This window comes from Pelmatolapia mariae, linkage group LG3_W (assembly GCF_036321145.2).
Source record: "Pelmatolapia mariae isolate MD_Pm_ZW linkage group LG3_W, Pm_UMD_F_2, whole genome shotgun sequence".
Lineage (NCBI taxonomy): Eukaryota > Metazoa > Chordata > Actinopteri > Cichliformes > Cichlidae > Pelmatolapia > Pelmatolapia mariae.
Window position 1 is genome coordinate 79,219,705 of NC_086229.1, and position 52,593 is coordinate 79,272,297.

The window sequence follows — 52,593 nt, forward strand, 5'->3', positions numbered from 1 at the left end:
GAAGCAACAGGTGATTGGGAGTGAGTACTTCCAGATCATTTGGATCGCTGGACGCTTTGGTTATTGGCCGACTATTAATAATGGCCTCTGCCTCACACAGAAGTGTATGCAGGCTCTCTTCATCCAGTGTCTGCAGCCTCAAGGTAACGTTTAGGATTTTCTTCACTGACTTGATTAATCTCTCCCAGACCCCTCCATGATGGGGTCCTGAGGGAGGGTTGAATGTCCACTGAATGCCTTGTTGTTTCAGGTGGTCTTCAATTTTGGACACATTCCATTCAGCAATGGCTCTTTTAAGTTCACGCTCTGCACCAATGAAGTTAGTTCCATTGTCAGAACGAAGGATCTTTATCTGGCCTCGTCTGGCTATGAAGCGACGGAGAGCATGGATGAAGGAATCTGTGTCCAGTGAGGCTGCCATCTCTAAGTGTATCGCACGAGTAGTTAGGCAGGTGAAAATGACTCCATACCGCTTCACCGTACTTCGACCACGTTTGATCTCGTACGGACCAAAGTAGTCCACTCCACAGTTAGTAAATGGAGGGTCATCAGGCAGAACTCTGTCTCGGGGCAGGTCGGCCATTTGCTGCTGTCCTGCAACTCCATGCTCACGCCGGCAGGCAATACACCTAGCAAGTATTTTTCTTACTGCAGAGTTGGCACCGGGTACCCAAAATTTCGTTCTCAACTTGGAGATAACATGATTGCGACCACAATGAGCCAAGTTCTCATGTATTTCTCTGAGGATAAGCTTCGTGACGTAGAGATCCTTGTTCAGGATTGCTGGCCGCTTAGACTCCTCGGGTAGAGCCGCTCTGCTGAGTCGCCCTCCGACCCTGAGGATGCCTTGTTCCAGTACCGGACTCAGTTTGAAAAGACTACTAGTCCTCTTTACCCCTTGACCTTTAGAAAGCGCGGTGATCTCTTTGGGAAATGTCTTCCTTTGACAGTAGCGAATGATTGCTTCTTCAGCCTTGGCAAGGTTCTCTAAGGTTAGCTTGTTGGTGTCCCCTTGAAACAGGCTGTCCTTGAAACCTTTCATATCCCTCTCGACTACAGGTTGAGCTTTAACAGCACTCAACTCCTTCCTTTTGCGACACAGTTGCAGCAGAATGCTCTTGACTTTAAGCATCCATGCCACCGCCCTTTTGAGTCTAAACCAGGATGAGAAGTACTGCAAGAACTCCAGCACTACATCTTCACATTCCTTGATTGTACTAGCACACACCAGGTTACCCTTTACCTCTGGGTCATCTGTAGTCAGGCCTTCAACTGGATGCACCTCTTTTGGCCACTCTTCCATGGGTTTGGTGAGAAAGTCCGGCCCCTGTAACCATGTGTGGGCCTGCATGAAGCTCTCTGCTTGGAGCCCCCTTGATGCAAAGTCGGCAGGATTCAGTGAGGTGTTGATGTACCTCCATTGCTCTGGACTGGAGCATTTCAAGATTGCATCCACACGGTTAGCAACAAAGGTACGGAATCTACTTGTTTGATTGCTGATATACTTGAGTACCGTGGTACTATCTGACCAAAATACAGATGGTTGGAGTGGAAGCTGCAATTCAGATGTCAGAACCTTGTCCATGCGTGCTGCCATTGTTGCTGCGGTAAGTTCCATGCGGGGAACTGTAATGGGCTTCAGTGGGGCCACTCTTGCCTTTCCCAACATGAATGCGCAGTAGACTTCGTTACGGCTGTTCCTCTGTAGCAAGTAGCTTACTGTACCATAGCCCTCTTCACTGGCATCAGCAAAATGTTGCAGCTGATTGTATACTGACTCTCCAAAGCCCACAGGTTTAAAACATCTTGGAACGCTTATGTTCTCTAGCTGGTGGAGCTGGGTCTTCCACTTGAGCCACCTGTGAGCTAGATCTGCAGGTATGATGGCATCCCAGCCAACCTTTCTCCTGCAAAGCTCTTGCAGAATCTTCTTCGCTTGAAGCGTGACTGGTGACAAGATACCCAGTGGGTCGTAGACAGAACTCACAATGGACAAGAGGTTCCTCCGAGTGGGTGCCCTGTCCGGCATTACAATCTTGAACCTGAAGCTGTCAGATTGAATACACCACTGGACTCCCAGCGCTCTCTCAATGGGAAGTGTGTCCTGATCCAGATCGAGATCTTTAACCTCTGATGCCCTTTCTTCTTCTGGAATAGCAGACAGAACTGCTCTGCTATTGCTTATCCATTTTGTGAGCCTGAATCCACCCCTCCGACATACAGCTCTAAGAGTGTGGTACAACTGTATGGCTTCCTCTTCTGAGCTCACAGCCTTCAAACAGTCGTCCACATAGAAGTTGTGCAGCACTGTGTCAACCGCTTGGCTGTTGGCTGGATCTTGGTTGTCTTCAGCACATTTGCGCAGAGCAAAGCTGGCGCAGCTTGGTGACGAAGTTGCACCGAAAATGTGAACCACCATCTTGTACTCCACCATTTCCTGAGTAATGTCACCAGATGTCCACCACAGGAACCGAAGAAGGTCAGAATCTTCATCAGGCACCTTTACTTGGTGGAACATTGCTTCCACATCTGCCATGATGGCCACTTCTTCTTGTCTGAAGCGGATAATTACCCCAAGAAGGGTACTGGTCAGATTTGGTCCTTGTAACAGTTGATCATTTAAGGTGGTGCCTTTGTACGATGCTCCACAGTCAAAGACCACTCGAAGCTTGTGTTTCTTGAGATGGTAAACTCCGTGGTGCGGTAGGTACCAAACCTTTCCATCATCCCGACCAAGGTCCTTTTCTGGCACTTTCACTGCGTAACCTTTGGTTATGACGTCACTCATGAAAGCCGAGTATTCTGCGTGGAATGAAGTATTCCTCTCCAACTTCCGCTTTAGGTGTAAGGCACGTTGCTCAGCCACTTTGCGGTTGTTGGGCATCTTAAGGTGCTTGTTCCGCAATGGCAGAGCGATGCTGTAATGTCTGTCCACAATAGTAGCTGACTCTGTCGCTATCTCCAGAAACTGCAAATCCTCCCTTGACATTTCTTGCTTCTCGTTTCTTTCACATTCAGGGAAGTCACTTTTAAACTGCTGGTCCCAGAGTTCATCCAATTTGCTAACTGATATGCGGTTTGCTGCAACCTGAATCAGTCCGCATGCTGCCCTTTGTGACCTGCTTCCTTGGAGGGGTTCGCTGATGGTCCAACCAAGCCTTGTCTTCACAGCATATGGACCGCCATTCTCGCTGGCTATAACTTGCCACGGTTCAACAGCTTTAGGTGCATTAGCCCCGATTAGCAGTCCGATCTTTGCTTTAATCCTAGGTATAGACACCTGCTGAAGGTAGGTCCACCTGTTCACGTAGTCTTGAGAAGGAGCGTTGTCAGCAGAAGCAGGAATGTCACTGTGACTGTACATTTCTGGCAACTCAAAGAAGTCGTCACTGTCCAAGCTGCTTATTTCCAACCCAGACACAATGTGGCTACTGACGACCTTTTCTTCTCCCATTGTTTTCAGCAAAATGTTTGTCTTCCTGCCAGACAAGTTAAGCTCATGCATTAACTCTTCAGTACAAAAGCAGGCAGTACTGCCAGGGTCCAGGAAAGCATAAGTGTGTGTCACCTTTTGTCCTCTTTTAGGTTTCACTTGGACTGGAACTATTGCCAAGATGTGCTCTGTTTTCTCTGCAGCGTGAGCAGGTGCTTCCATTTCAATAAATCCATTCACGATTGACTCTGTTTGGTTTTCTCTTTCTGATGATTCCGCTTCAGGAGCTGCCCTTTTGCTTGTAGCACTGGGCTTAGTCTTCATGTGTAACACTGTGGGGTGCAGTTGTGCACAAACCTGACAACTTGCCTTTTCTTTGCACGAACTACTCATGTGTCCCTGCTTAAGACAGCTGAAGCATAGTCCTTTAGTTCGCATGAAATCAATCTTTTCCTTATGAAGTGACTTCCTCATCCTCTTGCACTGTTCCATGGTGTGCTCTTCACCACGACAGAAGAGACAGGGTTTGGAAAATGCACACACCTGAGTTTCGCTGACCTTGTTCCTTTCTTTAGCGGGTACGTCCTGTGTAGTGGTGATAGTTGCAGCTGTGGTGAGTCCCTTTCTGATTCCACTTTTCCTTTGTAACCTCTCATCCACTTGCCCTCTAACCTGGACCTTTAAGGTGCTGTCCTTTATATCACCGAACAATGGATGCAAAACTTCTTTGGCCTGCTTATTGACAAACTCTGCCAGATCTGCAAACTTGACTCTGCGTTTTTCCTTGTCTAGGACCCCACAAGCAAATGTTCTCCATCTTTCTCTCAACTTGTACGGAAGCTTGGAAACGATAGCACGCATGTTGGCCGTGTTATCCAACTCCTCCATGTACTCCACATCCATCATTGCGTTATGACATCCAGTAAGATAGAGGCCGAAAGCGTGAAGAGCCTCTCCATCGTCTGACTTGATGGTTGGCCAGTTCAGAGCCTTGTTAATGTATGCCACTGATATCTTGTAGGCATTTCCAAAGTGCTCTTCCAACAGTCTCTTAGCCGTTTGATATCCATGTGTAGGTTCCATATGAAGACAACTCCGTATCAATTCTCGTGGTTGCCCACTTGTGTACTGTTCCATGTAGTACAATCGATCCTTGTCGCTCTCTGTTCTATCCTCCACACCATGTTCAAATGCTCGCATGAACAGCCGATACTCCAATGGGTCCCCTTTAAACACAGAAATGTTCTGCGGGGGCAACGTAGCTAACTTCTGCTGCTTAGTTAGCACTTCGACCACATCCTGTAGTGCACTTGGTGTCTGTGATGGCTGGGAGGTAACAGTGTGTGTTTGCTGTGCATATTGGAGAATGTTCTTCTTCTCTGGTTGTCTTTCTCGTGTGGGGGAAGGACTGTTGGACCGCTGTGAAGTAACTAAATCTCCAACTCTATGCGATGCCACGTAGGAGTTCATTCCATCCCGAGTGGACACACGACTGGATGCCTTGGACGCACGACTTTCATATTCCGATAAGATCTTGATCTTTGCCGCATTTGCTGCAAGAGCTGTTTGTATTTCTAACTCCTCCTTTTCAGCTTGGAGCTTAGCCTCCCTTTCCTCCAACAAGCGTTTCTGCCTTAAAGATGACGCCTTAATCATTAAGGTAGCTCGCTCCACCTCTGCCTTCATGCGTGTGGACGACACCGATGACGAAGCGCAGGAGCCACGTTCTGAAAATGCCTTATCACTACGTTTTGAGACAGATGCATTAGATATGCTGTCAGATGGATTCACATCTTCATTGCATTTTTCAGCCTCCACAGCGCGCATGGCCATCTTGTCCATCCAAGCCGAAGCTGTCTCAGCAAAAGCCTTAAAGGAATCAGCCTTAGGTTCGAACCATTTTTCCTGGTCTTTAGTTAAATCCCCCTCTGGCATTTGTTGGAGCACCTCTTTAACATTTGTGTTCAAACCACAAAACTCTCCAAAACGCTCATTAAAATCCTTCATTAACTGTGTTGCTTCTGCTAGGCTTGCATCACATTCACTTTCCATCAGCTGGCGCACTTTTTTCACTGTGCCTGTTAATTTGGCTAGCTTGGCCTTCCGTAAGTTAACAACACGTTGCAGCCTTTCCTCCATGGCTTTAGGTGTGATTTTCACCGCTCTAGCTTCCATTTCTGCTACTGTGCCTTCTTCCTCTTCGTTCATGCTATTAATTTCCCGAATAGCAACAAAAAAATGCCTTATTTTATCATCCAAAAATCATGCAGGTTGGCTACCACACAGCTCAGCATCCACAATGACTCAGCACTTTTTCCTCGTGAATTAGCTCCACTTACTCACGTTTGTTGTTGCTGCAGCAGCTTGGGTTTTTTCCTTCTTAGTTGCTTGAATTAATCCACAACGAGCGGGTTTTCCTACAAAATGTACAAGCCGTGAGACCAGTTTTCCCGCGCTTCACTCGCGTAGGTCAGTTTGAAGAGGAAAAAGAACTCCACAGGACTCCGATGTAAAAACTTGTAACAAAAATTTATTCCACAGTTTGCGTCTTACAGGAGTGGTCAGGTTTAACTTCAAACTTCCTCAACAAAATAACCTACTACGGTAGGAAAACCGTGTGGCTCTGTTCTACCGTGCTGCCGCGTATAGCTTATACCGTATTAACTCCTTTTTCTCTCTCCCCCCTCCCGCACCGCATGCGCTAATTTGCATACAGCCGTGAAGCCCGGATTTTACTATAAACACGAGTCCTTAAGGCACATGTATTCATGGTACTACGTAACCAAACCAACACAGCAATAAAATAATTTTAGTTCCACCATAAACATGCATTTACTTCCTAAATTATTAATTACACAAGCAAGCTTAACAACAGCGAAATATAACTACTAAAACATATGAACTATCTTAACTTGGCTCCCACACCGTATGTGGAACATCGCATGAGCTTTATGTCTGGAGTTCCCAGCGGTGTCAGATTTTTCACAGAGTACATAAATCCTTTAAAGTGCTCGAGAAAAATGCTACGGTGAGCTTCCACATAGTGATGTGATCGACACCACAGAGGGAAAAAAAGGCTACTTAATGGTGCAATTTCTGAGAGCAAGAGTCTATTTTGAACCTCAATATGCACTATATTGCCATAAGTATTCACTGCTAGTGGTATTATTACAAAGCGGGAGTGATTGGGAACCACAGCAACTTAGCCATGAAGTGGTACGTCACGTAAAATCAAGTGTGCACAGCTTCATGGAATGGGTTTCCATGGCCGAGCAGGTGCATCCAAGCATTACATCACCAAGTGCAACGCAAAGTGTCGGATGCAGTGGTGTAAAGTACGCCACCACTGGACTCTACAGCAGTGGAGATGTGTTGTTTACAGTGACGAATCACGCTTCTCCATTTGGTAATCCAGCAGATTGGGGATGGACTCTTCTTGTTCCAAAATGGATGCACACCAGTGCACCAAAGAAAGGACCATAATGACATGGACAAGCAAGTTTGGTGTGGAAGACATTGACTGGCCTGCACAGAGTCCTGACCTCATCCTGACAGAACACCTTTGGGTTGAATTAGAGCAGAGACTGTTAGCCAGGCCTTCTCATCCAACATCAGTATCTGACCTCACAAATGCGCTTCCGGGAGAACGATCAAAAATTTCCATAAACATTCCTCCAGGCCAACATAATATTAAACCCTATGGACTAAGAACAGGAAGTCACTCGAGTTCATATGAAGAGCGTGAAGGAGTGAGGGACAAGCAAATACTTTTGGCAATATAGTGTATGCTCAGTTTTATTGAAGCTAGGATTTGGAAACTTCAGTTTGTTGCAGGTTAACAATTCCTTCAGTTTAAGTCCTCAAAAATGATGTAACTGCACATTAATGATCCCATGCACTAAGCATGCAAGCAAAGAGTGCTTGCATGATGTACTAGACTACAGTCTGTTTCTGTAAAATCAAGGCTGTTGTAGTTAGTGTTATAATGAATCAAGGAATGGTATGAAATCTGATGTTCAATATATGAAAGAATGCTAAAAGCTCCATCGAGTGTGTAAATGCGAAAATGATTTCCTAAAATAGCTTGATTTCCAGTCTGCTTTAGAGCATCAACACATCTGCTGAGCGCAGTAAAAACAGGTCTTAAAGCTGTGGAAAGAAAACAGACGCATAAATCTCCCGTCAGATGTACGTCTTGGGCCCTTTGATGAGGCTAAGCGATCTATTTTTATAGGTTTACATCACTAGTCCCTGGCCTTGCACATCATGTACACTTTGTACCGCTTGATGCTGGCAACAATACAGGAAGTCTTCCGGTCTTTATGACTTCCTCCATGGTGCGGGCCACAGGAAGCTCGATGAATGTAGGACATGGATGAAGCTTTTGTTCCCGAAGCACATGTGGGAATGGTGATGTGGGCACTACTCCATGCTTCAAGAGTGCTTCCTCAACGTTATTCAAACTTATTCTATTGCAGTACTGTGCAAAAGTCTTGAGCCACCCCTCGTTTCTTTGTATTCTGCTTCCAAGGAGGCAGATTTTCATGTGGTTTTTTAAAGTGCTCTCAAGCAAAACATCTGAAGGCTTTCTGAAATTCTTTCCAAAGTTGTTTTTCTTTGGACATTGGCTACTTTTTCACTCATTTTCCATCCAATTTGCTCCAATTTCTTTTACTGAATCTGTCCAAACGTATCAGAAATAGGAAAGAGGGGGAAAAAAGCGCTTCCTTAAGAAATAGGAAAAAAGCATGACCTGACACGGGACCTGAGATATTCGTCCTCTGTTGATCTGTTCAGACTCTCATTCTTGTGGAAGGGAAACAGAGAAAAGGTGAAGGTATTCCAGATTACACAGGAACTGGACTGACAATAAGTGGCAACAGGAAGTGATGAGTCCAAGTTTGAAATTTTGGGTTCAGCCTAATTTTTCAGCACAACAGTGATCCCAAAATATCCCAGTGTACACGATGCCAATACCTGGAGAGCAAAAACACACAGTGGAAAACTATCAGTCATGGATTGGCCTGGACCTCAACATTATTGAAGCAGTGTGGGATCAGCACGATAGCGAACAGAACAAAAGGCAGAAACATCCAAAGAAGAGCCTTGAATGTCCTTCCAAAAGCCTTTCGAACTATTCCTGAACACTACTTAAGGATATGTCAAGAAAGCTTGACTAAGAAAGCACTGTTCATGAGAGGTTAGAAACAGCTGTGCTCTTTTTTCCTTATTCCCCCCTTATAGTTAGCCACATTAAACCATAAATAAGCCAATAAAACCTTTGACTACAGCCAGAAACTACTGCAAGATGCTTCTCTTAATCCTACAACTTTCCTTTATTTTTCTCCATGTATTTATGAACCTTAGGGCAAAGTTAATCACTGCAGACTCAGTAAAGTAAGTTTACACACAGTCATGGTATCCATGTGTGTGGGTCCATCCACTACATGACATCTGAAGCCATCTGAGCCACAAACACCACAGCCGACGCAACCATTTTCTAATGTATTTCCAGTTCCTTTTCCTCACCGCCCCCTCTTTCACATAGTGTACATAGCCAAACAAAAAGCCTTTCTCTGTCTTTCCCTCCCTCCCCTTCCTACTCCCAACACCACCCAGCTCTCACTCTCCCTCTCAGCCGACTCGTGAGAGACTGTTTGCTGTGATTATGGATTTGTCTGGGTTATAGGATGCGTATGAAATTAGCTCTGTCACTCAGGAGCTGGCTGGCTGGACTAAAAATGGGGAGGTGGAAACTGTAAAAAACAATAAGTGCCACATGGAGGGAGTGAGTGAGGGGAAACGAGGGGAAGAAGAAGAAAGGAGGAGGGAAGTAAGGAGGGGCTGCGAGGCCTCAGTGCTTTATTTTCTTTGAAAGCTCCCTGAAAACCACAGACACATGGTACAGAATTCCCCTCACAGTAGAAGTGGGAGGGAGGGCCAGCCTTTGCAAGAAAACACCACACACACACACACACACACACACACTGATAGAGAATATTTTAGGCGAGCATAGAAACTTGGAATTGTGTGAACTCGACACACAACACTCAGCTAACACAAAAGGCAGCACAGAAAGAGGGTGACTTTGAAGGAGCCGGCAGGCCCACGCCTTTACATGCCAGCACATGGAAACCTCATAACATCAAACATCATATCACCTTAATACCTCTCAGCTCTATGGGAAAGTGGACAGTCCCACTTTCCACGGGTATTGGTAGAGAGGTGGAGGGGGGTGTTAATCCAATATACAATGTGTTTAACTTTGACTGGCAGGTCCCCTCCAAAAAAAATCCCCTCCCACTTTCTCGTGGCTTTGGGGCCTCTTCCAGGGTGTAGATGGAGGACAAGTGTAGAACTGGAATTTAAGTGGAGTACTGAGAGAAGGTGAAGGGTCAGGTGGTGTGAATGGACTTGTGAGGAGCCGTGATCTGGGTTTAGTGTGGGCACAGCGTCCCTGAAAACTGAACACTTGATTGTCTGATCGATAAAGGAAAGGAATGGATTTAAAATGATTACTATCTGTGGCAATGATGATAGAAAATTGATCTTTGTGAATTAATTTTACTTAAAAGTCATGTAGTGGGCCAACAGCAGACCCCCAGGATGAGAAGTGCAAAGCCTCTTGACTTTATCACATTAGATAATACAGTGGATGAGCCACGCCATCTAGTGGAACATCTGTGCTCTTGCTGCAAAACCAGATCAGGTCACTCAGTGTGTGCTATCCGTAAATTCAGCTAAAACTGACAAGACACAGAAGAGTAGCAACAGAGTGATGACTACATCCTTGTGATTGAAACTAACACATGTATACTACATCTGCATTTCCTTTACGGTTTAATTCGAGACAAATAGGGTAAATAATGGAGTGTTTTAATGAATTACTCTGTGTACACTTATGAGATGGGTTGATGGAGTTCAAAGAAGCCCTACTTGTGCAAAGGAGGATCAAGTTTTTCCATCTCAGAGACCGGCATGCTGAAAGCGTGAATGTAAGCTCAAAAACAGGAGATGGAAAATCTGTGTCAGCACGCTGAACAGCCACTGCCTGCATGGAAATGAGGACACAAGGAATACAATCCATTTATAAAAAGCCTCAACAATGACCTTGCTCTGTTTTCCCTCTTTCTATTTGACATTATAGAATGCAAATCATTTGCCAAACGACTCAAAACCAACGCTCAAAAAGCCACATTTCATGTCTTCTCGGTCAGAGCTAGAGTAATTCAGTGAAAAGGCTCCGTTATCATACATTCCCAGCACGCTGAGTTTTCCAGATCATCCAGAATTCCAGTAAAGCACTCTGCTAGTCATCGCAAATTACTGGTTTAAACAATACTGAAACAAAGAACAGAAACGCAGGAGAACTGATGCAGCATTAGGAAAATATGTTAAAGCCATTCAGTTCATTTAAATATCTAGACAGGAAATTATACATCAGTAATACCAGGAACAGACTACAGAGCTTTTCTGAACAGACTATTTTTTTCCGTTATTATTTAAACTAGAGCAGCATGCTTTTGGCATCATTCATAATGTGGATAATAAATATTGCAACATCAGCATACTGCAATCCAGTGTGACCTGGGTGAGTGCAAAACTATCAGTTTAACTGTAGGCACAAAGATGGCTTTATTAGCTTTAGTAACCAGGCAGAAATGTAATGGCTCACATGCCGTCACAATTCACAGGTTATTGGTAATGTGTGAAGTGCACAAAGAAAGTGATAAGTTTTCTTGTCTTTTCTTGGCTGACTGTATTGGACAAGCTAGTGAAAATTACAATCCACTGAGAAGTCAGGGAAGCTCACGAACATTCATATTCAGGACAAATGAATCTCATTCAACTCTAAATGAATGTGTTTGAGTTCAGGAGGATTATGAGTCCATGGTCAGTGGTAAACATGGCCATAAAAAGCATGAAAATATGTAATTTCACTGATCATATTACTGATGTTAGCATAATAGTAATAGGAAGACACAAACCACAGCTTCCTGATGTGGGGGTCAACCAACAGGATCACTCCATCTATGATCATGAACATCTAACAGGGGTGGGCAATAGGTTTTCCCAAAGAGCCAAGATTAGGGGCTGATTGTAGCAATTACTATTATCTGTAACTGTTTATAATACAGTAATTACATTTGTATTGAGCAGAAATTTAGCTTATTGGTTGGGTCATCCACAACAGTCCATGTGGCCCCTTGGGAAAATTGTGCCCACCACTGCAGGATCCAAGTGGTATGCAACGTGTATAGCAATGCAATATTTCAAACTACCCCATCATTTGGTATTTCTTCATCATTTTGTGTAAAATGTATCATCATGAAGAGTCTTTTGTTAGACTTTGCTGAATGGTTTAACTGAATATGTTTTTCAGTACATCAGGAGCAAGAACTATGGTGAAGTTGTAAGTAGTGTGCATGAAGGTTATGCAGTGGAAAAAAAGTTCTTGTAAAAGACAAATGTGAGCTTGATCCAGTAGATGATCATTATTTGCAGCAGCGATTCTTGGGGCTATGGGATGAGCTCATCCATCCTTTGCTGGAGGAGCTAAAATACTATTTAGAACATTTTAAGCCAAAAAGTATTTCTAGCTTTATACTTAAGCCTGCTTTGTTAGCATTAAGTATCAAAGCTAACTGGTTTTAGATTAAAGACTAATTGGTCAAATTGAGCTTTTGTTAGCTAAACCTGACCCATTAGCTTTTGTTCTTTGGCTAAGCGGTTCTTGTTCCTAAAGCTAACAAAGTGGGTGTGAATGGGAAAATCTTACACATTAGTCTGTGAGCCTACAAGTCAGGTTTAGCCACAAAACCTACTTTGTTAGCTGGCACTGGGCTTACTTAGCCTAGGAAGAAAAGCTAATTGGTTATATTTAGAAACAAAGAATATTTTGTTAGCTTCAACTATGAAGGCTACTTAATCTTTCACGTTTCCTAGGCCTTGTGCTTTTTGCAACTTTAGTAAAGTCCCAGGCTATTAAAGTATTGGACATGCTAGCCTAATTATAATTACCAGGATGCTCAATACCACCACCCCACTACATGAAAAGGTGAGGACAGATGTTTGAAATAGTCTCATGCGATCTCATAATTTTACCAAACTACGGAGACCTTTTATGTAATTAGACACTGGGGTGTTTTCAGAGGGAAGACAGTTTCTGGTTGCAATAACGGTGCATATTTCACATTTTTGAAGCTAAATTAAGGGTATTTTCTGTTATCGTCCTAATATTGCATCTACCATTACAGTTACATTACTATTAAGGGTCTTTATAGTGTTTATCCTTAAAACTCTGCAGATCACTGTCCAGTTAGTCATCTTTGTTGCTGGGCACTTATAACATAAAACAAATTCAAATATAACAAAACAAACAACAAAAGTAAATTATGAGCCTTTTAATTCGTATAGTAATTTTTTTAATACATCTACAACTGCCCATCTACTTATTTCAAGATACAGAGTTACGAACAATTTCCTGAAAATTCTAATGGTAAGAAAGTCCTCCTTCATGAATGTTCTAAGGACTATGAGCAGAGATGGAATGGTGCAGCACATACAGAGGAGCATCACAGCAGATATACAGACAAGAAACAGAACTGCTCATCTCAACGGTGCTCTTTCTGCCAGCAGACATAAAGATTTGCACAGCTGCTCTTCACAAATCTAGCATTTAAACATCTGGACATTTTAGTCAATTGGCTCTTTTTGCGCCATTTCCAAGGTGAGAAGACAGATCAGCCCGTTGCACGCATAGATCCAGTTTAAATCTTCAGCAGGCGCGAAGAATGTAAACAAAAGGAAACAGACTGTCACTGTTTAAAGCCGGTATCAGGAGCTATAAACTTCACTAACAAAAGTACCCTTGAATGTAAACACGGTTTAATCAGCCATTTATAGCTCAGCCCTTGTAATAGTATATCCATCAGCTCAGTTGTGTTGTTTAGAAATGTTTGTTGGCACAAAAACACAGTCATGTGTACTTTTCCAGCTTTTATTGGAACTGTTCCAGCATTTTTATTGTTTTGTTATTTGGGTGAGGCAGGTTCACTGACTTAAAGGAAACATTTTCAGTAGAAATTCGTAGGTACTCCATCTCTAGCAAATCTTTTGTAAATGCCTGACTTCCTACTACACTTGATAAAACTTCAGAGCCACCGCTTCCGCTTTCCTCATTATCTGGAAAGAAATCTGGTTTTTTCCATTCATAATCGGCTTTTTCGCTTTTATCCCCCTTGTTTTTCTCTGCGCTGCTGAAATCCCCTATCTCATCTTCAGTACTTTCCTCAGAGCTCTTGGTCATGTTTTTTCCACTGTACTCATCATTATCAGAGTCTAAATTCGAACGGTTCATCACTTTCTGTTGCTCGGTCGTAGCTGTCACATTTGGAAAATGATCCATATCAGTTGGCATGTCAGGTGCTTCTGTTGTTTCCATGACACCACTGAACGAAGCACTTCCAAGAACATCGGTGTAAGTGACAGCTTTAACTTCGGTGGGGCGCTTGGGCAGCCTGACTATGGCCACAGTGTGATTGGTGAATGTAGAATCGCCGAGCTTTTTGCTGTTTCTGTGTCTTGCCTTCGCGTGTTTGGCTCTCACGGAGCGGCTGGTGGAGGTGTGGAGCAGGGTTGCCTTCATCTCAGCAGGTTTGCTTTGGTTGGGTGTCCTTAGCTCTGATTTTTGCTTTGATGCAAATGTTAGGCGCCCCACTGACCTCAAATAAGCTGAGGAGACTATGTAAGATGCTGATGCTGGATCTCGCATCGGGTATTGCCACCATATTTTGTTGTGAGCCTGTGCCGTCGTGTTTTTTAAGGACTTGAATCTCCGGAAAGTGTAGGGTCTGCTGCTGTTTTTACCAGGTAAGACTAATACAGAATCCTCTGCTGTCTTTAAATGTGGTTTAAGGTCAACACTGCTCAACTCCTTTGGAGTCTGTATTGATGTATTGCTGCTGTCTGGCTCGGTTTGATTGGAAATTCTGAAGCTTCTCGGTTCTGAGGTCTGTCGACTTCCGACTTTAATACCATCAAGATCCTGCTGGAGTCTGGCAGATTTGTCCAGTGTTTGAACTGAAGGTTTGGCTCCCTCGAGTGGTTGAGAGTTGGACCTTTTTGGAGCTTTTGTTATTTTGTAGGTTCTGAATAGTCTGTAGTTGAGGTTTCTGTCCACACCAGGGTCACTTTTAGGCGTCAGTACTTGCATAAACCCTGATACAGACAGCGTGGGTGTTGTGACTGGGATTAAGGTGCTGGGTGACGGTGAAGAGTAAACTACAGGGTTTTTCTCCAACTTTACCGGTGGTGTTGTAGTCGTAACAGATCCTCCTCTTTGGCCAAAACTGTACCTTGGGAGCAGAGCAGGGTAAAAATTTGACATTTTAAACTTATAATGCTTTGTGTTATCAAAGCTGTACTGTTTGGAGTTTGGCTGTTCTTTAAAGGTGAGAGTGGCTGGCTTCTTTACAGCTTGCCACACAGGATTTTTAAACTCTTTGAAGCCAAAGATACTTTGTGTGTCTCCTCCTGGTTTTGGGATTGGCACCAAATCTCTTGTAGTTGCATTGACTTTGCTGACTGAAAGAGGTTCTTCACTTCTGGTGGCATACCCATGTGTGGAATAAATGTGAGGTGAAGGGGAAAAACTTGCCATATTCTTCGTTTTTACTGGAGCAAGATGGAGATCAGAAGGTTGTTCTGTGATGTGAGGAGGAAGAACTAAGCTGGAGATGGGTCTTTTTAAATCTTTGTGCATCTGTTCATCATTCTGAGCTGCACTAGGGTGATGATATGGCAGATTGGAATTAATTTGCTTGGTTGTATCTTTTGTGTTATAATACCTGGATCCAAATCTGCTGGCACCTGGTACATCAGAGGGCCTTTGATTATCTGACGTAATGACAGCATTGCTTAGTCCACTTAAAGCCTCTCGTCCATCTCCCACAACTCTATTAACTGAGGTCTCAGGGCCCTTGAAAAGATACGCTTGCATCTTTTTGTGTCTTTGTGTCTGACCGTTGCTCATTGAGTCTCGCCCATGGGGGGAATCTGTGATGGATGATATCAGTTTTTCTGCGCTTGGGTTTGTGTTAATATCGGGGGTGTTTGAGCCATTGCTGATTGATGTTGCGTGAGGAGCCAGATGACTTGTAGAGCTGAGAAAATTGCTTGATTGACTCCCACTCCATGTACTCTGTGCCCCAACTGCTGGAGATTCATTTGTCTCTTTATAGTCACTGTAACGCCCCCTTCGAGTTTCCCAGTAACCACTCGTCTGGGATGAAGAAAGAGAAGAATAAAATGGGTTTCCAGGAGATTTATCTTCATCCATCCTCGAAGAATCAGTCTTTGCAACTTGTCCTCTGCTGTAAGGTTTTGGAATATATTTCTGGTCCCAAATTTTTGAAAAACTCAAGCTTTGGTGACTGCCAGCTTTTTCTGGAGGTGGTTTTCTAATGATCATTGAGTGGGAATCATGAAAATTTCCAATTGGGGCTTCTTTCTGAGCGAGCGTGGGGTCATTCTCTTTGGACCTCCATCTCTCTGCGCTTTGCCCTCCATGCTGGGGAGAGGATCTGCTAGTTAAAAAGCTGCTTGCTGGCCTCGCTCCATCTGTTCTTTGGCCTCTCTGCACTTTTATTATTCTCACTCGAGACTGCCTGCTTTCTGGGCTGTTTTGACCGTCACTGTAAATACCTTGTGTAACCTGTAAAGGTTTTGATTGCAGATCAATGATTGACGGAGTCCCTCTATAATTTCCACTCGTCTCAGTTTCGTCATCAGTTCCAGTGTGAAGTCCAGTTTCTGTTGACAGCAGACCAGTTGAGGCAGGACGATGTTGGCCATACGGAGTATAAAGTTGTCTCCAGGCATTGTACGTCGCTCCATTGTGCTTCTGAGTTGCTGTGTAACTGGCTGAAAATGAAAACAGATAGCAAATTATAAACTAAAATATTTTACATATCATATAGCCTGGCAATTGGACGACTGATAATTCTAGTAGGTTTAGAGTCCGTGTTATCTCTTTTTGAAAGAGGTCCGATGACCTATATGATTGCCAAAGTTTCACATAATGAGGACATTGTATCTACAAGTAATCCCTTTGGAAGCTCTGGTTTCAGGCTGCTGTGGATTCTCAGTTTCAGCCCCCCCACCCCCTCATTACACTGTTAAAATTTTGATAAGTAGACTTCAATTTTCTTAAAAAGTTAAACAATAAAATATTGGGTGGTGTTGTTTCAATGGACTCTGAAAATAGACCACTGTCTTTTCTTTTGCTCTTGCTATAGAACTCTTAGCATTGGCAATCAGGCAAACACCCAGATATTCAAGGAATTACAACTGGTACGAAACAACATAAAGTTTTATTGTATGCTAATGATATCCTACCCTCTCTTTTAATGCTAGCAAGGAAAGTCATGGTGAAGTGGATTGGCAAGGATCCTCACTACATTTCTATGTGGAAATCTCAGAGGTTGTGAATCTGGAAAAGCAGCATCTCATCTCTTTGACATAGTTTTTTGGGTTTTTTTTTTTTGCTTTTGTTTGTTTACTTACATTTAAAAATGTAATAAAAAGAAAGCTATGCAAACTTTTCACCCCATGTACCAAAAATGAGAGCTTCACAGGATATTAGACTGAATACATTTTATATAACCTTAGTTTTATATAGAACCAATTTGATTTAACTGACATCTTAACTATGACACTTACAGCAAGTTATTATTTTCTAGAGCAGTCTAAGTCACGGTGACCTGTTAAAATCTTTGCTCTGGAAACCAAGTCAAACATCCACAAGAAGAACAATCTAAACACAACATAACTGAAACACTAAACACAACACTGCAGAATTAAAGATGGGAAGCTAAGCAAACTCGTTGCTGCAAATGTTTTTTCATAATTATTAAATGAATCATTTTTTGCGCCACTATATTTAATAAATAAACATTAGCTAAATCCACCGATTCAAATTAAATAAGGACATTGTTTGGCGTTTATAGAGTTTGTGTCAGTGAGCTCATCTGCTGCTATGCTTTCATCTGCTATTCAAACCTTCTGTTTGCAAGAGGACTCAAATCAGAAGAAAGTTAGCCTTTAGAGGGCGCTCAAACAGTTTCAGAAAGTGGATGAGCTCGGCAGTCTGCACCATGGTCCTGTGACTTGTGAGTCATGCAAAATTCTCTGGCATCTTAGATTAAAAACAGATTCCTGACTGTAACATTGTTATTTCATCATCTTTCCTTACATGATGCAAGATTACTGTTGCTGAAGATGAAATGTTTCTTTTCTTCCCTCAGGCCAGATGGCTGCAGTGAGGGAAGAAAAGTCCTTGATTGTTGGGGTTTTCTCTCTATTATTGCAGGATTTTTACCTTTACAATTTAAAGTGACTTGAGGGGACAGTTGTTGTGATTTGATACTTTATAAATAAAAAAAATGGAATGAAATTGAACTTATTAAAATAAGATCCTTATCTAAATGACCTGGAAACTGTTTGTGACATCCCTGACATGCCTGATAAAAGTGAGTTCTGCCATCATTAACACCATCAGCTTTGATGAAATAAATACTATGACTCTCCAGCTAACACGTGCACAGCAACACCTCACAACAGCCATTAGGATGAGCATGCTTGGGCTCACCTCTCGCAGAATCCGGGCACACAATAAACAGCACAATGGCTGCACAGATCGGCACAAACACAAGGAGTCTGGAGAGATAAAAAATACACCCAAATGCGCAGTTTCAATAGAACTGAACTGTCATCACAAATAATTGCTAGTGCTTTTCAGATGTTTTATCTGCATGTGCAAAAACCCCCAACAAAATACTGTGTGCCATTTACCTCAGGTGAGGAGCAAAGTTGCCGAACATGATCAGCAACTTTTTTCCAGGTTTATACGACTAGTAAAAGCTGCAGCAGCGCCGTTAGTCGGTATCTTTTACTTGAACCATGTAGGGGACCTTGCAGCTCTGCTGGTGCTTGTCAGTCTGATTGGAGGCAATACAGTTCACCTGGCCACAGGTGACCAACTTCCTGGAGCTATGAGCAAAGGGCTATTTGTTTTTTTCTCACTTCAGTGAATTTTATGTAAAACATTAACTTTCCTTTTTTGTCTACACTCCTTTTTCCTTTGAAAGGCCGTACATTTCACCTTCAATTTACTTATCAGCTTTTAATTATGACAATAATAAATTCAAACTTTGTTTGTTTAGTTTTTTATCAAAAGGCAAATCAATAAAAATCCACAGAACGCTTCAAACTGTGTTTTTAAAAAATGTGTTTATTTTTTAAATATTAAATACTTTCATAAAAAAACCCAATAAATATCAAAACAGTTGCATCTGTACATAAGTGTTGCTGAAAAGGCTGCTTTGGCATCAGTTTTTTACATTTTCTCTCTTATTTGAGGGCAAAAGCTACACGGCGGCCAAACAAGGAATCAAAACATTCACAGTGTCCACATGGCTTTATCATCATCTCCATCGCCATCAAGTCCATTTTAAGATGATTCGTCACTCGTACTGCATTACTCTGGGGCCATAAGGGGCTGCTCAAAACATGTGGCAGGACATCATGGCGAGGGCCCTCAGGTCTTCACTGGTCATACAGTCTTCTGAAAGAAAGAGAGAGCACATTAGAAAACAATGAACAACTTAATTCAGTGTGATGTGCTGGGAACTACAGGAGCTAATAAGATGATGTAACTGTTGCACTGAGGTTTAGATCATCTTTTTTAAGGAAACCTCCCTAAAGTTAAAGGATTTTGTTACTGAATAGATACACCTGCCAGTTCTTACATAAGGTACCGAAGAAAGTGTGATCAAACCAAACTATAATGTGACTAAGTTTGCATCTCTTTACAGCACTAATCATTTACTTCAAATAAAAAGTTAGCTATTATTTTCCTTTTAGTTCCTATAGCAGTTGGATTATTCGTGTGAAGTTTTTTCCTTAAGATTTCAGAATAAAATCACTAAATGGATACAAACTAAAGATTTTTAGATGATATTTTGATAGTCTTGCAGCCTGAACCCTCCCTGGTTTCGCTGATACTTAATCAAGGACAAATCTACCAGTGAAAGTATCATAAACCACAATCAGGGTCTCTCTTACCTTCTCTTCTCTGCTGGCCCTTGCCGCTTATCGCCTGCCAAACTTTCTTCAAAGACCGCCGGAGTCTCCCGCCTCCTGTGCCCGCGGAAGACTCGCTCTCCTCGGCTGGAGTCTCGGGAGCTGTCGCTTCCTCCTCGTCGCCTTGAACCTGATCGTCCACCTCGGGCTCGTTGAGGAGTCCCGCAGCCGTCAGCCGCTCCAGTGCGCTCTCGTTCACCCTCAGCTCGGCTCGGATCTTCCCATGATCGGAGATGGATGTGATGTGTCTGCACAGCGGGCATACGATCAACCTGCCAGCCTCCAGATGCGCCTCTCCGGGTCCCAGGGGACGGGACAGGGCCAAGAGGCAGCTCTCGCAGAAGCTGTGCTTGCACTGGAGCTCCCGGGGACACCGCCGACCCGCGTTGTAGGTCTGGTAACAAACCCCGCACTCGAGTTCCTCTGCGCACATGTCGTTTTCTGATGCTGGCGTTTTGTCCTTAAAGTTTGAATGAGTCAGAAAGCGAGTCGCTCTCAGCTTTATTCAAACTGCACCGAGAGAGGCGGGGCTTGGACATCCTGTCGGAAACCTAACCTTTCAGATCCAACTAAACACGGCCGATGAGTCACAAGCTCCACGTGATGTAACGATACTGCTGACAATGACGCCCTGAGAAGTGGTTCCAAAACACACAGACACGCACACCCAGCTACAGTAACACAGTAACAAGTGTGTATCTACACAGTATATCCACATTACACATACAGAGTTTGTTTTCATTCCTGAATCTCTCCTTATCTCTCACACACTCCTCTATTACTGTGCAGTACATGACAGGCAGGAGGGCAAGATACAACGCGTCAAGCTCTGTGTAGACATTTCTAATAGCCCCAGGAAGTTATCTTCAGAGATCAGAGAAATGTCTTTCACATATCAGACTAGGCTTTTCCTTCTTATCTGCCTCTACACACTACATTAACCAAACACACTTCACTTTCACAAACACTGAGGTTGTGTATGTGTGTATACGCGTGGGTGACGTCAGCTCTTCCCTCTCCACAGTAATCCCCCAAATAAAACTCCTCCTATCAGATAATCCAGCCCTAACTCCTAACTCCTTTCATGGTGATTTCCGCTGTGCCACAGTCTCGGCCAAAAATCACAAACCCAGAACCTCTCCTGTTCTCTCCGTTTGTGTGTTTCCTTGTGTGAGTTGTAGAGTCTTTTGTTCTCTCTGTTTTTTTTACGCCTTCCCACTTTTTCCCCCTGCATTGATCTTACTGTACAGGGTATAATTATGTAAAGCACTAGGTCTCTTTAATCTTAATACTCAAAGGAAAATGGGGTCATATCCTGTGACGTATTTAGTTTTTGTTTGGGTTTTATGTCATGTGTATGTACGTGAACCACTTTTCACCTGTTTAACTACAGTCATTAGAAGAGACACACAGAACTCATACTGAAATGTTACGACTAATGTTTCAAGTCAACAAACCTAACCAGGAATGATGCTCACTGATGCAAATATCCAATTAGCCGGTCACATCGCAGCAACTCGATATATTTAGGCATACACCTGCCATGTAAACTGGAGCTGCCAGGGATCGAACCACCAACCTTCTGAATGGTAGGCCTGGTCTACCTCCTGATCTACAACCAGACGCACATAATGGATGTGCAGCTGACCAATCTGCAGCATCTGTGTGATGCTGTCATGTGAATATGAAGCAAAATCTCTGAGGCATATTTCCAGCAACTTGTTGAATCTGTGACGTGAAGAATTAAGGCAAATATAAAGGCAAAATGGGCTCTAACCGGTTTGCTCATGTCTATTTGAGAAGTAGGGTGTGTGTCAATAATTTTAAGGGCTTTCTGAATCTTGCATAACCAACCTTTAAACACAGCATGTGTGGTACAAACAAACTATGCCAACGTCAAAGAACACACGGGACAGACCTCAGGTGGGTTACATGTCTGTTTCACTTGCTGTTTACGCTTCAGTACAAGTTTACAGTTTTATTTGTCATATACAGGAAACAGCAGCACACACTTTATTCCCGGTAAGCAAAGCTAAGTGAACAGGTACCTTCAAAGTAATATAACAATAAACTAAATAGTAGGTCAGATCACTTAGATCAACATGGGTGTGTAAAATAATGAGTGAAAAAACACTTTAGAATAGAATAGAATAATCCTTTAATTGTCCCACAAGGGGAAATTTGGTAAAAACAAGCACTCTGGTAGAATTCCCAACACTTGAAGCTGTTCTGGTGGCCCAGAACCTTTCTGAAGCACACTATGTTGATTTTTTCTTTAATCTGTCACCTGCCTATGGTAAATGGTAAATGGCCTGTATTTGTATAGCGCTTTACTTAGTCCCCAAGGACTCCAAAGCGCTTTACACTACATTCAGTCATCCACCCATTCACACACAGGTGATGGCAAGCTACATTGTAGCAACAGCTGCCCTGCGGCGCACTGACAGAGGCGAATGAAACAGTTTCTGGTTACTCCTGTCACGGGTAATAAAACACCCCTCCAAAATCCATACTATAAGCCATATAAAAAAAAAAAAAGCAGCACAAGTGGGGGATGAGCAGTCCTGCAACTGACCCAACTTCTGATCACCTGTTAATAATTGACCTGTTTCAGAGATCATCTGTCCTGTTCTGAGCACAGATTAACTCTGCAGCTCGTGCACTTTTATTATTCAGGTTACCTATATAACCCTGAACACACACACACACACACACACACACACACACATATATGTATATATATATATATATATATATATATATATATATGTATATATATGTATATATATATATATATGAACTGCAAGGATCTTTATGAACTGCAAGGAAGTTTAATAATTACAACCTAAGCCATACTTTCTATTTTAAAACCCCAACATGCTGACTGTGTGGAAGCATAATAACATGATACACAAGCGGAGTAGTGCAAGTCATGATCGAGAGACACCAATCTGTCATTTTCTGCCTTTTGTGTCCTGGTTACCTTTACATCACTGAGGGTTTAATTACTGCTCAGCAAGCCACACAGGTGCCTCACTGGGGACCAGACGGGTAAAATCAGGTGAGACTGAGCGAAAACAAAAGGTTGCCAGTCAGCTGAGCTCAGACATTATAAACTCGCCTGGTTAATGTGCACCGTAATGAGAACAGATCTGTACCAACATGAGAGAAACTGTGTATGCCTGTGAAGAAGAAGGCGCCGGTGTTGTCGGTGGGAAACAAAGGTTCCTTGGATGAGACGGAAGCGGAGCGCAGTGGGTAAGTGACTCTTTGATCTCTTTTACGTTTGTGATGATGGAGCGCTGCGAGTTACTCTGTGTACAGTCCCAGCAGGCCCGCTGGTCTAGAAAAGAGTTCACTTAAGTATGCATAGCTGTCTTCCACAGGTCGCTTTCATTCACTAAAATGCTTAGTTTGGCTCTAAAAGTCGACTTTCTGTTCTCATTGCATGAATGTGCTGATGACTTATTGAAGAAAGGCTTTCAGGTTGCCATGGACCGATACAAAGGGGACCCTGTGTGCTAAGCAACAGGCACCCACTGAGTGTGTGTGGCTTGCCTCGTCATTGTCCCGTGTTAGACACAAATATAGAAAAGCAAAGTGTCAGTAAAGCTACACAATTCTACTGATTCCTTTCATAAATCACAGATCAAATGACATCAACAAATGTTACAGACTGTAAGTGTGTCTGACCAAAAGGTCTTACTCCTTAAAGTAAAGTATTGTGTATTTCCTTGTATCGTTTTTATGGTATATACAGTGATGTGGGAAAGTCTTGACTGTTCCATGATTGCTTTACATTTTGATTCCAAGGAGCCAGAGTTCTTGTAATTTTTAAAGTTGACTTGAGCAGTAGTTCTCCACAATTTCCAAAGGTCATGTTCAGTCCAGTCCTTATACCTGACCATTTCCAGAGGAGTGGTTTTGTATTAACCACTTAACACTCACCTGTGAACCACTCAAGCCTAAAACGTACCCTAAAATGGGCTGAACGATTTTTGTGTCTACACATAACAGAAAACTTAGGAAAAAAAACTTTATTAATACAACCTGTCACATACATTTATTTAGTTAAATCTATGAGAATGCCAAAGATAGTTTGACAGACATAAAATGGTGTGTTTTTACCAACAAAGTGAGTCTCAAAGACCAATCAGCCCAAAGCTTTGCATATTTCAGCATGGTGTGCAATGTGTCCTCAAGAAATCTGAGGAAACTGGGCAAAAGAAGAAGCAGCAGGTCTAAAAAAAACAAAAAAAACTATCTACAGCAGATGAACAATTTTTGAAGGTGATACCCTTTAGAAATAGGAAAAAGTTCCGCAAAGACGTGACACAGGACCTGAGAGATGTATGTGACCCTTCATCTTATCCATCTACTGTTCACTGAAGCCTCATCAGAAATGGTCTCAGTGGAAGGCTGACTGTCAAGAAGCCATTAGGGAAAGGAAAAGGAAAGGCTGAGGTATGCCAAATTAGAAAATGTACATTTAAATTGTATTTACTGGTACATCAGCAACTTTCTACATCCGCCTGTGTAGCACGGCTCCTTAAAGAAATGACCGGTGTTTGCCTTGTATTCTTTATTCTTATGTATTCTACTCTTGGCTCCGTATGATGTCAAAGACAGGGGTTATCTTTATATCTGAAGCCACACTCACCTGCTGTTCAAACCTTCTGTTTATTACAAACAACCAACTAGAAGAAAGTTGCCTTAAAGAGAGAGGCACTAAAAATGGGTTGTTTTAGTCACAGGAAGAACAGTGGGGCTACACTTAAGTATAAGAAAAAAAGCACTATTTAAAATATAAAATGTGCAAAGCTACTGTAGTAGAATCCAAGAATCAGAAACTGTGGAAATGAGCATAACAGTTTCCCTGAATTTGACTTCTGGCAGCAGCTTCTCATTGCAGACAACCGTATCAATCTTCACATCTAAGTAATGACAGGAAAGCAAAGCAGGGCATTTCCCAAAAAGTCTTCTTCCCATAAACATTTTTTTTGACTCTAACACAGCCACGGTGTTAAAATGCTGGGCTGCTGTGTCAATTCAACACACCTTTTGAAAAGAGTCTTTGTGTTAGAGATCCACTTAGTTGACTTAAAATTACACTTCCCTAAAGTAGAAGAAAGCCGGTAAAAGCCAGCCCAACAAAAACGCTGGGTCTTACATCACCCTGAGTTAATCCTAGCTCAGTATGACATCACTCAGTAAATAAATAATGACTTCTGGCACAGTACACGCAATCTGTTTGCAACACAAACCGCTTCCCCTAAGAGCCTCCAAATACAGTAATTCTGACACCAACATTTCTTTTGTTTTCTTAATTTTTTAAAAAAAAATCAGCTGCTTTGAATGACCGAAGTGGAACAAGCCTGAGCTGGGAAAAGACGACGTGCTCTAACAAACACACACACACCCACACACTAAAAATGGAGAAGTCTTAGAGTGACTGATTACTTCCTTTCCTGACTATTTTGTATATTTTTCTCAGACTGTGTGTGTGTCTGTGCTATCTAGCACGCACTCAAGGGCAAAGGTGATTGTGAGTAAGTGAGGGGGCTGGTGGATGGTGGATGTGTGAGCGGTTAAATGGATGAATGCTATGACTCATGGGCCGTGGAATCTGTTCATGAAAGTTAAAGAAGCAAAGCATGTTTGGGAGAGCAGATCCTGATGTTTCTATCTCACGGAAAGTCGACATGAAGTTTATGTTGATCCTGTTTTCTCTCTACAGAGTTTAACATCTTTAGCTAAAAGCTCATCCCCGACTTGCCTCTCGCCATTTCTTCTACATCCACCCACTCCCACACCATGTCAGGGCATGTTGCCCCAGTGCCCCAGCAGGGGAATCCCGCTGCTGCTTCCGTGCCCAGCCGTGGCTCCGGTCCAGGGGAACCCATGGATGTGGAATGCCCCATCTGCTACCAGGAGTACAACTGCTACAACAAATGCCCCCGGATGTTGGAGTGTCTCCACGTTTTTTGCACTGAGTGCCTCCAGAGGATCCAGCTCTGCCCCCCCGACGCCCACAGCCCACAAGCCGTTCCTTGCCCTCTCTGCCGCCATCTGACCCCACTGGAAACCGGGGATGCCCTCACTTTACCCTGCAACTCCCGCATCCTGTCCAGGCTGCCCCCCGGGGCCTTCCACCTGCCCATGACTGTGACCTCGCGGATGGCTACAGTCACCCAGAGAGTGGTGCTCTCCATGGAGGCCAACAGCAACAGGGACACCCGCTTCATCATCTTACCCACCGTCAGCCTGCGGGTGCAGCAGATGCACCCCGACACCCCTTATGGCACAGCGCCTGGCCTGGTGGGCGAAGAGGAGATCATACAGCAGAGCAAGAAGACACTGTTTTGTGTACAGATCCTGGCTGTCATCTTCTGGGTGCTGTTTGTGATCACCTGTGTGTTCGGGGTGGTGTTTGGGCCACATTTCCTGAACAGGAAATTTTAGAGTGTAATATTTAAAGAAATTAGTTTACTGCTGAACTGTATACAACCATCATCCTTAACATTACATTAATTATCATTTCATCAAAGTGTTTATTGAAGCTGCTGGCATTATGTTATAAGTTATATTATAGGGGTTATCATAATCAAATATTAACATGTTTATTACAGGTGCAGTTATAACTACTTTAAAATGATTGAGTTAATATATATATATCATAACTCAGAGCCTGAGTATAGGGTTATAGTAAAATAGTAGCTGAGCAAAGGCCTGAATGTAATCAGCTTCTTGTGGTATTTGAGTTTGCTTAGTTACAGGTGACACAAGGAGGACAAGTCCATGGGGACCTCAAAGGCCTGAGATCTTCACCATATTTGGATGGATGGGGAACTTCTGTGTCTGCAGTTATCTCTTAAAATACATGGATGTTTTGTACATGCAAATTATGTGCTTGTAAACGCAAGAAGGGGCGTTACAATACCCTGATATTATAAAAGCAATCTAGAGTGTATTTTGGGTAGAGATGTACAACTGATGTTTTGCAGTTTGCACCTCTCCACGCTGCGTGCATTCATTAAAATCAATTGTTTGACCGACCTCTTCTGGACCATCATTGTTTTACTCTCGTCCTCAATTTCGAACCCGTAACAAGAGTTACAGAAATTGTTTGCCAGTCTTTTTCTATTAACGTGGGTTTTTTTTTAAGTGTACTTAGCATTCACCCTGTAATCAAATTAGGTTTTTTACTTATTAGAGCTGCTCCTTTATTCACAAGGGGTTGCTCCAGAAGACAGCTCTGCATATGGGATTTGGTAGAATTTTTTTGTGTTACAGTGGATACCCTTCCTGACACAACTCCAAAGAACAGTGGGGGTTTGTGTCGCCTCCTGATCTCGAACTGGTGATCTTTCACATGCAAACTATTACACTAGAGTCCAATCCTCAAATGTGTCCTTACTGAATGCCTTAAGTACAGATTTTTAATCAGCGATAGCTTGATAAACCGTGCCCCCTAGTGGTTAATATGGAAACAAACAAACCCTGAGGTTTCTTTAATCGTTCTCATCGTGCTTATTATGTTTGATAATATCATTTTGCAGCGGCTGACTCTGCTGCCAAAGAATAAATTAATTACTGATGTCCTTACATCAGTCATTTACTTTGTGCAGGGTGTTTACATGTTTGGAAATCAGTGAAAGAGGCCTAACTTTAATAATCTACTTGAGAACGCACATGTATTTATTTCATCAGTGTGCACTCAGTTCTCTCACCTGTGATGTAAACCACAGCAAACGTAATTGAGCATACAAAAGTTTGAACTGTACCTGACACAGAAACTTCAGTACACAGTTATAGCTGTTTTTCTTAGAACAATTTTCATGGTAAGTGATATGATTTCTCTGTGCTTAATATGTTGGTATTATGTTTTGTGAAGTTGTAAATATTACATTTGTAATAGCCAGATTAAATGTTTCATTAGCTATAATAATGATATTTAACAATGCTAAGTACGTTTTTGTATTCCTGTTGGATTCCTCTGTGGTGTGTTTGTGTGTGTGTGTTCAACTTTTTTTTTCCTGGACTGTGTGTGAACCTTGTGTCTTGCCATTTTGTAGTTAATGCTTCTCACATTAAATCTGACTTTGAATTGCTGTGTGAAGACAAAGGGGTGGGGGTGGTGGGTGGTAGGAGGTTAGAAGGAAAGGAGTGTTGAGGTGATAGTAAGAAATATTAAATATAGGGACTATGACTGGTAACAAAATCAGAGAAGCAAGACTGAGATGGTTTGGACATGTGCTCAGAGGACAAAGCAGGATGGAGCTGGAGCTGCCAGGCTGGAGGAGAAGAGGAAGAGAGGAAAATGATGTATTGAAGGAGGGCATGTAGAGGGTTGGTGGGACAGAGGAGGAGATAGTCGAAAGAAGATGATTAGCAATAAATAAAAACATGAGTACACATGAGTTTCTTTTTAACCTGTGGCTAGGCAAACATTGTGCTGATATTAATTATTAATTTCTTGTTTTAGGTGATTTGAAACATGAAATATGCTCTGTGTTAATAAAAAGCTCACCCTAAGCACTGTATTCTTCTGTTTGACATTGACACCCTATTAAACATGCAGTTTGTCCCATTAGTGCCCTTTGTCACCCAATGTACAGGTTTCGGTTCATTTCAAGGGTACCTGTGGCTCAGGTGTGGGTCAGCAACGAATCAGAGGGTCAAAAAACAGAGCAATTACCAATAAGTGATTTTAGGTATTTTCCAAAAAGTTATTGCGGGAATTTTAAACTATTATAAATGACTTGTTGGCCTACAATTTGCCCCCCCCCCCCCCCCCCCCCCCAAAAAAAAAAAAATATGTCAAAGATGTCTCTCGTGAATGATGTCATGACATTTTGAGTCAGAAAGAACATTCCTATCACTAAAAGGCTAAAATAAGCTGCAGTCAGCTTTTGGCAGAGTTACTGTTACATAGCTTTTATTTATCCGGATGCAAAGTCTCATTGACACTAAAAATGTCGTTTTCAAGATCACAATTCTATAAAGATACTTCTTGTGGCCAAAAGGGTCGGGATTCTTTGTAATGTAGACACAATAACGCAGATTCATAAAGACACTTGCAAAATAGGTAATTTCTTTATTTTATATATAACCCTTTCATAAACCCAGTTCACTATAGTCTATTTACCAACTTAAATAACGATTTTAGACACAAAAACACACAGAAACATGGGAAATCACTTTCTGGCACAAAACCACCACTTTAAGTGTCAAGGTACTGAAACCTTCGTTACCCTTTTGCATCCGTCGGAGTGGTGTTAGTGTTAGAGGAAAATGGTGCTTATGGACATATAAAAGCACTTTATGAATGTGTGTGACTGGGTGAATGAAGGCTCGCAGTAAGAAAGCCTTTTGAGTGTTTAAACTGAGTAGATAGGTGCTATTTAAGCACCAGTCCAGTTACCATTTACAGTCTTGAAGTTTAATGCTCAATACTATTTAACCTACTGATGGAAATAAAAGCTCACTATTTAAAATGTTAGACTAAAAAAATATTAAAAGAAATATTCAGAAAAATATATGAACGTGAACAGGCTGTGAATATATAGTTTAAAATACCATAAGAGACGCTTTATTTATATATGTAAGAATACAAATACTACAGGGTCGGGGGGGTCTGGTTCGGAAGGGTACGTAAAAAAAAAGAAGGGGGTACGTCTTTACGTCACACGCCGCGTTGGCTCGCAACAAGTGGTGAAAAGTTTTCAGACCCCCCCTCCCCTGTATGTTTTTGTTGGGGGAAAAGTTGTTGGGAGTTAGGTCGTGTGAATGTAGCTTTCCCGTATTTTTTTTCCTCGCCTCTCGGTAACAGTGGGAATGCGAGTTTTTACTCTAGGGAAGTCGAGCTTCGAGCAGGGTTTTTCCTCCCTACGTCCTCCGGCTCGGACCGAAAATCTCGGTGGCCCTCATCGTTTCACCTCTGCCGTCTCGTTAGCCACCTAAGCTAGCTCCGCCGCCAGCTAACTGCCCCACAAAGTTATCGCTACCTCGCCTCACGCTGTGTGTGTGTATTTCTTTTGGAAACTTCCAAGTCGGCAGGAAAAGAAGAAGAAGAAAAAAGAAACCGCAAACGTAGAGATGGCGGAAACCAAAATAATTTATCATATTGACGAGGAGGAGACGCCGTATTTGGTGAAGATTCCCATCGCTGCCGAAAATATCACTTTGCTGGATTTTAAACAGGTCCTGAACAAGCCAAACTACAAGTTCTTCTTCAAGTCTATGGACCAAGACTTCGGGTGAGCTGCAGTGATTTCTTTCCTTCCCCTCTCTCTGTCTCTAGTAGAAGGAGAGCTGTGAGCTTTGCATGCAAAATAAGGAGATCCATCACGCAAACGTGAATGTAGGTACAGAAATTTTGGAAAGCAGCCCCCCTTTTGTTGTGCTTGGACTTCCCAGAGCTAACGTGCGTACATAGTTTTGGGAGAAAATGCTGTTTGTATCTCTAAAACCACTCTATCCCATCTTGTGAGCAGTTATGGTATATTTGTCGCTGGGGGTAACTTGTGGTTCGAGGGAGGGTGAACATGCATGAAGCCAGCCTGTCTGGCCCCCAGTCACCCAAGCCCGGCCTTAATCAGAAAGTTATAATGAGTGGTGATGAATATTCAAATACCAGAGGTAGCTGTGTCGGCTGGGACATTTCTCAGAAAACATCATCATTACAATGGGAGGCATTCCCTGCCCCTGCTGCTTTTCTTTGCCCTAATCCTCATGCCTCCCTCCCTCCTTCAGTCCATCATCTGCTGAAATCCTCGCCTTTTCTTTCTTTCGGGTTTTGTCTCCCCTCTTTAACACTATGGCCTCCCAGCCATCCGTTCATTCCCCCAATTCCTCACACACACAGACACACACAAAACCTAAACTTCCTTAGAAAGAGCCGTCTCCTCGCCTCTATCAATTCAATCTTGCTGTGTGTTTTCGAGCAGAGGAATGCATGTTTGTGGTTTATTCACACAGCGAGAGACCCTTAGGGTTTCTGTTAAATACATTGTAGTCTTGGATGAAGATTTGGTCTGGGCTATTTGCCTCTTTTACTCCGTTTGGATGGCACCAGGGGAGCCTGTGCCAAGCCAGCCCTAATATCAACCCGGAGATGAGGTGAATTTTTTGGCTTTTCACCGGGCTTTGACAAAGCTGGTGGGCTACTATTAGCTGTCAACAGAAGCAACATCAACACCAGATCTGTTTAAAATACTGTACATCTGGTCTAACCAGTGCCTGTAACACCCCCCCCCCCCCCCCCCCCAAAATAAATAAATAAAAAAATAAATAAAATGGAAGTTGCAGTTTACCTAATGTAGTCGAGCTGTTTACATCATAGCATTAAGCCTAGACAGTATATAAAAGATGGATAGTTTTTGGATGGATGGGCATGATTTTCAATTCTGAAAAGTGAAGCTAATGTGGAAGTACCTTGTAATAAACAGAAGGGGGCGACTCTTCTGGTTGTGAAAAGAAGTCTGCTTGCATAGAAGTGAACAAAGTGATGTCACTCCAGAATTAGAGTGTTTAGTGGGAACGCTGTAAAAGTGAGGAAAAACAGGATTTGTTTTGCTTTAGGGTTTAAGGTAGAGCCAGTGGTGTAGCACTAGTAATGCAGTATAGTGTTTGTTTTTCTGCACTTAAAAACAACGCTGCAGCACATTCATGGATGGAGCCTGGCCTGTGCTCTGCGTATGGCTCACTCAGTGAGTCACAAATGCACAGAAGTTGTAGTTTTTATACTCTTTACCATCACCAGTACCATTTTGGATAGTTAACTCAGGGTTTATGGGACTGCTTTGTTTTTCTAAGTAGGAAATTCAAGTTGAGGGCTACGTTCCAGTTAAACATTCCAGCTGAGAACTTGGAAATCTGGACTTTCATACAAATCTCTAACGCAGCATTATGGTGGGGCTTTCTTGTGTTTGACAACCTGCTGTTGTATGAGTGAGCACTGTTCCTCATATTTAAAAGTCTGAATTCTGCTTCTGCAGCAAATCTAGTAATGTAGAGCCCAAGCAAGTGCCAAACACTGTTGTCTGCATTTATACCCGTAGGAGCTGCACAGACGACGATGTGTACTTACATTTCTAGGGAGATGTGTGGCAGGTTATGGCACAGGTTTTTAGACAAGTTGTCTGTCACTAGTACGTACACAATGATGGCCATGTTTGGCCTACGTATTTGAAACCCATATTTAGGATTTGGGATCCATCACCTAAGCATACCATACTATAGCATCTTTTTTTATAAAGCAGTTTAAAAGAACCACAACTAACACAAAGTGGTGTACATTGGAACTAAATAATAAAAATACACAAGATTGAAATAAAAATCAATTAAACAGGTCAAATAACTACAAGAAAAAGAGACTTCACCATTAAGTTGACACTTTCAAATATCTTCCATATATATATATATATATATATATATATATATATAGAATCACTTACTGTTTATTACATGTAACATGAAGAAAACATGTTATGTGGAAAAAGGGAATGACTTGATACTCTCCTCACTGACTGTTTATTTTCTATTGAATTTCCTTTCAAAAGCACCACAAACTGACACTACCAAAATGAAGTTTGAAACTTTAACAAAAAGTGAACATTATAAACTTTCCATACTTTTTGGAGGTCTGTTGTATTAGTTTTAGTCTAATGTCCCAAAGAGTGCGTGTGTGTGTGTGTGCAGCTGTCATGTGCACAGTAAGATAATTAGAGAGCTTTTCAATTAGCGTGTCGGTTTATTATTTTACCTTTACTAGACTTTGTAAGTTAACTGTCAGATTAAGAGCTTGTCCCTGTGTAACTGGGTAACACATGATTATGTTTAGACCCCGTGTGCTTGTGTGTGAGTACTAAATGTTAAACGTCTCAAACAAGCCACCCTCTGGAAACTCTCAAAGACTGTATGGCCTGTCTTTAAGTTAAATTGCACTGTCTGGCATCACGCTCTCTCATTTGAATATCTCCAACTGAGTTCAGATGAAAAATTTCAAACATAGCTCTGAGTCAGCTGTCCAATCAAAGCAGGGACTTTTTCTCCCCCTCTCTTCCCCCCTGCTCTCTCCTAACCAGGAGAGGAGTGTGTAATAGTGTGTGTTTTCATTTGTCCTGGGTCGAGGCCAGCTGTCGAGGAGATCTGTGTGTGTGGCAGAGGGGGAGCTCCGTGGAGCAGAGCAGGCCAGGGCTGGTGCTAGGAACCTGGACCTGGACAGGGGCCATTTGCTGGGTGTCTGGGGTGTCTATGGGGAGAAGAAAGGGAGAGAAAGAACAGGGTGGTGTTCACTTAGAGTCACTGGATATTCTGCTGTATACATGTGCGCTGAGAAGGGATCAGGGAGCTGTTTGAGTAAGATTAATTGTTAGAACAGCAATGCCGTGTTGAGAGTGAGGAATTTAAGGGTAGCAAGGGACTTGAAGAATGGTAGTCGGCAGGGAAAAGCTTAAGTTAATCCAACAGGACTTTGCATATTTCAGAGTTGTTTATGCATTGTATTCGAGGCATTTCAGTATGTGTGTGAAATGACTTTCGACTGTGGTCTCTTGTTTGTTTGGGGGACAGAAGAATGACAACAATCTTATTCTCTGCAGACACTTTGTGCATCTGTCCATCTGCCGTCTAGGCGCAGATTTATAGTGCTGAAAAAGCGTAATGGATAGGAAAAAAAAAGATTGTTTGCTACGTCAGTAGCCACATAGACAGGGCTCTCAAAACCTGCAGCAGATCCTCAATAGTGCCCACTACAATCTGGCCGTATGCTAGCATGCACCCACAAACCAGCTCTCAACAGCTGCTTACAAAAGCCCAGTGGAGCCTGACCAAGTCTCACACACTTAAGAGGAGGTACGTTGGCATGTGAAGCTGGAAAAAGGAGACTTTTGGAGGCGCTTGAACAGCCAAGTGTCCTCTATGTAGCACTTACGCCCAGCTCAGTCTCTTGGAACTACTGTAGCTGAAGCCAAGTGTTTGCCTCTCTGTAAACATGGAAGTCTTAGATGGAGGAGGGGAAAACTGCCAGACGGATGTGTTGTCTTTAAAGAATTTAGACCATGTTGGCTATTAATGTTAAGTAGCTGCTGTTATCTGTAATGGCTTTGCATGCAGATTTAGTTGACCGGGTTGTGTAATTCACAAGTAGGCTCAATGTGTTTTAGCTTATTGTGGTAAAAGAAGAAATTCCTCAGTGTCTGTGAAGCAGTTTTGTGATGTTTGTTGTTAGTGTGCTGATTCATGGCTCCATGACTTGGGTGGTATTTTGGAAATAAGATTAGAAGCAGGATCCCAGTGATAAGCTTGTACTTATATTGGTGTGGAGTTTACTTTTAATGGGGGCTAACTGAAGCTAAATTAGTTAATTGTTGCTTTAATATTCATTTAAACCACTTAAAATAGTGCAAAATTACATTTAGATCAACTTGATATACATTCAAGGAATCTGAGGTCAGGAAGGAGACTGACTGTTTTGGCTCTCCTTTGTGTACAACTAGGATATTTGCAAAATGACTGCACAATCAACACCTCGTCAAGACTGTGCAAGTCGCATTCACACTTTAAGAATAAGTGCAATTTTGTTAATACAATAGTCTGAAAGAACAAGAAAAGTGATGGATTTGTGCCAGAGGAAGTAACAGAGGCTCATCAGCTTTACTGTAAAGATCATCCTCCCCTAATAGCCTATTCAGTAAGGAGCCAGTATAATTCAGTTCAGGTTTAGTTATATAGTCCCAGTTCACAACAGCAGTCGCTCAAAGATACTTGCAGGGTTATTGCAGGATTAAGATGGTACATTGTTACAGAGAGAACCCCAACAATTAGATAAGCCGTGGTGTGTGACTACAAATGCTAAAAAAGCCAGTCCTAGCAAGGTTTCCTCTACCTCTGCTGACTGAATCCAAAACATTTTTAATACAATTTCTGTGCCCTTGTTTCATTTCATTTCAGAGATATTTTTGAGACTCTCGACTGGGTCACACTAGCTTCTTTCTTCTGCTGTCGTCACACTTCAGGGGTATTTGTTGCCAGCCCCTAGTTTGGTAGTGTTGGTGAGATACTTGAATGTGTTACAGAATCAATTCCCTATTATAATGAAAAACAGGCAAATTATTTTATCCTTAAACCAAGTTTTTCTTGTATAAAGGAATTTTTGTACCTCCCAGAGAGGTTCTATTCAACCATGAAGGAACCCCTTCTTATCTCTATTGCCTTTGCTCTTCATAGCGATTAATCTGACTGGCCTATGTAGCCACTCACCAAAAACACAAAACAAAAGCCTTTAAACTCGTTATCTTTTTTTTTTTCTTTAGAAAATGTTCCTCAGGTTCGGCCGAATGCGATCCTCCTCCCAGCCATCCTTTTAATGTTGATTTGCAGTTTTTCAGTGAAATCAGTTTTAATATGAGTGTGATCTACTGCAGCTGCATTGATGTGGCTGTAAGCTGATGATTTACCCAGATGGGTTTTGAATTAACCCTGGCACTTTGATTTGGTGCAGCTGTGTTGTTGTCACGGGCTCATATATTTCATGTAATGTGTCGGTAATGTAAACTGTTTAATTCCCCTCCGCACTTTCACTTTTTCCATTTATGACTTAATGTCGTTTTCAGCCCTCTTTTCTCCACTGCAGTGTACCATACAGATCACACTTATCATGATGTCAGAAAACCAGAACAGTTCAAACCTACTGAAACCTCCCTGTGTGTCTTTGTTCTTCAGGGTGGTGAAGGAAGAGATTTCAGACGACAGTGCCAAGTTGCCATGTTTCAACGGCAGAGTGGTGTCATGGGTAAGAGATGATAAACTTGCTGTTTATTTTCTTTTTAAAGCAGGAGTGGAAGCTATACAGATTTCCCCGCTAACCTTTCTTTTTCCATCATTTCCTCTTGAGGCTTGTCTGAAAATGTCAAGACTTAACTTTAATCTCAAGAATCAGCCTACATCATGTTTAGCCAGAGGGTGTTTGCAAAAACCACCTCTTCTTTTTCCTGTCTCTTCCTTCAGACCTCCCTCAGACCAACAGTCTTGTCTAACCAGCAGCAGTAAAATGAAGTAATTAGATTTCAGATTTTTAGCCATTAACTTTGCACAATTATATGTCATCAGAGAGTTTGCACATCTGGTCCTGGCTTGCTCTTTGGTGAAACGTTTGGAAACTTGGAACAGGAAAAAAACTAAACCAGAGTAACTGTCCACCCAGGTAAAACAGGAGGGAGCAGACTCAGCAGATGTATGGGAAAAATGTTCTTGGAGCTTTATCAACAGCCTGAGTCACTGGTAGTTTTGCTAGACTGTTACTCTCAGACTTCAATAAATCTTTTGTCACTGGAGAATTTTCTTACACTGAGCGCCTTGAACCGACCTTTTCTTTGCATGACATTTTGTTTCCCTTTTAAACATTTTAAAGAGATTTGTCAAATGAAAGCATGCACATTTTAACCTGGAGACAGACATGATGTCCATGTTTGCAGTAAGGCTGATGCACTTTTTCCATTTTTCTGAGAGAGGGTCCCTACAAATATTTTCCATATCATAGTTATGCTTCCATGCAGCTTGAGAGGTGTCCTTTTTGTACCATTTTTTTTTACCCTGTTATGTGTTTTAACACTGAGGGCAGTAGAGATAATGCTCTTATCTCCTTTATATTCATATGTGTTTTTGTGTTGTTTCCTCTGCTATTTGTGTAAATTGAAAGTTTACAAAATTTCCATCCATCCATCCATCCATCCATCTTCTGCCTCTTATCTGGGTCCAGGTTGTGGGACAGTAGTCTAAGCTGAAATGTCTAGACTTCCCCATCTCCCTGACCGTTTCCTCTAGCTCTTTCAAGGGGGACAACCCAGGCAGTTTCAGGCCTGGGTCTAATCCGGGGCCTGCTCCCACTAACACATGCCCAAAACACTTCACCAAGAAGCATCCAGGAGGCATCCTAGTCAGATTCCCGAACAATCTCAACTGGGTCCTTTTCGTGTGGAGCATTAGCAGCTGTAGTTTGAGTGCCTCCTTAACAACCAACTCCTCACTCTATCTTTAAGGCTAGGCCAAGCCAGCCTTTGGAGGAAGCTCACTTCCTTCTCCTCGTATCTGCCATCTCGTAGTTTCAGTGTATACCCATAGCTCAGGGCCATAGGTCAGAGTAGGAACGTAGATCGACTGGTAGAGGAGCAGCTTTGCTTTCAAGCTCAGCTCTTACTTCACCACAACAGACTGATATAGCGTCACTGCTGACACCACACCAGTATGCCAGTCACAGCTCACACCTCAGTGAACAAGACCCTTTAAATTACCCCACTTGGGGCATTCCACCCCTTTCCAGCTGAGAACCGTGACCTCAGACTTGGAGGTTCTTATTGTCAAAGCACAAACTAAATGCCTATTATTAAATTTACGCATTTACATCAATGTCAGCAAAAACTCAATACTATAAACAAGATGCTATATTAAACTGGATATGCTCTCACTAAAAAGATAGTTCATTGTTTTCTTTGCCAGAGTAATTGTCAAATCTGGACGGGGTGGCTGCAAGTCCTTATAAAGCTTTTATCTTAAATACGTATTTGCTAATAAACAGCCTTAAAAGATTTAAATGGTCTTAAATTCATTTTAAATGTGCCTTAAATATTTTTAGTCAACTCACAGCTAAAATGTTGACCAGCAACATTAAAATTTTAACTCTGCCTACACATTGATATCCTACAATGTGACTGCATTGTTAAGCTGAACTATTTTGGAACAACTGGACCCCCGATTTAGAAGGCTATATTAGCAGGAATGCATGCATCACAGTTGTTTACATGCAGCAATGCATGACTTGGCCATGTGCAAACAAATGGAACAGTATTAGGCGAGAAAGTTAAAATTCTGTAGCCGCACGGAATTTAACATATGCAAACATTTAAATGAGCATGTCGAGATAGAAAAGGCATTTTTAAGTTTGCCAAACAAATGCACGAAGGAAGCAAATGTTTCTCTGATTGTGTTAACTGATACTCGAGCCGAGCTGCACGCAGCGTGGCTTGTTAGCAGTTATAGCACAGCGAGTTGCCAGGTACAGCTTTCATACTTTCCATTTCTCTTGTAGAAGACCCAGTTGTTGTACTCCACCCTGCGGGTTGCATTTAAAAGGAGACAAAACACTGAGACTTGGCCCAGATAAGAAGGACAGGGGCTGGAGCATCTGTTAAGTGCATAAGAACTCAAAGAGAGGGAGAACAAAGCTCAGACACCAGAGGGACTGATATGCGATCTGCACAGAGAGATGGATGAAGGGATCCCAGAAGATGAGTGTTTCACAGTTACGTAGCCATTAATGGCGAGCAAAAAGCAGGGAGTGACTGGATAAAGTGGGCGAACGTCTCTGTGCACATGCTTGTGGAGATTTGGTTGAGTTATTTTGACAGGAAATACAAAGCGTGTTTATATGAAGTCACTGAATGCACCAAACTTCTCAAACTCTGGAGCTCATATGAAGTTTATAATAAGAAACGTTATGTGTGGGCTCTGCAGTGATGTAAGAAGGCCTGGACTCCGCTCTCTGTGTTTCTATGGTCCATGTAATTGGAAGCTATATGCCATTCATCCTAATTGTTGATGTGTGATACCTCTCTCTCCCCTTGTATGTGTGTGTGTGGACACTTTTGTTGTATAATGAAGAGAGACAGGTTAAGTGTAGGATAGCGTTTCAGTTTGCCCTCGAGACTTTCATCTGAAAAGAGTACAGTGTTTGTGTGTGAAAGTAATTGACATAGTACCCGTTTTTCCTCCCTCTGCCCTCCACCTCCTTCCTTCTCCTCCTTTCATTCCTTTTCCTTTTTTTTCACCCTCTCGTCTCTGCCCTCTCTTACTTTGTGCCAGTTTCTCACCACTCCACATACTTGCCTACTTTTTTCCTAATACTTTCCATCCTGCTTTCCTCGACCTTTACCTCAGATTCTTTCCTCTCTTTTTTTTTTGTGTTGTCTCTAAATCTCTTTTATTTTTCTTCCTTTTATATATCAGTTGGTATCTTCAGACACTCCAGCAGCAGAGCCTCCAGTGGCAGTGGTCCCCCCTGTGGAAACAACTACCCAGCCTTTGCCCCCTCCGCCACCCCTTCCACCCCCACCTGCAGAGAGGACCGGGGGCATCGGGGACTCCAGACCACCATCTTTCCAGTAAGCAAAGCGCGTGCGCACACGCACACACACACACACACACACACACACACACACACACACACACACACACACACACACACACACGTGAATCATTTACTGTGTATTTAAAGTGAGGGAAATGATTATTTGATCCCCTGCTGAAGTTTGTAGGCTTGCTCACTTATCAGGAAATAGAGATTGAAAATGTGACGTCATTCAGGGGTAAAACCGCAAAGGATTCTGGGAAGTAGTGGCAAGAGGTACTAGCGGGCACAGGCTTTCAATTGAAATCAGTTACACAGCGATAAAAAGAAACAAATAATGTCAAGAAGCTGTTGTATTATTAACTGCACAAGCCGGGCGAACGACAGCCGCGTGAAGTCGACGGGAAATGCGATTGGTTTTTATCGGATTCCAGCGTGGAAGAGAAATTGTCCAAGCCATGTCTCTGAAGTCACGAACAGGCGACGGATGGCCTGGATTGCCGCTATCAGAAGACCTAATATAACGTTCGAAAACACTCCACCTCACATGTTAGTCTGCTCCAAGCATTTCCACAAAGGTAAGTGTTTTGTGGTAGTTAATACGTCTTAATTGGCGCTGAACAGAAATCATCGCGCTATGCTCCTTTGTTTATTGTGGCTGTGTGTAATGTTTGCTGTCTTTTGTAGGCAAACCAGCCTACGAAATGCTGGAATGCGATCCAGACTGGGCATATAATATATTATATATAATAATTGCCATGTACGATTACAGCATACAATATTATTGTCACTGCTACATTTCTGTAATGCGTACCAGAAATTATTTCCACTACTAATTAATTACCGTTGAGCTCAAAGGTCCTATTAATAAACGGTTAACGAATGTGTATTTATGAAGACGATTTGTGAGACTGGTAAACTTACCTTTGTTTGTACATGGTCTTTCGTTCTACACGGTGCATTTCAGAGTCCTGTACCCATCCGTCGGTAAACTGTACCTGGGCTTGTTGCAGTGACCTGAAGTTACTAAAAACTTCATGAGTGTATGCACTCACTCCAAGAACCGTATAATTATAAATCTGAGCGTGGTGAAAGTTAGGCAGCACGCTGACGTCTTTTGTCCACTCTGTGTGCTCGTAAGGGTCTGACCCTTTCACTCCTTTGATTTTTTCCTCGTACCTTTTCTTTGCCTTTTCGTGGAGTCTGTCTTTGTACGGTCCGGCATTGTTCTCCTTCGTTTTGTACATTCCTTTTTTGGTGAGGAAAGAAAAAGCAAGACGGTATTGGAACCGGAGAATAAACGTTTTGCGGTGCTGCAAATGCTTGCATTTAATGCGGTACTTTGAATGTTTTGCCACTACCTCCCGGCATGCAATGCGCGAAAGTCACGTGGTCTGTCAATCTCTATGAACAGTTTCAAATCTTAAGGTAGTTTTAGTTTAATGGAGTGAGACAGAACATCAACGAAAAATCATGAAAAAAACACTTTACATAAAAGTTTTTAAATGATTTGCATGTCACTGTCATGAAATTAGTATTTGATCAACAAGTAAAACACAACTTGGTACTTGGTGGAGAAACACTTGTTGGCAAGCACAGCTGTAAGATGTTTCTTGTAGTTTGTCACCAGGTTTGCACACATCTTTAAATCCTTTCTTAGCTGCCCCATGGCAGCTCAAAACTTCAGCTCCCTCCACAGAGTTTGTATAAGTCTGAGGTTTGAAGACTGGCTAGGCCAATTCATGATTTCCTGCTTCATCTTTAGCTGCGCCTTTGTTGCCTTGGTGGTATTTTGGTCATGCTAGAACACCCATCCATGACCGGTTTTTGGCGTTCTGGCTGAGAGAAGGAGGTTCTCGTCCGTGATTGTATATTACATGTCTTGTTCATTGACCCCTCGATGCAGTGAAGTCATCCTGTCCCCTTAGCAGAAAAACAGCCCCAATAATGGTTCCAACTTCTGAACTGCAGGGATGTGCTTTTTGGGTCATACTCAGCATTTTGCTCCTTTCAGACACAGTTGGTTGAGATGATGTCAAAGAGATTTGAATTTTACAGTGTTTATTTATCGGATAAAATAAGTTAAATGTCACCGTTATTATTGTCCGGCCGGAAACAGTGGAGGTGTCCAAATTCAGAGGCTTGGTCCACCTGAGGACCCGGCCTTTGTGGTCTAAGTGGGCCGGGTAGACCGGAAATGAGCGACTGTGAAATTGGACGGTCTAGCCTTCAGAATTACATCACGAGCTCTCTTGGTGGAGTGAAACTCTGTCGTCTGCTCCTTGCTATCTAAAATATAACCGGATGCTGGCGTACATTTTCAATCATCTCACACTTCTGTTTAATCAGTTTTCTGTTTGACGTTTATTCAGCGGTGTGAAAACCGCCGCACGAACCCTCCCGGGGGATTAATAAAGTTTTATTTAATCTAATCTAATAACTTTAATCTCAGCCAAACCGATTTACTCACGAACAAATAAAACACTGAAAAAGGCCAAACAATAACATGTTTAAGTTATTTAAGTGACTTACATATCATGTTTATCCTGAGTAGCAAAAGACCGCGGCGGTTTGAAAACGATGTGCCGGGAGTTTGCTGTTCTCGTCGGCTCAGATATTTGAAGTTTACACAGCTACATTCTCGCCTGAAAATATGTTAAAAGTTTATTTTGTGACCCAGAAAGAGTAATAAGAGTAATATTAACACTAAGTAGCTGCAGTAGTAGTAGCCATTGTTGGAAACTGGAATTGCCTGGGCCAATCTGGGATATGGTTTTTCAATTTTGTTGTCCGGGTGGAAAATCGGGAGATTTTCGGGAGGGGCACTGAAATTCGGGATTCTTACGGAAAAATCAGGAGGGTTGGCATGTATGGATCTTGTGTGCACTGCAGGATTTCATTTCATTGTGCTCTAGTGTGTTACCAGTGTTGTTCTTAGCGACTGTGATCCCAACTGTCTTCAGGTCATTAACAAGCTGATCTCATGTAGTTTTGGGATGATCCACCACTTTTCACCCATTGTACTTGAAGATTTGCAACACACACCTGTGCTCCTCCTATAGTTTTAATTAGAAACTGTATATTTACCTGAATATCTCACACTCTCAGAGTATCAGGTTTACGCACGAATATGTGAGCTCATTTGAAACTGATCTTAGCTGGGACCGCCCTTGTTATTGACACAAGGAAAAGCTTTCAATCCCCGAGTAGACAGATCTGATTGAAGTGTTCCCTCACACAGTTTGAGTATGTTTTTGCCATATTCAAGAACTTCCATTCCAGTGTGCTTTGAAATGTTATGAAATGTGGGCTAGTTGGTTTGGATAGTTGGGGTTTCTGCAGAAAACTGTAACATCACATTAAGTTAATATGACAAATGTGTCAACAAACAGTTTCCCAGTGATTATTCTTGTTTAACACTGTTTTGGAAATATCTGCTAATAGCAGTGAACCAACTGGTTTCTCACTTTGTTTGCTGTCAGTTCCTGGGCAGGTATTCAACGCTGGGTTTACCAGAACCTGCATTGAGACCAAGGCTACCAAAAACATTAGTTTTGAGCTGAAAAAGCAAAACGAAGAAGTGAATGAAGCTTAAAAACTGTCAAGCTAATACAAGTCTTTAGAGCAAGAATGACATCTCATCTTACATGTAGTCATTTCATTTTTAAAACAAACAAACAAACAAAAACATGCATGCACGCACACAGACGTGTGTGATTAGGACAGCTTTTTAAAAAGCAAAAATCCAGTATGAATTTTAAAATGACTATTTATTTGTATTATATTATGTTATATTGTACAGCTTTTCTTTTGTTTTTGAATACTCCTTGTACATACACGTACAAAGAAGGTTAAAGTGGGACTTCACAGGTGGGCAAGCTGTAAGATCAGGTGTAGCAAAAGTGTGTATCAGTGTGGGCCAAAAAATCAGAAGTGGTTGCACACTTTTTTGTATTGGGATATCCAGTAGATTTTCGCTATATTGTACATAAATCACAGGTCAGCTGTGATGAATTGCTACTCTGATATTCACTGCTCATAGTGGATCGAGCTAATTGAACTCAACAGGATATAAACAGATGATTCAAGAGCTGTAGGGAGGATTTCTAACACCTGGGCAGTATAAAGCTAATCAAAAAGGTAGAAGTCAGTGAGTGAATCTAATCAGCGTCACCAGCTTAGATATACATCGATGTTTGCTGCCTTTCATGTAATCTAATATTGATATTGATATGACCAATCCAACATTACTGAAAACTATAGTTATAACCATAGTCCATCCTTTATCTTTATAAAAAAACCAAGTATATCTGCACACTGCTTTTTCATGAGTCATTAGTAAGGAAGTAAAGAAGAAAAACTAAATTAGTTATTTGTTTCCATAATATGTTTGAGCTAGACCGACACCTTACTGCTCATATGTGATAATCTTCAAATGAAATGAAAATGCATAACATAAAAAACGTATGTAGTTAGAAATGCCTTTTATGTTGTAAACACTGATTACTGCAAATCCAGTGTTGAAATCCAGTCGCGCTCTAATTCCATCTGTAATTGTGCTTTTTTTTACAGTCCCAATGCAACAGGCAGCGTGGAGACTTTGGACGACCAGACTGAAACGGAGTCTGTAGTTTCTTTCAGGAGAGAGAGGCCTCGGCACAGAGAGAGCATGGAACAACACGGTGAGACACTCGTGCACACGAAAACAATCCTTTTAATACTCCCTCCTTTCAAGATTTGGCACGTCTGTATCTCCCAGACACTCAATACAAGTTGATATAATCAGAGAGTTGCTGAGGAGTGAGGAATGTTTGGGATCTATAGGGAAACCCTGACTTGCACAAACATGAAAATTCATGTTGATTATTTTCCCTGTTGTCTTTGGGGACTCTCGTGCGGCATCTCAGGCCCTCGTATGAACGGCCAGAGTCGTCTGGAGCGCCACCTGGCAGGATACGAGAGCTCTAGCACGGTGATGAGCAGCGAGTTAGAAACGACCAGCTTCTGCGACTCCGAGGACGATGACACGATGAGCAGGTGAGAAAGAGATAAGCATTATGAGGGGGAAAAAAATTCTGTCTACTAAGGAACTCAGTCTGATAAATGTCGTATGTATCCAATAGGTGATGAAACAGGCTAATGCGAGAGAAGCTGTCCCTTACAATTGTGTTGACCTCCTTAAGAGCAAAGCCTGTTAAAGGTTTATGAGATATTTCTCTCTCTTGACCTTTCACCTTTTGTTGAACAGGTTCAGCAGTGCCACAGAGCAGAGCACAGCTTCGAGGCTTCTTAAGCGACATCGTCGACGGAGGAAACAGCGTCCCCCACGTCTGGAGAGGGTGTGTGCACACGATTTACTTTGTGCAAACAGATTAAATATTTTGGTCACGTCAGTGTCTGTAGTGTAATGTTGTCATTTCCTGCTCCAGGCCTCCTCCTTCAGCAGTGTTACAGATTCCACGATGTCTCTGAACATCATCACCGTCACTCTAAACATGGGTCCGTACTCTCCTCATGTACTTCATGAGCCTCATATCTCAGATTCATTTTTCTTACCTAATGTTCACCTCGTCTTAACATTATTGTGATTCCTCAACCGTACAGAGAAGTACAACTTCCTGGGTATCAGCATAGTGGGTCAGAGCAACGAAAGGGGGGATGGAGGCATCTACATTGGCTCCATCATGAAGGGAGGAGCTGTGGCTGCTGATGGACGCATTGAACCTGGTGACATGCTGCTGCAGGTGAGGAGGAATGATGGCTTAATCCTATATAAATGATGATGTCTTGTTTTATTTTGTTTTTTAAATTACTGCTCGGACAGCTGGTTTATCCAGGAAATACCAGTGTGGTTGTTTGGTTTTGAGATCTTCTGGGTCTCATTTCAGGAGCTTTTCTAGTGGGTGATCCAGTCCAGATCAGTGCTTGTTCACTTCAGTTGTAATTCATTCCTTGTCTACATGAACACATCTGTTTTTCTCTAAAACTAAACAAAGGAAGTATTTATGCGTTCGAATGTAACTGAGTTTTTTTATTTTATTTTTTTGTCCTGATCAAGAAGCTAGAACTGGGAAATTACTGACATTTTTCTGTTGAAAAGACTTTGATTAATCAGCTACCAAAACAGTTGGTTGTTATTCTTCATCATCAGCATCAATAAATAATTCATCTCCACTTATGAGTCTAAATAAACCTTTTTCTTATGCCTCTTTATCCCCTCTCCTCCTAGGTGAATGACATCAATTTTGAAAATATGAGTAACGACGATGCAGTGCGGGTCCTGAGGGAGATTGTACACAAGCCAGGGTATGTTTTGTTTTTTTTGCTTTTGTTTTTTTTTCCATCTGACTTTTTAGATGATATCAAGTATTTTCAGGTTTTGTCTTGTCAACAGGTAGTAAGCTTTTGTTATCAGGGATGGGTGGTATAGCCTCAAAATTATATCATGATATTTAGAGAAGCTATAATGATATTCCTGAGAATATAGAAGAAATTTACTGAACAGCATTTTATTGATGCTTACAGCTTTAAGGCAGCAGCATTTAGAAGTGTAAGTAAATAAAGGGGATTTTCCTTCTTGTCCTTCTGTGATGTTGTATCTTGGGTTGAGCTTTAATCCAGCTTCTTAAAGTCCTGTTTCAGTAACTTCGATCCATCATTTGCTGTTCTTGTCTTATGATGTGTAGCTAGTGAAATTTGTTTAAATCGCACGTCACTGCTAGTATCTCCTTCTTCGTAGCCTGGTAGTAGTCAGTGTTGTGTTTTTTCCTCAAGTGGTGAAACATGTTTCTTCTCTCCACCTTCAGTTTTCTTGCATATTTTGCAAAGCACTGTGCTTTGGGAGGTTGTAGAAGTATCTGTCTTTTTTTGTTTTGTTTTATTAATAAACGATCATTGGAGGCTGACACACAGCTCTCACTCTTAGACATGCCCTGGCTTATCTTGTTGTTGCCATGTGACATTTTTGTATCGGGTAAATCTTCACCCCAGTATTAGCATGGACGATGTGATCTGACCATAGTCGTGATGTTTGCGTACTCTTTTCCAGGCCCATCATCCTCACAGTGGCAAAGTGCTGGGACCCGTCTCCTCAGGGCTACTTCACTCTGCCTCGCAGTACGTACAGCTCTGGCTCAGACACAGAACACACAGATCCATGTTTGTGTCAGTAACTGTTTCCTAATTGTTTTCCTCACCCTGCAGATGAGCCGGTCCGACCCATTGACCCTGCAGCATGGGTCAGTCACTCCGTGGCCATGACCGGGGCTTACCCTCCCTACCCAGGCAGTTCCTCCCTCAGCACCATCACGTCCTCGTCCTCTGTCACCGAGACTGAACGTAAGAGTCTTTGCATTCACCTTACTCTATATTTGCTCCTTTATAATATCCCCTTTGCTCTCAGCATTTTCATGGCTGTGTATTATTTTCATAAAACTGTCCTTCATATCTAGTTGTCTAGTTTCATATCCAGACTCGTGATATTCAGTCTGAATGCTGTTCGTTATTCTAAAGTATCTCTTTCCCCTTCTTCAGTCTGTGTTCGTCTTTGTCTCCCACCAACACTGGCACAGGAGTCGTCTTTCACATCTGTCTTTCTGCTTTTGTCGCGGCTGTTATGTGATAAATGACGTCTGCTGCTTTCCTGCTTTTGATCTCTTTGAAGTTCCACTCCTTGCTTTCTTGTTTTTGGCCCCGTTCTGTTTTCATCTGTCATGCTTTCTTGCATGTTTCTTCCCTCCTGAGATTTTCCTTAAACACTCTTTTATCCTTCTCCAGGTTTTGATGACTTTAACTTATCACTGCACTCTGACATGGCATCAGTCGCCAAAGCCATGGCCTCACCAGAGTCGGGTCTGGAAGTCCGGGACCGCATGTGGCTTAAAATCACCATCCCCAACGCTTTCCTAGGTAGGACAAAAAGTGGAAACGAGGCAAGAGAGACTACACTCGTTCCATGAACTTTTTGTGGCTCACAGGACTTTACAGGGCAGGCATTATGTTCACAGAATTAAAACCGTGTGACTTGTGGGAGGAAAAACCCCTCAAGTACAAACGTGAATGCCTGTTTTGAATGAAAACATGTGTTAAATTGGAATCGCATGCAGCTGAATCACAAGGGATAATTACTACGTGTTTGTCTACTTTGTGCTTTTTGAAATGAAAATTTGGCGTTATATTCAGTCTCTGATTTTATTACTTTCCCCCTAACTTCTTAATGTACTCTAACACAGCAGCTTACAGGCACGCCTCAGGCGTCAGGCAGGTTTTTTTCAGTCAGAGGTGTTCATTTCACCTGGATAGTTTTTGAGCTTGTCGTTTTCCTGCTAAATTCCTCTTAAAGATATTTGATTTATAAATAATCCGCTGGTTAGATTTCCACTCGGCTACTTTAGAGGTAAGCCAGAAGTAAGCCCAGCGGTGTTGATGTTTCAATTTCTCCACATAAATACATGACTCAGTGGTCTGCATACAGCACTGGGAACCCTTCACTTTAAAACAAACTCTCAAACAGAATGCAAGCAGTGAGGTTACAGACACGGGGAAGTTAAATATAAGGAAATGTATTAGGAATAAAATGTGTAACCACACCCAGCCAGCTGTGTGGTGTGGTACATTTGATGGTGGTGTTGCTTTTGTTGCTCTTCACTGCAGCTGTTACAGTGCTACATTTAAAGTTCAATTTTTTTTCTCAAAATCAATCTGCTGTTTCTCAAACTGTCTACAGGCATAACATCAGATATGAAAACATCTGTTGTTTTCATATTGATGTGGCCTCCAGAGGGAGACAAACAAGATTAATGAGTTAGTGTCTTTATCTAGTTCAATCAATGTGGTGGCTGAACACATAACCTGAATTCTAAAATCCTCCGCATATATTGACAACTTGAACTGAAAAATTCAAATTTGGATTTACCTATTGATTATTTTAGACATCGAGTAATCTATCAAGTCAATCGATTAATGGAGTAATAAGATAAGAAACATTTTGGTCTTATTATGAATCAACTGCTCATTGGTTTCCATTTTAGAAACTGCAGTGTTTTAAAGTTTAACCCTATAAATCTGTCAAAAAAGTAGTTATTAATTCATCTTATTTAATTATTGTTTAATAACGGCGCCGCCTCTTGGCTCCTCGCGGTCCACATTAAAGTGTGCCAGCGTCATCATCACTGCATCAGTGACCTAATGTTAAACTTTTCATTCACACTCTGCACCTAAATATGTTTCTATTGCGGGTCTGTTTTTAGTCACAAATGTGGGTGAAATGCTCCCGTTTACATGACTCGATAAATCGTTGCACCGAACCATTAATCTCAGGTCCCCTTTTTTTGTAACAATGTTGGGTTTTACTGTTATATTTACCGGCCTGCAGCGCTCTTTTTCTAATTTTTCATTCTGTATTTACTGGTGATTTGAACAAAATTCCATCATGGGTACAAATTTTAGTGACTGTTAAGCCCATGATGAACGTGACACTTAAAACAAAAGCATTCACTGGGGGAAAAAACATATGTTAATAACTGAGGTATGCTCCTGCAAAGTTTTGCACGGGAGGGAAGAAGGTGCAGATATATGTATGTTATGTTCATTATAATAAGATGTTCTTTAATTATCATTTTCATTTAATACGTTTTCTGATTGTAGTAGGGGCTCTCACTGGGATTATGTTGTTTAGAAAAAGAGTCATGTGATCTGTGAAACAAATCTTTTATATGAGCACGCACTGAGCCTAGTGTGTGTTTTTGTTTTGCTAGTTTGTTTTTAAAAGATCAGTCAAAACTCTGCACTTTATTTCATGATTCATTGAATTTTATTACGAAAACCTGGCATCTATGGGGCAAAATGTTTCTTACTGATGATTAGAATGATTTCTCTGCACCCCTCATCAGGTTCAGACGTAGTTGAGTGGTTGTTTCACCACATCGAGGGATTTCAGGACCGCCGTGAAGCCAGGAAGTACGCCAGCAACCTGCTGAAGGCCGGCTTCATTCGTCACACGGTCAATAAGATCACATTCTCCGAACAGTGCTACTACGTATTCGGAGACTTGAGCGACTGTGAGAACTGTGAGTGGCTGCAAAACCCTGACATCAAACACTGAGCAACACATCCGACTGCTGAGTTTTATCCTTAATCACATTTTGCACATGGGCACTGGTGGACGCACCGGTTGTAGAAGGGGTTAGACATTTGACGTCATAGTTATCAAAGGATTCTTTAATGTCCTGCCATCGCTAAAATGAAATCTCAGGAAAGAAGACCAATCATTGTCCACAAGCTGCACCATATTACAGGTTCAGATGTAGTCATTTTTTTCGGGTTTGGTACAAGAAAAGATCTTTTCACGTCAGAGGTTGATATTTGAAGCCATTCATCATGCAAACCTAAAAATTATTCTGTTAGCTGTAAATCTTGAAGGAACATTTTTGCACCATTGTTCACCCTCTCCCTCGTGTCTCCCACACAGATATGGCCAATCTGTCTCTGAATGACAACGACGGTTCCAGCGGCGCCTCAGACCAGGACACCCTGGCCCCCTTGCCGCTCCCTGGGGCTTCCCCGTGGCCCATGATGCACACCTTCCCCTATCAGCCATACCCAACACATCCCTTCTCCAGCCAGCCGCCTCCGTACCACGAGCTTACCAGTTACAGCTACGCCCCGGGCAGCACTGGCAGCCAGCACAGCGAAGGTAAGCAGAGAGAAATGTTCTTTTATCCAGTATTTATTTTTAGAGTGAGATGCTGTAGGTGAGGCCGCTGTGAGCAAACTCTTCCTGTTTGAAGGGCCACTCCAAAATATTACTCAAGAAGTTTAGCTTTTCATGACAGAGCTACATAGTGTGCTCTGACATTGTGTATAATATATCCTGTGGCTCTGGATGACTGCACACAGGGTTATTAATCATGGATATAATATTAGAAAATAAAATAAAACAGGAAATATGAGCCTACCATTCAGGGTTTTTCTTGGCTCAGATGGGTCGTTTGAAGATGACGGCACATCCCTGATCCATGTCCACTAACGGCAATAAGTCTGCATTATATTATTTTCTGCTCATTTAATGAATAAAAATGTCTGAAGCTGAGTAAATGACGGGCTTTTAATAAAACATTTTACTGCTTTTGGCCTAAAACTCCTTTGTGTGAGCCAAAAGTGCCTTCATGCATGAGAAACGCTGCATTTCCAAAAAAAAAAAAAAAAGTACACTACCTCTTAGACTGGGATTCTGCCTCCTCCTGGTCTCAGAGGACACATTTTATCTTTCATGTGTAAGATGGTGTTCACCGCTACGCCAGAGACTCAGGAGAGCGTCTGTGGCATCTGTGATTCAAAATTCGGCTATTAAAGTGAAAAATCAAAATAAGCAGCAATTCCTGTTGTGCAAAGGAGAGAGGATAGTTGCATATGTAGAGTTAAAGGTTGAAGACATCTGCACACAGGAGTTTGCAACCAGCCATTGCCAAAGTCTAGAATGCTTCAGCCCACTCAATTGTTAATCTTCACTTTAATCAAATACAAAAGAAAATGATGCATTTTCTTGAAATCTTTGTTTAAAAGCATAAACAGCACGGTCTGGTGGCTGTAAATTGCTTAAATTACCCAGTCATATGCAAAGTGTTAAGGCCAATGGGTCAAACGCCTGCTGCTAGGACACAACTTCAATGCAAGAGCAGTAAATTTAGATCACAGTAATAAGTAATATTATAAATTAACCACCTCCTGTGAACACTTTTAATTCAGTTTTTCTATAAATAAAACTGTAGACAAAGGCAGCTAATGTGTCTTTGTCCCATGTGTGTCCTGAGGTGCATCTTTACTGTTCTGTCTGAGCTATCACACAATCCAGTGCAACTAAGTTGTTCTAACCTACCTCCACCAGGGGGCAGCAGTCAGCTGTGTGGAAAATGCTGTGAAATTACACAAGAAAGACTTCATAGAAAAGTGTAAATAATTTTAGTAAAATTGGTAAATCAGCTAAGCAGTGTCATCAGAGCTCAGATTTGTTTGACTTGTTATCAAACAGCATTTTCTCTCCCGTGTTGCTGCAGGGAGCCGAAGCAGCGGCTCGACGAGAAGCGAGGGTGAGCGGCGTCGCAGCAGTAAAGGCCCTGGTAGCACTGTGGGCGGAGGGGAGAAATCCCCGTCCGGCGGTGGTGGAGAAGGTGGCGGGGCCGACTCGCGCTCCGGCAGCGGCAGCGAGTCTGAGTACTCGACGCGCAGCAGTCTGAGGCGCGGCCACGGTTCAGCCGCCCCCAGCGAGCACAGCCACGCCTCCTCCCAACGCTCGCATCATCACCGCATACCCCAACCGCCCCACATGTCCCCCTACCCGCCGGGAATCCTGCCGTACAACCCCATGATGGTGATGATGGTACCCCAGCATCCACACCCGGCCATGGCAACCGCCCACGGCCTTCAGCACACGCAGCCGATGGCAGCAGCTCCCATGCACCCCGCGTTACCTCCACCTCCTTCCTCCACTCCTGGAGGACCGCCCGGTGCTCCGCCCACTCGTGACCTGGGTTCCGTACCCCCAGAGCTCACTGCGTCACGGCAGTCGTTCCACCTGGCCATGGGAAACCCCAGCGAGTTCTTCGTGGACGTCATGTAGTTTTTTTTTTTTCTTCCTTGTGTTTGGTGTCCGTTCATGTGAAGTTAGCGTTCCCACTTGTGTCGGCGAGGATCTGATGGTAGCTTATTGAACTCGTGTGTGCCTGTTGGAGTCGGGGCGCTTGACACTAAATTTGGTCGAACAGGGTTTTAAAGTGAGAACGACGATAGGACAAATCTCAATTGATCTATGTAGAAAGTTTAGCTTCTCTTCTTCGAATCCACTACAGAGCACAGCCTGTTTTTATTTTTCAGGCCTTAACCCAGGAGGTTATTGTTTCCCTCCTAAAGAAAACTGTACAATATTTAGCATTTGATCTTTACACTCCTTCAAACACTCACTTAATATTTTATCATGGGAAGACCCTTCCAGTTCAGCCACTTGCCCTTGAGCTGCCCATCCAGAAACAACTGAGACCACAGTTTGGCACTAGAGGGCGCCAGACACACTCAGGCACTCAGGCCAGATTCATTGGCTGCACAGGAGCAAATCAAGTGCCTTTCCATTATTATTTACGTTTTCACACTCCAGGTACAGCAAGCATCTTTTGTTTCAGCATTGTTTGACAGTGAGCCCCTCTGTATATATCTATTACTCCTGTGTATATGCAACTCTACAGACCAGCAAACTGTAATGTGAAAAGAAAGAAAGGTCCAAAAATGTCAGAAGAACTTGTGTTTAGTAATCACTGTCTAGGCCTAGTCATGAGATAACTCTTGTTGTGAGGAATGCGGGGTGGGGGCGTTTTTTGGTGTCAGGCTGTAGAGGCTTGATGGTACTCGTGGCACTAGACGTCCACAGCGGTACTTTTACCTACATGCAGTGTATATCCTCAGTAACTGTGATCCAAATGCCCCAGCTCTCCATGCTTATTTTTATGTTACTGACTCGCATTATTCACCCGTTCCTTTTTCTATGTGTGACTATATAAATCATGTGTAACCCAACTAACTATTAAGGTGCTAAATGAAGAGTCAACATTTGAGAAAGGTGACATTTATAGTGTCACATTGCTTGATTTCATATTGCCACCTTTGCTTGTGTATTTGAGAATAAATTTGATACATACTTACGGTTCAGAGTTGTTTATTTTAACTACACACGTGAAGATTTGAATGAAGTTTGTGACCATGAACTTTTTCACATTGACAGACTGCAGTACAGATGTTGCATAAACTCTAAAGTTATGTGGGATTTGAATTTAGCTTAGCATCATGTTTTTAATAGGTGTAATAACAGAAATATATATTATCATACGGGAGAACCAGTGTTGAT

The 52,593-nt window shown here is 42.3% G+C and overlaps 3 protein-coding genes across 4 annotated transcripts; 2 read left to right on the top strand and 1 right to left on the bottom strand.

Annotated features, from left to right (window-relative positions):
• Positions 1–18,750: 18,750 nt before the first annotated feature.
• Positions 18,751–20,077, bottom strand: si:ch73-335l21.4 (E3 ubiquitin-protein ligase-like). 2 transcript variants are annotated; one of them, XM_063464636.1, is made up of 2 exons: positions 19,559–20,077; positions 18,751–19,055 (listed from the first exon to the last, which is right to left on the bottom strand). In XM_063464636.1, the coding sequence occupies exons 1-2, from the start codon at positions 20,007–20,009 to the stop codon at positions 18,997–18,999; spliced, it is 510 nt and encodes a 169-aa protein (XP_063320706.1). In that variant the 5' UTR covers positions 20,010–20,077; the 3' UTR covers positions 18,751–18,996. The 2 variants fall into 2 exon arrangements, with proteins under 2 accessions (XP_063320706.1, XP_063320697.1); XM_063464627.1 differs by having other exon boundaries at positions 18,751–19,058; positions 19,559–20,072.
• A 5,313-nt stretch (positions 20,078–25,390) lies between these two features.
• Positions 25,391–26,038, top strand: si:ch73-335l21.2 (RING finger domain-containing protein). The gene has a single exon (XM_063468994.1). The coding sequence runs from the start codon at positions 25,391–25,393 to the stop codon at positions 26,036–26,038; it is 648 nt and encodes a 215-aa protein (XP_063325064.1).
• A 3,290-nt stretch (positions 26,039–29,328) lies between these two features.
• Positions 29,329–52,373, top strand: dvl2 (dishevelled segment polarity protein 2). Its single transcript, XM_063469968.1, has 15 exons — positions 29,329–29,835; positions 35,303–35,372; positions 38,582–38,736; positions 43,275–43,384; positions 43,610–43,739; positions 43,951–44,041; positions 44,132–44,201; positions 44,307–44,446; positions 44,932–45,008; positions 45,751–45,818; positions 45,906–46,040; positions 46,479–46,610; positions 48,593–48,769; positions 49,171–49,395; positions 50,756–52,373. The coding sequence occupies exons 1-15, from the start codon at positions 29,675–29,677 to the stop codon at positions 51,316–51,318; spliced, it is 2,304 nt and encodes a 767-aa protein (XP_063326038.1). The 5' UTR covers positions 29,329–29,674; the 3' UTR covers positions 51,319–52,373.
• Positions 52,374–52,593: the final 220 nt, after the last annotated feature.

Excerpts from the sequence above, each read along its gene's own strand:
- si:ch73-335l21.2 (XM_063468994.1), top strand. The coding sequence starts at position 25,391 with ATGTCAGGGCATGTTGCCCCAGTGCCCCAGCAGGGGAATCCCGCTGCT.
- dvl2 (XM_063469968.1), top strand. The coding sequence starts at position 29,675 with ATGGCGGAAACCAAAATAATTTATCATATTGACGAGGAGGAGACGCCG. Across the intron at positions 29,836-35,302 it reads TCTATGGACCAAGACTTCGG|GGTGGTGAAGGAAGAGATTT; the intron begins GTGAGCTGCAGT and ends TTTGTTCTTCAG. Across the intron at positions 44,447-44,931 it reads CTGGTGACATGCTGCTGCAG|GTGAATGACATCAATTTTGA; the intron begins GTGAGGAGGAAT and ends CTCTCCTCCTAG.
- si:ch73-335l21.4 (XM_063464627.1), bottom strand. The coding sequence starts at position 20,009 with ATGTGCGCAGAGGAACTCGAGTGCGGGGTTTGTTACCAGACCTACAAC. Across the intron at positions 19,059-19,558 it reads GGGCCAGCAGAGAAGAGAAG|AAGACTGTATGACCAGTGAA; the intron begins GTAAGAGAGACC and ends TCTTTCTTTCAG.